The sequence below is a fragment of the Quercus robur genome, chromosome 12 (genome assembly GCF_932294415.1).
Source record: "Quercus robur chromosome 12, dhQueRobu3.1, whole genome shotgun sequence".
NCBI classification, from domain to species: Eukaryota; Viridiplantae; Streptophyta; class Magnoliopsida; order Fagales; family Fagaceae; genus Quercus; species Quercus robur.
Window position 1 is genome coordinate 12,735,437 of NC_065545.1, and position 50,641 is coordinate 12,786,077.

General features: G+C 33.0%; 1 protein-coding gene, 1 long non-coding RNA gene and 1 pseudogene across 4 annotated transcripts; 2 read left to right on the forward strand and 1 right to left on the reverse strand.

Moving 5' to 3' along the window:
- The first annotated feature begins 5,611 nt into the window (after positions 1-5,611).
- LOC126709840 (potassium transporter 5-like) lies at positions 5,612-11,976 on the forward strand. Of its 2 annotated transcripts, XM_050410188.1 has the most exons (8): positions 5,614-5,965; positions 6,526-6,751; positions 7,405-7,653; positions 8,675-8,725; positions 9,197-9,457; positions 9,698-9,865; positions 10,006-10,260; positions 10,470-11,976. In XM_050410188.1, the coding sequence occupies exons 1-8, from the start codon at positions 5,786-5,788 to the stop codon at positions 11,408-11,410; spliced, it is 2,331 nt and encodes a 776-aa protein (XP_050266145.1). In that variant the 5' UTR covers positions 5,614-5,785; the 3' UTR covers positions 11,411-11,976. The 2 variants fall into 2 exon arrangements, with proteins under 2 accessions (XP_050266146.1, XP_050266145.1); XM_050410189.1 differs by lacking the exon at positions 8,675-8,725 and having other exon boundaries at positions 5,612-5,965.
- Positions 11,977-19,749: 7,773 nt separating this feature from the next.
- On the forward strand, positions 19,750-47,692 carry LOC126708140 (potassium transporter 5-like; annotated as a pseudogene).
- On the reverse strand, positions 38,738-42,695 carry LOC126710039 (uncharacterized). 2 transcript variants are annotated; one of them, XR_007649559.1, is made up of 5 exons: positions 42,275-42,695; positions 41,601-41,736; positions 40,429-40,497; positions 39,502-39,740; positions 38,738-38,920 (listed from the first exon to the last, which is right to left on the reverse strand). It is a non-coding gene; the product is annotated as an uncharacterized LOC126710039 (long non-coding RNA). The 2 variants fall into 2 exon arrangements; XR_007649558.1 differs by lacking the exon at positions 41,601-41,736 and having other exon boundaries at positions 42,275-42,677.
- Positions 47,693-50,641: the final 2,949 nt, after the last annotated feature.

Here is a 50,641-nt window from a genome sequence, read left to right on the forward strand (position 1 = left end):
CGTCCAAAACCCTCTAAATAAGCCTAAAAACCCTAGTTTAAACATATAAATACAACCTTATGCCTCCAAACTCAAACTCTAGCTAGAAAGAGTGCCTCTTTGCTTTCTACACCCTTTTTCTCTTTCTCAAAAACCCTAGGGCAGCAGCCACTACGTTTTTTAAAGAGATTCAAAACCTTTCTTCTAGCACAAAACTAAGGCAGAAACTTGTTCTTAACAGGATTTCTATAAACTTTTTTATTTTGAGTTGTGATTACCTATGAAATATTGAATAGTTTGATTCCTTTGATTATTACTTGATCTTGTTGTGTAGACACTAAGGGGCCAGTTAAATATCAACCAAGTTGTATTCCATAAGCAAGGTGAGTCTTTCTTCATGACTCTTCCTTAATTTGGGTTTTATAACTTGTGTTCTTTTTATTCTTAATTTTATTTACATGTTATATATGCTTAGAAATATGTTTTGTTTTGTTTAATTTTGTTTTGTTGTGTCTCATCATGTTTTAACTAGAGAGTTGAATGATTGGATATATTGATGAACATGTTTTAATGTGTTAAGTGTTGCTCTTGTTTGTTGTTAGATCCAATGCATGTTTAGGAACAGATTTTTTTATTTTTTTATTTTTTTTATTTATCTTTGATATCTTTGTTGTTAGTTTAGGTTGTTTAGTTTTGTATTAGAAGCATGCTAGGTTATGCTTGATTGTTGTTTTGTTGCTGCTTTAAAACTGTGTTTGATTGTTGTTGTTAGTTTAGGGTTCTTGATTTTTTATTTGTCTTGCTTTATTTTAATCATATGTTTAGGTCTTGTTGAGTCTAGTTTTCACATGTTTAAGTCTAGGGTTAGTAGAATAATATGTTTCACATGCCTTATTTGTTGATTTGATAGTTAGGGTTTATATCTTGAATGAACAATATGAACATGAACATGCATTGATGTATAGGTGCAGAGGTGTTATGGTGCAGCAAGGTAAGTGAGGTAAGTCATGCATAATTACATAAACATGCATTTGATTTGGTTGGTAAGCATGATATGGTTGACAAACATGATGAATAAGCTTGATTAAATGCCTTGTTGATACTACTTCTTTGGATGGGCTTGCTGCCCTTGGATATACATGTGTTAGATGAATGGTAAGGTTTTATGCTATGGATGAGTATAGGACATATGCCATGTTGATTGGTTAGATATATGCTAGCGTGTGTGTGAGTCTAGAATGATAAATGTTGAATATGCCTTTAATGAGATTAAGACATAAGACATGAAGAGTGGAATATGACCCACAGATCAGGTGGGGTTGGGTGCTTAACACCTTCTCATCTCCATACCTAAACTCCGGGCATATGCTCTAATAGTAGATTAGTTCTTCCACAAAGGGTGGTGCATCTAGGTGGCGACTCCATTTTTTCTCCACCATGATCCATTCGGCCGAGGCGTACTCCCCATTGTGCCCACAATACCTAATAAGATTCTAACGAAGTTACGTCTCTTTTGTTATCTTCTCTTTTGGTTGAATTAGATTGAACTACTTAACGCTAAGTTACAAGACCTCTTTTGGTAATATGTTATCTTTTACTAAATATTATTATTTTTAAATATATTATTAATAAAATTTTGGATCCTATATATACTTTTTCTAATTACAAATCGTTGGGTTATAGATTGACCCCAGTTAATTAAATTATTTACCCAAGTTGATTAATTAGGTCAAATTACATGCAAATGGTGGAGGTATAAACAAATCACCTAATAAACTAATATGCACCAAAAATTAAATTGACTCAATAATTTGTTGATGAATGGGGAAAACCTCTCACAAGGCAAAAACCCCACCAGGTGAATTTCAGGTCACCACTCCAAAAATCCACTAATCAAGAATCAAGTGGCTCCAAGTATAAGATATCTTACCAACCTACAGTTGAACCTTTACTCCAATTCCCAATTAGACTTGATCTTGTAGAGACTTGGTCTTGTAGAGACTTCTTCCTTTGCACGGATTCCAGTACATAACTAACTTTCCAGCAACTAATTGATTGTTGTTGAATGCAAAATTCTTCACTTCAAAACACTTAGAAGATATAGAAGTATTTGGTTACAAAACCCTAAAGCGTACAAGAACGTAGTAACTTCTCACAGTGTATGAGTTCTCTAAATTGAGTCTTTTTGCCTTTGATGACTTTAAAATAAAGCTTTTATATGGTCTAGAAGTTTAGTGAACGAAATGCTAGCAATCCAAGTCATCATGGGCCAAAATTTTAATTTGAGAATTTTGGATTCATGAAGCTTGATAGATCGAGAGGTGTTGAACTTAGTGTCGGGAATTATTCATTAAGTCTTGATAGATGCTAGTGTTGAGCTTGTGTCGAGACTAATGTTGAGGTTCACTGTTTTAGCTTTTCTTCATTTGTTTCTTGGTTCAATTTTCATATCTTTAATGATACCACTTGTGATGTTTGATCAACACACTTCTTGATACATTAAACTCATCTTAGATCTACCTAATTACAAGTTATAAAGTGTATTTTGTCAAAAGATATACCAATACATGGAAAATACAACCTATCAGGCTAACACAAATTTATTATGTAAACCATATATTATTAAAATACCAATGGTTTAAATGATAACCATTGATTAAACAGTTTGTAATGAGCGCAAACCTTTCTTAGAAGAGAGAGGTTAAGGATACAAAAAATTTTAAAACTTGTTAAGGTAATAAGTTTTGATTAAAATAATAATTTTTTTTTTTTTATGAGCCAACAATTGACATCACTTTTATCATATGCAAATTACAATAAGTCATGTCATTTATTTTGAAAAATGATGCAAAATTTATGTCGCTCAATTTATTGTTCTAGGTCTTTATGTCTCTCTCTAGCTCACATGAATATTATTTCAACACGTCCTACAATGTTGAATTTGTTGATAATCCTATCTAGTCCAGAAAATTGTCAAAGACTCAAAAAAGCACGTGATTTGAAAGGCTTAGCTTCAAGTGAAACGTGACCACCAGGACCAATTTAACGCCTTGCGGAGATGGTAGCTGGTTTGCAAGTTGAAATGAAATACCTAGAATTTTCATCTGGCGTGCTGTAACTTTATATTTTGCAGTCTTTTGACAATTTGACTAATATCTAAGTTTAGTATATGTTCTTATCAGTTTAATGTGGTACACTGCATGGTCTGCATAACACAAAGTGAAAAAATAAACAAAATTGAAACATTTATATGAAAATATCTAGTAGTATGACATATATTTAGGTTATTTCATGTGGCTTTTAGTTTAAAGCCTTTAATTTTGACTAAAATGAAGGATCTTATTTGTTCTTATGTGTTTAATGTGGTGTGTTGCATAAAACACAAAGTGAAGAAAGATACAAAATTCAATATCTGAAAATATCTAGTACTACAAGCACTACCTATTTAAACAATTGATTGATAACAAAATTTATACCGTAAAAAATTTAAATTTAAACAATTGATTGATAACATGACTATTAATTTTTGATCTTCTTGAAATATAACAAGCATGGATGAGATAATAAAAAAATGCAATCCAACTGTTAGATTTTCAAAATTCATATCTAGTAAAAAAATATAAGAAGAGCTTGAAGGATTTCTCTCTAAACTAGTTTGGAGAGAAACCTGTTCCAAGTACTTTTACTGCCTTGACTAAAATCCGAGTTTTTATTTGATCTTATCAGTTTTTGTGGTGTGCTGCATAAGTACAAAGTGATGAAAGAAATAAAATTGAAAAATATAAGAGTATTCGTTCTATCTCTCTAAAGATCTTAATTAGTTTAATATATCACAATGATTCTCAAAAATAAAAGTTTAATATATGACAAAATATCTTACACTTTTTTTTTCAATAAATAAGTTTAAAGCATAGAAGTTTCTTTCAACAGCTCAATGCATTAATTATTATACCATTCACATCCTTTTATCCCAATATCATTAAGTTTGAAATGTCATTTCTGAATCGTTTAAAATGTCTAATAATTTTTAGAAAGATGGTTGCAGTCCCCAAATAAACAATTTGCAAAAAAAAAAAAAAAAACTATTTATTCGCCATGTGGAGCAATGGATTTCCCTTTTTCTTATTTATTTTATTATTAGGATCGATAAGTTTTGTTAAGATTACAGTTCAAATAGTGTTAATCTAAGAATTTTAAATTGGTGAATTATCTAATGTGGTGGAATTAATTAATTCTATTGTCAATAACTTCATTATAAGATATACTATTTGCTGTCACAATTAATTTTTTTGAACTCTGAGTGGCTTTTATAATTAGCAACACCAAATTACATTACAAGGCTTTTGACTACAATATTATTATTAACGCGTCACTCATTAGGATACTTTAATGCTTGTCGCCCTGTTAGTTTATTTGGGATAGCTGTAGTAACTAATAACTAGAGCTTGAACAAGCTCTAGAGTTTTAGTTGTTGAGTTTTATGACCAACCACGTATCCTTAGAGTGATAATCACTCCACAAATATAAGTGCTTGTGGGGTGTGAGGGGTAAGGGTCAGGGTTTAAGTTTTCAGGATGAAACTTCACACATATATATAGTTAAATTAAGATAGAGTAGAATTTTTATCTTGTATCAAAAAATTGTAAAGTTTTATAATAATGAAATTTAATTAAAAAGAATTTTAGTCTTTGAAATGTTATACTAACAATCTTCTCAAAAACTATACTGATAAGAGTGTTTTGATTTTTTTTTTTTTAAATACAAGATAAAAATTCTACTATAGTCTAATCTAAGTGTATATATGTATGAAACTCACTCCTAGAGACTTGAATCTCAGTCTTTACCCCACACGCCCCACATTACTTACACTTGTGGAGAAACCACCGCGCACCTTTGACACGATGATTTTTATTCATTTTTAATAACGCTAAAGTTTAAAATGACAATTTTTTGTTTTTGTTTCTTTTAGCTTTGTAGGAAGAAAAAGGTATTTAACAATGAGTGGCAAATTTTATTACATAATTTTAAGACGTTTAAAACTATCTGTACCCTATTTAAACGCAATAGACATTATTGGACCATCAAACTTTTATAGATTCATTGCACCCTTTTTTGTCTTTGACAAAAAGGCTTCCTCTTACAAGTGAATTTAGAATCACAAATTATTTCACAACTTCTTTATTACAATTCTGACGTGACAAATTGTGTGTGATTATTTATCACTTACACATGAACATACTATTTTTTTTTTTCATCAATCACACTTCATATCACAGTTGTAGAAAAAAAGTTGTAAAATAGTTTATGATATTAATTTTTTTTTTCCTCCGATATTGTCACCTTTTAGGCATTTTAGAACACTTTTTGACATGCCTTGGTGTATAGCATGATCAATCTCATAGCTAAAGTGTGACCGTTACTAACCCTTCCGTGACATTGATCAATGATCACCCAGCTAACTAGAAATCTCCAAAAAGATGCTTAATTGATAGTATTTGTAAAAGAAATGTGTACACGAGATTATACAACAAGAAGTACACAAATAAAAATTTTCTAGCCCGTGGGTTCACACGGACTTGGAAAAAAAAAGGTATTATTGGCCCCTAATTCAAACATATCGTCTCAGTCTTTTTGTATATATACACCTCATCACTTCCACGGCTCCATCCTCACTTCTAGAAACCCCTCCTCAGTGCAGTACTGCTTCTTCATTCTTGTCATCGCTGATCTCTACCACTCTTGCGATTTGAGAGAGAGAGAGAGAGAGAGAGTTATATAAACATATATTGAGGTTATTGTTCTATATATGGACAGTAGTGGAGTTTCTGGGATAACAGAAATGTCTAGTGAAGTAGCACCAAAAAATTCTCAACAAAGCATAGGGCAGGTTTCTGATGAATTCAATGGGAAGAGAATTTTACGAAGGTTCGATTCCTTGGACCTCGAATCCTCCACTGTTCCAGGTCGTCATGGCCATGACTCCAAGGTTTGCATGCACTCTCACAAACCAAATTTCCCCTGCATGGTTTCCAACTCAAATAATTAAGTATTATTATTATCAGCATCATATCTAACTGACTTTTTCGAACTTTATTCATATAATTTTTATTCTTATATCTTTAACAGTAACCAAGTCTATCTCTTTTTTTCTTTTTCTTTTTAATAGTAACCTAGTCTCTTGTTTATTATCTTCTCCAAAATATACATACACTATTGTTTATTTTGCTTTTGTTTTGTTTTACTACCACCACAAAGGAACTTTTCGTATTTGAGTCTTTTAGGACATTGAGCCAAAAGATGTTCGTGAAGAGAAGGTATTTCGCACATTAAATATGCACATAATTATTCTTATCATGTAGATCTTATGTAATTGTGGAATCTATACCGTGTAAGAGAAAACAATAATGCATATATGAAACGAAGGAGATAATTATCAAGGTTTGCGCAAGTTTATTGCATGGCTTGGAAACAAGGACAAAACAAAATAAATAATTAATCTATAGTTTTAAATTTGACTAATTGGATATGTTCTTTTTAAATTTTCAGGCTGTGGGGTGGTCAGTGATATTGCATCTAGCATTCCAGAGCATAGGAATTGTATACGGAGACATTGGTACTTCACCGCTATATGTGTATGCAAGCACTTTCACCGATGGCATCAAGCACAACGATGATATTTTGGGTGTTCTTTCTTTGATATTTTATACCCTCACTTTAATCCCTCTGGTTAAGTACGTTTTCATCGTCTTACAGGCCAATGATAATGGCGAAGGTAACATCTTCGAACCCTTTTCTCTCTCTCTCTCTCTCTCTCTCTCTCTCATATTTAGAAGGACATCTATACATGCCTATATGATGCCATACTCCATTTAGTCTTGTGTTGTATTGGATACGAACATATATATATATATATATATATTATTTGTTTTTAAACCCCTTAAAACACAACCAGATTCATACATACAGCATAAAAAGCAACCTCAAAACGTGGTTAGAGTTTTTCCTTTTATACTTAAGACAAAACATAAAACCCTACATGTCAAACGGGCTTGAGCTAAGTTGGAAAATTCTGCAGAAAAACAATCTGCACGAGCTTCGATCGATCGAGTCTAATTTTCAATCGATCGAACCAGGCAAATTTACACAATAAATCTTGCAAAACACTCGATTCTAACTTTACATATAAACACACTTTAAGCAAGTCTAAAACAAGACTAAAACGTTTTGATCATGGTTTGCTAACATTACAAATTGAAGTTCTAATACATTAGTTTCTAATTTCTTAAAATCTAACATATATAATCACACAAAAAACTTCTTCTTCCTCCTCTTTTTTCTTTTAATATTTTTCCTAAAGACACAACCTTTGGCATAACTTTTATCATTATATATCAACTCCATTAATGTGTTATTAATTTTTTGTAGGAGGGACGTTTGCTTTGTACTCTCTTATATGCCGATATGCCAAGGTTGGTTTGATCCCAAATCAGCAAGCTGAGGATCAGGACGTTTCTAATTTCCAGCTTGTGTTACCAAGTAGTCGTCAGCGAATAGCATCGGTGGTTAAGGCTAAACTGGAAAACAGCCAGTTTGCCAAGTTCTTCTTATTGTTTGCAACAATGCTTGGTACTTCCATGGTGATTGGGGATGGTGTCCTTACGCCTTGTATCTCAGGTATGTCATTCTTCTATGTAACGCTACAACTCTATAAAGTCGTGTGTTTAAATGAACACTAGTTGATTTGCTTACGTACTAAAAGTTGGTTAAAAAATTGTTGTATGTCAAAAAAACTGAGCCTTAAAAAGATGTACATAAACAAATAAATTATTAAAAAAAAAAAAAAAAAAAACAAAAACAAAAACTAGAAGAAAAAACTGTTGGCAAACAATCCTTATGGCCTCTAAATGTGTATAATCTGCGATATAATATTTTTGAAAACTTAGTGTTTTTTTTAAAATGGAACAAATTTTGAATTCTTAATATTCCTATCTTCTAGATAGTGAAGGAAATTCTTCTCAAAAAAAAAAAAAAAAAAAATGATAGTGAAGGAAATAACTAATAAATACAAATAATACAAATTGTAGACGTTGCTACACTCGGATACTTATTAAACAATAAAAGATTTTATTATATGAGCAATTAAATTGATCCACACATAAATTAGATTTACGAATATAGTACTATTCTTTGGATTTGCTTGGATTTACGTTTAAAAGACATTTGCATACTTTTCTTTCCTTGAAATTATATATAAATAAAAAGGTCAAAAAAGAAATAATAAACAAGATATTAATGGATTTGACAGATAAAAGAAATTTTAATTTTGATATTATTGACCATAATTTTAGTCTCGATAGTGAAATCATGTTGGCTCTATCGTATGACTATATCAAATCAACTTTAAATTCATTTTTCTATTGGGATTCCCCTTCTTAACATATATATAAAAAGACTTACCCTCAAATTCAAAGTAATCGTAAATTTTAAGGGTCCTCATTTCCTATCTTCTATTAATCCTATCAGTGTAGATTGGGCCACGATTCCATTATTGTCATCGCTGATTTCTTAGAAAAGAAAGAAAAAAACGTTTAAAAGACAAATTAGTGTCGTTTCGTTCCTGAGTGGCTGGCTCCTTACTTTGTCTGACTTTTTCACGTACAAATTGCAATTTTCCTGTTTTCCAATTTAATGGTAGTTTTATCCGCTGTGGGAGGGATCACCAACGCTACAACTGAAATCACAGAAGGTAACCCACATTAATGTTTTACTTTTCCCCTTTATTATAGTAACAGTAAAATTTCTTTTCACTTTCACAATAATTTATGGGTGTTGTTTTTTTTCACAAAAACACTCTCGTGTAATTTTATAACTTGATAATAACACACTACATGGAAGAGTATTTTTCCATAATTTATTTTTATGAATACTTTTAGAATAATTTAGTCCTTACAAATTGCACTTGTTTAATTAGTCTAGAGACATATCAACCATGAGTTGTGAAAAAATAATAGGGATAAATAATCATGGTTTTGTGAAAGTGATTATTTACCGCTATTATTTTAGCAAGTTGTGACAAAAGTTTTACTAATGGTGCTGTAGAATTGCTACTTTGATAAGTAATACATAGGTAATAAAATAAGTAATACAGAAGTAATAAAAAGTTCTCTTTTTTTCCCTTGTAACAAGTCATTCAAATCACTTTTTTTTCCCTATACAGATATGATTGTTTGGATATCAGTAGCTATCTTGATCTTCTTGTTCATGGTTCAAAGATTTGGAACTGACAAAGTGGGCTATACCTTTGCTCCAATAATTTGTGTTTGGTTTGCATTCATAGGGGGTATTGGACTTTTCAATTTCATCAAATTTGATCCAACAGTCATCAAAGCAATAAACCCACAATACATAGTACAATATTTCCAAAGGAACAAGAAAGATGCTTGGGTTTCTCTAGGTGGCATTGTCCTTGCCATAACAGGTAAGGATTTCACTCCCCATTCACAGAAAATCTTAAGCACGTTTTGGATTAACTTTTTGTTGGAAGCTTATTTATTGAAACTTGACAAAAATATAGTGCTACCTAAAAAGGATCAAGATTTTAAAAGGCTATACATAAACAAATAAGCTAAAAGGCTAAAAGTAGAAGGTTAATCCAAGTTCATCTTTATTTGGATTACTTGGAAAGTTTGTTAATGAAGTATAATTTTAATGATTGCAGGAACGGAAGCACTATTTGCTGATGTTGGCCACTTCACAGTTAAGTCCATACAAATAAGTATGTGCTCAGTGACTTACCCAGCTCTCATATTAGCATATGCTGGACAAGCATCCTTCCTTCGTAAGCACAATGATCTTGTCAAGGAAACCTTCTACAAGTCCATTCCAGGTAGAAGAAACGTGCTTTTTTTTATCTTTAATTTTTAACCATGAATATTTTTGTTAATGTATCCACACTGTCTATTGTTGTATATTTATATAAAATGTGCATGATTTACTAACTAATTGAGTTTGCTACTTGTGACGTAGAACCTTTGTATTGGCCAATGTTCGTGGTGGCTATTTTTTCATCAATAGTAGCTAGTCAAGCCATGATTTCAGGGACTTTCTCTATAGTCCAGCAATCTCTCTCGCTAGGGTGTTTCCCTCGAGTGAAAATTGTGCATACATCGGCTAAGTACGAAGGACAGGTTTATATACCAGAAGTCAATTACCTTCTTATGTTGGCTTGTGTAGGGGTCACTTTGGCTTTCAAGAGCACCACAAAGATTGGCAATGCATATGGTAATCCACTATCCCACTTAACATTTTATTTAGTGTTTTTCGCAATTTGAATTTTCATTTAGATGTTTGGTGATTGTATACATGTGGCTAACGCTGATTAGTATGGTGATAATCCATTGTCAATCCTAAAGTGTTGAGACTTAAGACTTGATTATTTTTGTTGTAGTACTAGTATGATGAATAATGAATAATTCCTCTTCTGCATGCAGGCATAGCAGTGGTGTTTGTGATGACTCTCACATCAGCTTTCCTAGTGCTAATCATGATCATGATATGGAAATCCCATATACTCTTAGTTATCTCCTATGTTCTTGTTATTGGCAGTGTGGAGCTTCTCTATTTAAGCTCAGTCTTCTACAAATTTGATCAAGGAGGATATCTTCCCCTAGCTTTTGCTACAATACTAATGACTATAATGTATATTTGGAATGATGTGCATAGAAGAAAGTACTTTTATGAGCTTGACCACAAAATCTCTTTAGAGAAGCTCAAGGAGATAGCTGCAGACAAAAATTTATGTCGAATGCCTGGGTTAGCCATGTTCTACTCAGAGCTTGTCCAAGGAATCCCGCCCATTTTCAAACACTATGTGGAAAATGTTCCTGCGCTGCACTCAGTTCTCGTCTTTCTCACTATCAAGTCACTACCTATTAGCAAGGTCCCAGTGGACGAGCGTTTCCTCTTTCGTCGAGTCAAGCCTAGAAACCAAAATGTGTTTCGATGTGTTGTTAGGTATGGGTACACTGATGTACGTTCTGAGGATGAGCCTTTTGAGAAAATGATAGTTGAAAGATTGAAGCAATTTATTATAAATGATTTTTGGTTCTCACAAAGGAAACTCGGTAATGGTGAAAATGATGGTGAATTGGAAGTTGAGTTTGTTAATGAAGAGGATGAAAATGAGGATGTAGAACATGTTGAGGAAGAGTTGGATATTGAGATTGAAGCTATGGACCAAGCATCGCATGCCGGTATTGTTCACTTAATTGGTGAGAATGAAGTAGTTGCATGTAAAGGAGCTGGTATTGGAAAGAGATTTCTGATAAATTATGCTTTTAATTTCTTGAAGAAAAATTTGAGACAAACTGAAAATGTATTTGAAATTCCCCATAAGCGCATGCTTAAGGTGGGCATGACTTATGAGCTTTAGAACATGTAGTGACAGTGCATACGCAAGCTATGGTCTTCGTATACATGCCTTTTCTAAAATTAGTACAGTTTTTATCATACAAGGATTGAATGTTGGCCATGGAGTTTCCACTTAAATGCATTAGGGAAAATTACAACTTACTCACCTATGGTTTGGCTAAATTGTGTAAATTTGACACTTTGCCCACCTGAGATTTGACTGAAATTTAAGTTACCTACCAACGGTTTGATATTGTATTTTTATGTTTTTTGCATTTTTGGAGGAGAGAAATATAAAAGTGAAGAAAAATCACATATTTAGCCATGTTTTTAACATATGTGGGTTAGGAAAATCCAACTGAACTAACCTCAGATGGGTAAAATGTCAAATTTCAAATCACAGGTAGGCAACTTAAATTTTTGTCAAACCACAGGTGAGTAAGTTGTAATTTGCCCAATGCATTAAATCTCCTTCTCCTCCCTATATTCCCAGGGGTGGTTTAGGTCTTGTAAAGTATGAAATTTTAACAAAATGTATGCAATGGTAGGGGAAAGTCCATTTAATGCCTATGTTGCTGTCTCATATTATTTGGTTCTTTATTGATTACAATTTATACCTAATTCTATTTTGGAATGCAGCCCTCAATGGGCCCGGTTTTGTAAGGAGAGACATAGAGAGAGGAAAAAAAAGTCATGACCATATTTATTTGGCTAAAATACAAACTCAACCTCTATGTTTCACGAAAATACATTTCAGTTCTCTAACTGTCTTTTCATTCATTTTAGTCCTCTAACTTTTAAGTTTATTCAATTAAGGTTTTCCATCAACTTTTATTATATGTTGTGGTTTATTATCTTCAAATTTTTTAAATTAAAAAAAAAATTAATGATTGAAAAATATTTTTCAGATTTTTTTCAAAAAATTTTAACAAAAGTTGACTGAAAGACCTAGGGCTATAAACAAACCAAGCCCTTCATGAACAACTCGGGCTCGGCTTGATAAAAAGCTTGTTCATGTTTGTTTGTTTAGAAATAAGCCAAGCTTGAGTTTTAGTTTTAGGCTTGTTTGATAAACAAGCAGAGCTCAAGCAAAAAAAATTGTTCGTGAATAAGCTCGTGAACAATAGGACTTGATACAAAACATGGCCGAGCTTAAGCTCATTTATAGCTTGATATATGTTAACTAAATAAACTTATTATTATGACATTACACATATTTTGGAATGTTAATTTATAGCTTGTTTATTCATATATGTTTTGGAATGTTAATTTATTTAGATTTGTGAAGATTATAGTTGTACGAATGACAAATGTGGATGTAAAAATTGTATTTTGAACAATTACTCAAGCTATAGACAATAAATGATGATGGATCGATTTAATTATGTAAAGTTGTAATTTGAACAAATTCTAATCACGGGTATTAGAAGCATGATAAAATGAGTATATTATATATATATATATATATATATACACTTGATTTTTGGTGATATAAGCATTGATGATGCAATTTTTTTGGATCCCAAGCTAAAAAGCTTGACTTGACCTTGAGTTTGAGCTTGATATTAAACTCAAGCTTGACTTGACTAATTAATCAAATCAAGCCAAGCCGAGCTCAGGCTTTTTTCATTCTCACAAGCTCGAGTTCAAACATTGTTTTTAGGCTTGTCTCAAGTTCAAGCCAAGCTTGAGCATTTAATTTTTATTGATGAGCCAAGCTCAAACACACACTACTCGACAAAGCTTGGCTCGTTTACAGCCCTAAGTCAAAGACCTTAATTGAATAAATCTGAAACTTAGAAGACTGAAATGAATAAAAAAAAAATTAAAAAAAAAAAAGTTATAATACTAAAATGAACTATGAAGAAACTTAGAAGGTGAGTTTTGCATTTTAGCCTATTTATTTTATTAGGCTTGTTGGGTTAAGAATTAAGCCTAGTTAATTAATCAATTACCCAAGTTGATTAATTAGTTCGATGGCATGCAAAATTCAAGTAACGGCATAACCAAATCGCCAATCTAAAGTTAAATGCAATGAAAAATAAATTGACACAACAATATATTTACAATGGGAAAAACCTTCACAAAACCTCATCAACTGATTATTAAAGTCACTTCCGAAAAAATCCACTATGAAAAATCAAGGTTACAACTTACAAGTACAGGGAATCATACCCTATTTTGAAGTACCTATCTCATCTATAAGAAAGCACGGCTTTAATCCAATTGGACTCCTTGTAGTGAACTTCTCCTTTACACAAATCTCCTATTCAGGTCTAACTTGACAGCAATTAAATTTTGATGTAGCTTGGGTGCAAAGTTCTTTAAGAAATACTCTTTGTTGAACATGCAGTAGCTCAGTACAAAACCCTAGGTGCACACACATCATAGCAGATGCACAATAAGTGCATAATATTGCTTTTATATGTTCTAGAATCTCTGTACAAGAATTTCAAGATGGGCCAAGTCATCGTCAACCCAAAAAGGAAATTTTTTTATGATACTAATTAAACTTAACTTCAAGCGAACAATTTAAAAGTTGTGCTCAAGTTAATGTCACAACAAATTCAATCAATTTAAATCCATATTGTAATATTCTATACTAAAATTTCGTCTGATTAATCCAAATAACGGAGTGAAAGTTTTAACTTTTTTAAAAATTCCCAAAATAAACAAAGAAAAACTGACCACCTTTCCTAGAAAATGAAGTGTGGATTGAAGCAAATCTCATTATGATCTGATGTAGAACAAACAACACAAGATCAAAGGGGGTGCCCGTGGAGGCCATCGAGGTGACAATGTCAGAATCGCATGAAATTTGGCAAGTTGAAAAGAAACGGCATTCTGATCTAGACTCATATAATATGAGTGTCACCTAAATTTAAGCGAATTCCTTCATTAAGGCCCCGAAAATAGTGTTTTTACCATTTATAGTAATATTTGTTTTTCCTTAATAACTTTTAGTTTAAAAATCAAAATAAGGTCTCGTCTATTTTGAGACAACCTTTAAGGCCAATAGTTTATGATTTTGCATTTAACTCAATTTTGCCATTTTTGGTAAATTTTGGCATTTTGTCACCTAATCACGTAATTAGTGCGAATTAGGGTTTTAAACTTTTTTCTTAGTATTTATATGTTTTGTAGCCATCAGAGGCAAATCAGACTATTATCAATAAACACAAACTTTTTGTCAAATTATTTCTCTGGTGGATTCTAGTTTTCTTCTCCTTGTGGATTCAAGGAAACCCCACGTGGATTCGAGGTTTACTACTAGAAGCTAATAATTTAATTTTTGTTCCATCAAGAGAGTAGTGTGTGTGCTTTCTTCAGGCTTCCGCGACATCATGATCTCAAAGATTAGAGACTTCTAACTAAATAGTTATAGTATTGGAGAGGTTTGTAATCTTTAGAGTTAGAGATAAGGAATAGAAGGGACAAAGGATTGTGAAAGGAGGGCCCAGAGAGATTGAAGTTTAAAGAGAGTTGAAAAGACGGGTGACTGAGGAGGATGGCGGTAGTGGTGAGTTCTTGAATGAGAGAATGTGAAGTTTAGCTATTTAGGGTTTTATTATTTTATTAGAGCATTAGTATTGGCGGTGCTAAAAAGCTAAATTACTATTTTTAGCACCACCAACTACAAAAATGGGAGCACATTGGTGGAGCTAAACGTATCTATTTTAGCTTCCCAGCTACATTGCACAACCATCTTTAACTGTGCATTGTAACTCAAAGGTAAAAAAAATATATATATATATACATACATATATATATATATATATATATTTGCGTTCACATTGCTAAAGATTATTCAAATCATTTTTTTCCTTTTCTCTTTTATTCCCTTTGCAAAGCTCAATCCTTTCTTCCTCAACCTCAGATTTCTCTCTTCCTCAACTTCGCCTGCCCAGCTGCCGACTACCTAGCTCCGACCATCTCTTTCTTTTCATTTCTTTTTTTTTTTAGATCGACATGTTGGTGTGTGGGTTGTGGGTTCAGATCAGTTTGTTGGGTTTTATGGGTCAGATCGGTTTACTGGGTTTCGTGGGTCAAATAGGTGTCTGGTTTGTGGCCGGTTTTGGGTTATGGCCAGTTGTGGTGATAATTTTTTTTTTTTTAATCTGAGTTGTGGTAGGCTGGTTGTGGTTGCAACAATGGGTGGTGGGTGGCTATGATTGGGTTAGTTGTGCTGATGGAGGTGGTTGGGTTTAGGGTTGCTGGGTCTGTGTTTGGCTTATTTTGGGTTGCTGGGTTTGTGTTTGTGTTATGGCTAATTTGGGGTGGGGTTGCTAGCTTTTTGGTTCTTCCCATAGGAGTTTCACACTTGATAGACTAAGAATGTATTAACCCCTTATGATAAATTAACCAATTAATTAGCCAAGTTAATTAACATGTAATACGCGTGGTAGCACAAACAAATCACCAACTAAGTTAAATGCAACGGAAAATAAAGTTAACACGGTGATTTGTTTACGAATGAGGAAAACCTCCAAGATAAAAACCCCACCGAGTGATTTTAAGGTCACCACTCCCGAAAATCCACTATTATCACAACAAGCAGTTACAAGTAAAGGAATTTCAGTACCTTATACCAACCTACAATTGAACCCTTAACTCAATACATAATTGGACTTGTTCTGTAGTGACAATCTCTCCTTTTCAATGTACGGATCCAAATACGTGACTAACACACCAACTTAAGAAGGATGTTGGCTGCAAAGTTCTTTAGTTCATCCGCACGATGAAGATCAAGAAGCTCCTTGGTTACAAAACCCTACAGCGTACAAACGCAGTAACTTCTTCAAGAGAAAGATGAACTAGGGCATATGTCTCTGGTCACAATATGCTTGAATAAAACCTTTGCATCAAGTGTGACGGCCCTTAAAATAATCCTTATATATGTTTAGGGTTGTGAGAAAAGAAAACTTAAACACATACACATGGATATGCGTGAAATCAGATCTGAAAAACTTATTTTCGTAAATCTCGATAGATAGAGTATCTGTCGAGCATCGAGCTAAATTTTCCTTTTAAACCTCGATAAATATAATCTATCGAGCTAGCTGTCAAGCTTTAAAATACAACACTTCTTCACTTGTTTCTTGAATAGATTTGCATGGCTTTAGCTCTTGACTTGAACAACATGTTTCTTGAAGACTTAAACCATCCTAGATCTACACAGTTACAAGTAAAGTGTGTTTTGTCAAAAGATAAGCCAATTCTGAATGACATATGTTCTTAACATAATTCACATATGTCTTAACAACACTGGTAGTAGTGGTGCCATGAGTGCTTGAAGATAGTGAAGAATAGAGAAAAAATAATAAATAAATGAATTGTTTATTGTAGTAAATATATTATCTTATTGTGTTGTTTATGTTATTTTATTGTGCTAAAAGCTAAAATAAAACCACTGAATAAAGCCACTGACATTGGGTGTTTTGCAAAGTGAGAAGGTAAAATAGTTAAAATAGCTTTTAGTGGAGCCAAATGACTAAAATTATGGCTCCACCAATGTGGATGCTCTTAAAATAAAAAGGTTTGGCATACCTTTACTTAATAATTAGTTCGTTCAAGATTATGATCATCATTTGTACAAGAAGCTAGCAGTTTAAGGAAAAAAAGTTGTGCAGTGTTTTATTGCCCTTAACCTCATCCATCCCATCTACTTTTGATTTCAAACTTCATAAGAGAAAGATTTTGGGTTGTTTGATAAAAAGCTAAATCCACCAAGCTATCATCCCAACATTGTTGCAAAAATCATCAATTTTTTAGGAGGATTTGGTCGAAGGCTTCGGTTTTGAAGCATGGATGTATCATCCATGCATGAAGGCTTCCATGTAATTGAAGAGTTCAAACATTCTAAAGTTGCAGAAAATTTCTGCAATAAGTTAATCTACTAGGTAGAGTTTTAGGTATGAAGGCATATACTAGATTGTAAAATTCCTCTTATGTATTATAGTGGATTATCTTACTGGGGAAGGTTTCCCTGAATCGAAGTATCGAACTGGCTTTACGTTACTTTATTGTTATTTCTTTACATATAATGATTATTGATATATAGTAATCAACCTGTGGGACAAAATGGGCTTCTGCCCTTTTCCACAAAACTAATTAGCCTTTTGCCCTTCTTCCCAAACTAAATAGGGAAATGCCCCTCTTTTGAAACTCGACTTTTTCAAAATCGAGTTAAACCCTATAGTGACGTTTTTAAGGACCTATAGTGACGTTTTAAGGACCTATAGTGGCGTTTCGTAACTTGATATCCATAAAATCGAGTTATAGGCAATTTTATTGCCCATAACTCGATTTTGTGAATATCAAGTTATAAAACGTCACTATAGGTTCTTCAAACGTCACTATAGGTCCTTAAAAACGTCACTATAGGGCTTTAGAATTTTTTTTTTTTTTAACTCGATTTTGAGAAAGTCGAGTTTCAAAAAAAGGGCATTTCCCTATTTAGTTTGGGAAGAAGGGCAAAAGGCTAATTAGTTTTGTGGAAAAGGGCAAAAGCCCATTTTGTCCTCAACCTGTGCTAATTGATATTGTATAATCAAATAGTTTAAGAAGTTGATTAATTATGCTATAAAATTAAACAAGGGTATAGGTATACTTTCAACGGGGATCAGAATTTAAGTACAATCTTAATATATAATTAATTTTTTGAGTGTGGTCTCCTTAACCCCAATTCGTCATAGATAAACTTCAGTGTCATAAAATGCATAAAATGACAACTTAATTCAAGATGACTCTAATGAAAATGATAGCCATTTAATTAAATATATACAGTAAACTTCCTAGGAAATTGTATTCAATATCAAGATATTGCTAAGAAATCCCTAGATTTTTTTTTTTTTTTTTTAAGTCAAACTTGAAAAAGGAGAATTGATTGTAAAATTAGATGAGGCCAATAAATTAAATGGAACTTATAAAAATCAATTTGCCTCTCAGATGGAATTTTTTTTTTTTTTTTTTTTTTTAGATTATGAACTAAATTTGTCTTCAACTAAATTGGAGAGATTGTTAAAGCTTGATGTTGTAGGATCGCTATCACCTTAACCCATGTCTTTCAACATGTATTTTTACCTTTATACTCAATGACTCGTGTTGGGTGGAACACATTTTGTGTATATATATATAAAATGTAATCATTATTGTAATTAAATATTTTAACTCCATTTTTTTTAGAGTTTAGGTACAATCTTTATATATAATTATTTTTTTTAGTGTGATCTCCTTAACCCCAATTTGTCATGTATAAACTTCAGTGTCATAAAATGCATAAAATGACAACTTAATTCAAGATGACTCTAATGAAAATGATAGCCATTTAATTGCAAATATACAGTAAACTTCCTAGGAAATTGTATTCCATATCAAGATATTGCTAACAATTAAATCCCAAGATTTTTTTTTTTTTAAGTCAAACTTGAAAAAGGAGAATTGATTGTAAAATTAGATGAGACCAATAAACTAAATGGAACTTATAAAAATCAATGTGCCACTTAGATGGAAATTTTTTTTTTTTTTTTAAGATTATGAACTAAATTATGACATCTACTCTTGATAATAGCTCTTTATCATCAGATTAAAACACTAATCAGTTTTTGGTATAGATGGAAATTGAACCTCAAATCTCTGATTCAACCATAAAAGATTTTACTAGTTGAGCTAACTAGAACCCACAATATTTTAACACCATATATTCTCAAAAACACTCATTTTTTAATTGAAAAAATATATAATATAAAATTATATCACATCACCCCAATCAAATCTAACAATTGAAAGATATATATATATATATATATATATGTAAAATAATCATATCATCTCTTTCTAGATACAGCGATTTGGATCCCACCCCAACCCTTTCTTAGCGAATATAACAGTAGGAAGCAAATTTATTAACTATATTTTAACAATTGAGTTAATTGGAATCCACAATATTTTAACTCCATATATTCTCAAAAACACTCTTTTTTTTTTAATCGAAAAAATATATAGCATCAAATAATATCACATCACCCCAATCAAATCTAATAATTGAAAGGTATATATGTAAAATAATCATATCATCTCTTTCTAGATATCTTGATTTGGATCCCACCCCTGCCCTTTCCCAGCGAATATAACAGTAGGCAGCAAACTTATTGATTATATTTAAAATAAAAAATGATGAGACATTACCTTGGCCTTTAAAGTTGCACCCTCTTAAAAAAAACACTTGCGGGTTTTTAATTTGCGAGTATTGCTTATAAATATGCCACTGTGCCCTTGACTTTCAATAAGTACCGTTACTTCTCTCTCTCTCTCTCTCTCTCCCTCTCTTTTGCATCCGTAATTTCTGCAGTTATTCAAAACATGGCTGATGATGTAGTACTACAAGAAGCCATTACTAACGAAACAGTGGAAGTTTCTCAAGAGATCAAAAAGAAGAATCTTTCAAGAGCAAAGTTGCGTAGAGACGACTCTCCGGACATCGAGTCCCGCAGCTTTCCTGGTCCTCATCATGGCCATCACTCCAAGGTTAATTTCCATGTCCCACATCACACATCAATTATTTTTCCATCATTACTAAATACTAATATAAATATTCATAATTATCAATTTTTCTTGCATGGCACAAGTAGGTAGACATGTTTTGATTGGCATTTGACTCATAAAATTTACATCTTTTGGAATAACTTTCTTTGTTTAGGCTGTGGGATGGTCAGTAATATTGCGTCTAGCATTTCAAAGTATTGGAGTGGTGTACGGGGATGTTGGTACATCACTATACGTGTATTCCAGCATCTTCCCCAATGGTATCTCGCACAACGACGATATCCTAGGAGTACTTTCTTTGATCTTCTATAACATAACCTTAATTACTCTCATCCAGTACGTGTTGATTGTTTGAGGCCAATGATAATGGCGAAGGTAAGATATCCTACTACAAAAAAATTTCTCTTCATGTTACAATTAAAAATTTGGGTGGTTTAAGTAAAGGCCATGCAAGAAAAAAAGTAAATCATTGTACCAAATTTTGTTTTCTGGTAATATATTTTTATTGTTAGCATAAAATTTCTTCTGTTAAAACCTTTTCTCAAAATTTTTAGGTTTGAACTTTAAGAATGTTTGACAAAAACTCCATTTTTTAAATCATGTTTGAAAAAGTTTAAAGTTGACTTTTAATTAAGGGTTTTACTAACATATGCTCTAAGTAATTGATTTTTTTTTTTTTAACAATTTTTTCAATTTTCTATAAAAAATTTCTTAAAATTGATGATTAATGTATGCCCTAAAAGCAAACATTAACTGGACCTTTTAATCAATTGAATGTCTAATATGTTAAAAGTAAGTTGTTAAATGATTAAATTTGTCTTGTCCTAATTACTTAAACTTTGGAAAAAATTGGTAATTTAACATAGTATCAAAGTAGGAGATCATGAATTTGATCTCTTTCTTCTCCACTTTACCTCTCATTTAAAATCCCATGTGTTGAGCTTTACCTATTACAAATGTAATTTTAGTCCACATGTGAGGAAAAATGTTAAAATTGTGTGGTTAAATAATTAAATTTACCATATTTTAATAGTTTAAACTTTTAAGACAATCGATAAATTAAGATAATAATGGATCAAAATTGCATCACATGCATGATATTTATTTGTGTTGAAGAATCAAGACTAGTCTTCAATTAAAGCTATAGTAATCTGGCTGTGTACTACTTTTCACTTCCGAATTTTCATAGACATAATAACCCTTATTTTATACTACATAATGAAAATAAATTTCAGGAGGGACATTTGCCTTATACTCTCTCTTATGCCGCGCCGGTATGCCAAAGTGGGTTTTATCCCAAATCAACAGGCTGAGGACTTTGAAGTGTCAAACTACGAGCTTGAATTGCCAAATCGTCGTGTACAGATGGCATCGTGGCTCAAGTCTGCGTTAGAGAACAGCAACTTTGCGAAGCAAATCTTACTGTTCGCCACAATGCTTGGAACTTCCATGTTGATTGGGGACGGCGTTCTCACTCCTTGTATCTCAGGTTTACAGCTTCTCTTTCCAAAAATTTTATTTCTAGATCATTATTACTTATAATTTACCCATGCATTTGGTGTTTTAGAAATTATCTCAACTAATGTTTAACCCACACAATGTGCAGGATCATTTTATGAATTATAAAAAAATCAACTTAATATATTATACTTAATGTGATGGTAAAATAGAGAAGGGGGTGGATGGTTAGTTGTTCAGATAATGATGTTAATGTGCAGGTGTTCTTCTAAAAGATAGTCATAACCTAGCATTAACACATGATCTAGAGAAAATGTTAATCGAAATCTCATAAGTTCTAACTAATTGGTTCAAAGTTTTTTTAAAGGTTATGGGTTCGAGAGAACATAGTTATTGAAGTATGAAATAAGTAGAAGAGAAGAAACAAATTAATAGGAAACAAACACTTACGAAGGGACCAATGATCTTATTCTGTTAATGCCATCCCTACTAAAACTCTCATTACCTACAATTGCTTAATGGTGATCTTGCCTACTATATTTGCCATTTATTCTTAAAACGGCACAAATTCTCAACAATCTTTACCCTTCCAGCAAAATTTGAAAAAAAAAAAAAATTGTTATCCTCAAACCCAACCTATTAAGCACATCTTTACCCTACCATATGCTTCTACCAGTTTTATAGTAATATTCCCCCCTGTATAATCATTTCTACTATGCTTCGAAATATTGATGATGTCTCACCTATGATTTCCCATGCAAAATATTAGCACACAACAAAACTCCCCAATCAAAGCATTGAAACATAAGAACATATGGAAAATGCTAAAGGTATTACCAATTTTACAACAAAAAGCTTACACAACTTACATAAAAATAAATAAATAACTAAATAAATAAATAAAACTTACATAAAAAAAATAAAAAATAAAAATTAAAGTGGGCATATTTCATGAATTTGCCCATCCATTACAGTGATGACTCCAATTTTCTATAGCCTCATCTGATATATTAGATTTATGAATGCAATATTATACGAACTATGAACATTTCCAATTAATATGCAATCAAATAGGTTCAAGAGATACACCTAAAAAAGGAAACATGAAAAGAAAAAACTGTTGTCAGCTCAAATTTTATTTGCTTTAGTCAAATGAGTTCCATAGCAGCAAATTGCTAGCACCATAACTCAACTAAATGGTATAATCACATAATACATCAATTGATGAAGTTAAAAAATAAAAAGAGGCAAGAAAATCCATTGAAAAAAAAAAGTAAAGAAACTAAATAAGAAATGAATGAGTAGGTTCAAGATATCTCCCAATGCACTAAAATAAATTTCAAGAGAAAGCAAAAGCAATCACCTTTAAATCAATATCTACAAACATTATTTCATGATACTATTATATGAAGGCAATAAGCAATAAGCCTAAACCCAAATATTCTTATATGCCTGTTTCTATATACCCCTAATATATTAATTCAGAATAAAGCTTATTTCAACATCAAACTTAGCAAAGTACACCAAATCAAGTTCAAAGCATAATTTTAACAATTATAGCAGAAATATCAGCTACAAATTAAGACAGTAATCAAGACATGTGCATATCTATAATTTTAACAATGATTATATGGATTAAACAAACACAGGTAAGGATAAAATATATACATATACACACACACGCACATTGAATCATTAAAATCACTATTATTTCCATGGACGTAATTCACTCTACCATTAAATTCAAACCCAAAGGATATTTAATGGGCCTTTTGGAGTTTTGGTTATCTATAGGAATTGGTAACCATCACCGTGGAAAAAAATATACAGTCTTCCAAACTTAAGATTGTCACCATTCCCATCTCTTAAGAAAAAGGAAAAGAAAGGCATGATTGTGTTTGTTTTTATCTATTTTAAAAACATCATTGACAAATACCCAAAACCAATTAACCCAAGTACTCTAAACAAAAGCAAACCAAATGTGACACAAATATCCTAAAGAATGCAAATTCTAACCAATACCTTTATCAAAACAAAATCTAACCTAGAAATAGAAATCAAAGATTTAAAATCAATCTGACCAGAATACCCAAATTCTCTCTACCCAACTGATTCATCTCTTTGTTTGAGTTTTTATTTAACATTTGACAAAAATTTAACCTTCAAATGGTACAACTGATAAAACAATACAATGTTTCACTTTTTAATCGTAAATATGGCTAAAAGTTAGATAAGTATTTTTTTTTTCCTATGTGGTAACACAACCTTAATGTAGGGAAAAGTTTCTAATTTTATATATAGTATTAGATATTAGATTAGATATGATATATGATATATATACATATATATATATATATATATATCAATCACCATCTAAATCTACAATAACTTCCTTTTGATAAAAAAGCACAAAATAATCAAATGCAGAGATGTGCTATATTTATAAAAGAATACCAACATAAAAAGAAAAAGTAGCACCTGCTTAAACCTTTCCTTAGTCTAATCAAATGCAAACATGTGCTATATTATTATTATTATTTATTTTTTAGGGAATTCCTACCAAACTAAATGACACAGTGTAAGAATTAAAGTTAATACACTTGATGGCATCAAAAAAAGGAAATGAACTTGGAATCAGAACCAAAGTTGTTATAGATTACAAATACTTGATGTTGTAGCGAAGCTGAATTGAATTTGATCATAGCTAATCAATTCTCAAGCAGCACCGAATTCCATAACAAAAAAATGAAATATCACCTTGCCAACATGGATATGAAAATTTTATAGAACCCAGGGATAATGCCATCCATCACCATGTAACTAAAGCCTAGTTCACTCATACCACATGGATCCTCGGCTAAAATGTTGATGTTATTCTTAAAATGTTTCTCCCACAGTAATAGCTTACTGGCATCAAAGGCATCTATGTAGTGCAAGAACAATACAAACCCTAAAAGAAAAGCATGCTAATTGCAAACTACATTAGGTCAAAATCCAAGTTCAAAGCTGAGCATATAACTTGCAACATGGTTAGAACTTAAAAGTAAAGTGGAGAAACATACCATCACCACCACACCCCCCCCCCCCCAAAAAAAAGAGTAAAAAGTTAAAGAAAAACAGAGCCAACAACTTATAATTAGATCTAAATAACTTTTCCTAAAGATAGGGAAAAAAATCAACATACTTCTCAGTTTAAGAATGCACAATATATACACATCTATGATACATATCCTAATTCGTGCAAGACTCAATTTATTCACATATAACAAAGGAAATAGGCGTAAGATGTACGCAGGCTTGATTTCTATAATCAGTCATCTAAAATGAGTTGCCATCTTCTTCCATACTAAATTGTACACAGTCACTAATATTAATTTTTAGGATTATTAATTACAGATGCACTAAATTAAGAAGCCTAGCATTGAAAAGAAAAAGAATAAAAACATAAACATTTACATTTGCTAAAGAAATAAAAAGGTCAAACAGAATTGAATATTGCAGAGAGCAAGTCCCAAGTAATTGGAATTAATATATATAAATATATATATATATATATATAAAATTCAAATTTAATTTCAAAAAAGCACCTTCTCATACAAACTTAAACAAAAGAAACAAAAATATAGTGGAAAAGTTACTAAGGTTTATAGTACCATAGACCAAGTCAAGGAAATAAAAGTTGTGTGCAAAACTGCATATAACTTCTTTTTCTTCTTTTTTAATTATAACTGTGTATAAATAAGTGAATAACTTGATCTTCAATCTAATATTTCTTAACACATACATAAGACACAATGGTAATCAATAGTAAACAAATCACCAATTGATTTTTTTTTTTTTTTTACACCTTCCCTCCATCCTTTCAATAATCACTGCAACTGCCATACGATCTACTGCTCTAACACATCTCTTCTCTGCAACATTATTTTGTAAAATCTGAAAGTTTAGAGTGTATAGCAATTTTTAATGCTTTCTAAGTGAAATTATGGTTTTCTATATTGCAATCTGCTATGATTCTAGTTTCATAACATAATTGAGAGCATTAACATACCATACACAAATGATACATGTTTTTTTTTATAATGATGTCCACAAAGAACACAATTGAAGGATGATTCTTTCATGGACCAATCTAATTACAATTCTAATATCATAACATGATTGAGAGCACTAATAGAACATACAAATATATATAAATATATATATATATATATATATATATTGTAGGGATATCCAAGTCACCATAACATGATCCATAACATGAATTGTTGAAACATTTCATTAGTTAATATAAAGACATAATACATAAGCTAAGATATAGGCAGCAAGAACATTAAAAAATCTTATCAAATTAATATGAAATTGAAGTATTCTAAAAATAATATACAAAGTTTGAGAAAAATGATTTGGCAATTTTTCTATTATTTGAATCTTAAAACTTTCTCCTGTGTTAAAGCCAAAAACAGTTCTAATTATAAGATATCACATTAAGGAATCATGAATGAAAAGAAAAGATACCAAATGTCAAATTTGAAAATAACTACTATAAAAATAAAAAATAAAAAACAAAAGAGTCAGTAGTGAAGTTGGATAGAGACAATTAAACATCTTACACTTCTAAAGTGATCAAGCAGAGGAGGCATCCAATATAAAATTTCTTCGCAGATTCACACTGGTTTTTATAAAGTGACCATTCAGAAACAACAAACCCAAAAAAATAAAATTATAAAATAAACTTTGGTGTGGTTTTGATTATTAAAGAATTGTGCTTTGAGTGACAGAACAAATCTTCATCTTAATTTGAATGGGAAAGCAAATTCAAAATAAAAGTGACCCAAATGGGCAAAATCAATTCTAGATACTTAAAACCCATTTAAGCCAAGTTAGATACCCTAAACAAAACAACTTCTAACCAAAATCTCTCAAACCCAAATCTAACCCATCTGTTTAAACTAATTAAACAAAACTACTCCTAATCGAAAAACCTAGATCATAACAGCATCCCTCAAAGAGATCCACGTTAATGCTTCTAAAAAATCTAGATAAGGAAAAAGCCCAATTGGCATTTTTTATTCCTACCCTATTCGTGTGGCTTATATATATATATATATTTTTTTTTTTTTTTTTTGCAGAATAATCTATTGCTCTATTTTTAACAGGACAACATAAATAGATACCCACACATCAATTTAACCAAATACCCAAAATAAAACCAAATCTAACTCAAATACCTTAATCAAAAATATAACACAAAAAGTTAAATAAAAAAAGAATCCAGCCAAATTATAAAAAACTGATCATAATTAATGCACAAACTGAAAAGTAAAGAGAAAACTAACCGGTAAAGAAATTAAAAGATGTTCTCTAATTGCAAACTATGGATACATGGGCAATGGAAGTTTTTGATTTTTTTCTTTTCTTTTAATCGGGTTGGTTGTGATTAAGGCTTTACTTCCAACCGCTTGATGTTTTAAGTGGGTTTTTCCTGGCGGTATATGGGTGGAGGCTGGGTTGATGGAAAGAGAACTCAATGGTTAGGGTTTTTGATTTTAAGAAATACAAAGAGAATGGCTGAATTTGTCAAAGGAAAAGGAGAATCGGAATGAAAGAGATTGTGTGTCTGCAGTTCTGGTGATCGGAGTATGGTGAGGGGACTGGCAGAGGCAGGATCGCCTCTCTCTTTTTCTGTTTCTTTCACCGTGTCTTCATTGCCTCTCTCTCTTCCTGTTTCTTTCTCCGTGTCTTTATAGCGTCTCTCTTGATTTGATCGCCTCTCTATTTCTATTTATGTGTACTCTTTAATTTTAACCAGTTATTTTTTTTTTGTTATTTATAATGAGTGGATTTTAAATGGTGTTGCAGCATTACCAAACAATGTAATTTATCGGGATTTAGATCCTCTAGATTTCCTAAGGTACTCTACCAATAGATTTCTTTAAATCATAACAACTCTTTTATGATTTAAGAGTTTAGATTCTGCTATGTCAGCATTCCACTAATAATACTCTTAAAATAATAAAATAATATTACAAACAAAACAATTAAGATTATTATTAGTTGAATGGTGACATGGCAAAATCTAGATCATTAAATCATTAAAGAATAGTTAATGTTAGTATATATGTGATTTGATGTTAGGAACATATGTCAACATTTTATGTAATTAGTTAATCTTTTGACAAAACGCACTCTACTTGTAATTTGGTAGATTTAGGATGAGTTTAATACTTCAAGAAACAAGATTTCAAGTTCAAGTGTTAAAGCCATGTAAGTCTGTCCAAGAGTCAAGTAAGAAAGTGCAGGATTTTAAAGCTCGACAGCTAGCATCTGTCAAGGTTTAAAAGCTGCTGAAGCCTGTGGCTCGACAGCTAGCTCGATAGATGGTTATCTATCGAGGTTTATGAAATTCAGTTTTTCAAGCTAATTTTCATCCAATCCATGGATGTATTTTTGGGCTTTCTTTTCTCACAACTCTAAACATATATAACGATTATTTTAAAGGCCATAAAAGGTTACGCAGAGTTGCACAAGAGCACAATTCCACAAGTGTGAAGAAATGTGTGACCGGAAACCTAGTTTCCCCTAGTTCTTCTTTCTCTTGAAGAAGTTGTTGTGTTTGTACACCGTAGGGTTTTGTGACCAAGAAACTTCATGATCTTCATCGTGTGATAAACTGGAGAACTTTGCAACCAACATCCTTCTCAAGTTGGTGATCAAGTCGCGTACTAGGATCTGTACAATTGGTTAGTCATGTATTGGGAGCCGTGCATTGAAAAGAAGAGATTGTCACTACAAAACAAATCCAATTAGGTATTAGGGTAAGCGTTCAACTGTAGGTTCGTATAAGGTACTGGGATTCCTTTACTTGTAACCGCTTGTTGTAATAATAGTGGATTCTCAAGAGTGGTGACCTTAAAATCACCCAATGGGATTTTTGCCATGTAAGTTTTTTCTATTCGTAAACAAATCACCGTGTCAATTTATTTTCTGCTGCATACTTTAGTTAATTGGTGATTTGTTTGTGCTGCCACGTACATTGCATGTTAATTTGATTAATTAATAAACTTGGCTAATTTATCACAATGGGTTAATACATTCTTGGCCTATCAAGTGGTATCAAAACAGGCACACTCTGATTAGGGCTAATCTTTGCTATGTGATCCATTGACCCCTGTTTGTCATGGATAGAGGACAGTCTCTTATTATACCTCCTTTATTTAATGACACTAACTATGCATATTGGAAAGTACGCATGAGAGCTTTCTTGCAATCTTTAAATGAGAAAGTGCAGCAAGCTATGGAGATAGGCTAGACCAAGCCTACGGAAGCGCTGGCCGATTGGAATGATGCTAAGATCAAGGTGGCAAACTTCAACAGTAGTCAATGAATGCTCTATTCAGTGCAGTCACAAATGAGGAATTCAAGAAAATATCCTCTACTGAAACTGCTAAGGAAGCATGGACCATTCTCCAGACAACCTATGAAGGAACCAAGGCTGTCAAAGATTCAAAGTTTCAGAGACTCACTACAAGCTTTGAAGAGATAAAGTTGGAGGAGGATGAGTCATTTGATGAGTTTTATGCCAAGCTCAAGGACATAGTAAACTCTGCATTTAATCTTGAGGAAATCATTCTTGAACCCAAGATTGTGAGAAATATGCTCAGATCTCTACCCGAGAGATTCCATGCCAAGATCGCAACGATTGAGGAATTAAAGGATATTGACAAAATTCCTTTGACAGAGTTGATTGGAAATCTGCAAACCTATGAGTTGGGTTTGACAAGGATCGAGAAATCAAGCAAGAGTAAGAACATGGCATTGAAGGCCAAAAGTAGTGATACTGATAAGTCTTCAGACGATGAAGATTCTAAAATGAAATCTTATATCACGAGGCAGTTCAAGAAGTTTATGAAGAATGCCAACGCGAAAGGATTTGACAAGGACCGAAAGCAATCCAGTTCTTCACAATTCAAGAGTCAAGACAAAGGGAAGAAGGATGCTAGGGATGGCGGTCAGTACACTGTACCCTCAAGACCAAAGTGCTTTGGGTGTCAGGGCTTCAGTCACATGAAACAAGAATGCCCTACATATCTCAAAACTATTTGGAAGAGCAAGGCATTTGCTGCTACATTGAGTGGCACTGAGCCTGAGGATATTCTGATAATGAGGATGATGGAATCCTGAATGCCTTCACTACCATCGTAAATCCTACTGAAGGGATTGTTGAAGATGTGGATGAAGAGGAGTGTTAGGACATATGTGTTTCACTTGTAAGAACATATGTCATGATTTTATGTAATTGGCTTATCCTTTGATAAAACGCACTTTACTTGTATTTGGGTAGATTTAGGATATTTTAAATACTTCAAGAAACCTTGTTTCAAGATCAAGTATTGAAACTTTCAAGTCTGTTCAAGAAAACAAGTTCAGAATGCAAAATCATTAAAGCTCGACAACTAGTCTACAGCTGCATCTATCGAGTTTAAGGAAGCTGTTCTTCATTCGATGTGCTCGACACCTTCTCGACAGCTGCTCGACACCTGCTATCTGTCGAGGTTTAAGATTTTCAGAATTTCAATCTAATTTTCTTGGGATCCGAGAATATATCTTTGAGCCTTCTTTTCTCCTAAACCTAGACATATAAAAGGATCAGTTTAAGGGCCATCAAAGTGTTCATAAGTTGCACAAGCTTTGAGAAAACTCTGTTCAAGCAAATTGTGACCGGAGACGAAGTTCTTGCCCTAGTTCATCTCTTTCTCTTGAAGAAGTTGCTGTGTATGAGCACCATAGGGTTTTGTGACCAAGCATCTTCTTGATCTTCATCGTTTGGATGAACTAAAGAACTTTGCAACCAACAACCTTCTTAGTTGGTGATTGAAGTCACGTACTAGGATCCGTGCAATTGGTTAGTCACGTATTGGGAGTCGTGCATTTGAAAAGGGAACTGTCACTACAAAACAAGTCCAATTGGATATTGGGGTAAGGGTTCAACTGTAGGTTGGTAAGGTACTTGGATTTCTTTACTTGTAACCACTTGTTGTGATAATAATGGAGTTTCGGGAGTGGTGACCTAAAAATCACCCAGTGCGATTTTTGCCGTTAGGTTTTCCCCATTCGTAAACAAATCACCGTGTTATTTATTTTCCGCTGCATAATTAGTTTATTGGTGATTTATTTGTGCTATTACGCGTTTGCATGACAAATTGATTAATTAATAACTTGGCTAATTAATTAATTAATTTCTATCACAAGGGGTCATTCAGTTTGTGGCCTATCAAGGAGGAATTGGTGGAGTCTAAGTTTGAGAAGATGGATGAACAAGATGCCATCCACATGGCCTATACAAAGCTATACAAGGTTTCCGAAAAGCATGAGAAGTTGTATAGGTTAGCCACCAAGAAGCTTAGTGATGTGGAGCTTGAGCTAGAAGAAATCTCTACAAAATTTGATGAAGCCAATCAAACTATTGAAGCACTGAGATTTGAGAACAATTTCTTGGCTGAAAAGACCAAGAAGCTTGAGGCAGAATTGTTCCAAGTCAGAGCTCAACTGGAAAGGACTTCAAGCGCTAAGCTCGATGAGATGCTCAATCTTCAGAAATCGACTTCCGATCAAACCGGTTTAGGGTATGATTTCTTTTCTCCTAGTATTGCTTCTACTAGTTATACTATTTTTGTTCCTTCTGCTAATAATATTTAAACTGAGAAAAATGATGTTAAAAATGAATTAGTTAGTGAGAACATAGACAAGGGTAAATCTATCTTAGGAACACCCCCTAAACTTGATAAGAAAGAGATTAAAAACCCATGGGCTAAGAAGGGAAACTCTTAAAAGGCTAAGTAGAAAAAGTAGCATTTCTGTTATCACTGTGGCACAGCTGGACATACTCGACCTAATTGCTACAAGTGGTTAGCCACTCAAAAGAGCAACAACATGATCGCGTAGAGAGACTAGAATCAGTTTCCATCCTCTTTTGCTCCTCTTGGAGATCTTCTCAAAACCTTCGTGTTCCTTTCGAACTTGAACGGTTTTAACTCTTCCCCCTCACCTCCGATCAAGGATTTGCTAAACGGAAAGATTCTTCCAAGGTGTGGAAGGAAAAGGGCTCCAAGTATTTCTATCACTTATTCTCTCTCTCCCCTTCCTGTTTTTGTTTTGCATTACTTGTGTATTTTGCTTTATTATTTTGAGTCAGTCTAGTTTTATGCGTTGCTTTATTTAACTATTTTTTGTTTGTTTTTCTTTTCAATTTTGATTTATTTATTTTTTTTCATATAAAAATTTTATAAAAAAATTGAAAAATCAGAAAAAATACAGAAACAGTGTGTGTTTGTGTACATTGGTACTTGTGTACCTTAGATGGCCATTGAAACAAAGTTTTCTAAACTTTGTATCTTTTGTAGCATAGATAAGAATCTCCATGCACAACTAAGCAAGTGAGCTTTTGTGGCTTGTGTTTGTGATGAGTAAGATTAAGTAATCTCTTGTACTTAACACTCGTATCAATCTTTTTGATGAGAAGGACTAGAAAATCCTAAGAGAAAAGCATAAATAACCATCTCACCACTGTTGTTCGCCAATCATGAAATGACATCTGTATGCTTCGGCATAGCAAAAGTGCAATGTCAAAAGCTTAATGTAATTGGGTATTTCTTTTCTCTCTCTTATATGCTCATTCATAATTTGCTTAAAAGAAAAATATTTAAAGAAAAATAAAAAAAACAAAAAGAATCAAAATGCTTTATATATGATTGCAAGCGTGTATTCTAGAAGATGTGGGAGTTATAAGATGTACCTCAAAGGTGATAGTCCCCATCAAACAATTATGATTGTGTGTGAGTTAAAATGATTTTCTCATATCTCAAATTGTCATAACATGTAGACACTTATGCAATCTTGCAATGTTTTTCACACACAACACGCAATATTCTTTACTACTTTTGATACATGTGCAGGTACAATGTGATTTAGCCATCACAAGGAATACTTGTGTTAATGTATACTCACTAAACTGTCTTAACTTATTTTTAAAATATAAAATTGGTTAGACTTGTTGAGTGTGTGTGTGTGTTTTGGGATCTATGTGTTTAACATTTTTCTTGTTGAGAGATGTTTTTGAGAGATTAAAATGTTGTTTGGATCCTTAATTGAGTTACATGTTTGATTGCATTCATGTCTGTATTTTTCTCTTCTTAAAAAACTGTTTTTAAGCAATCTCGATAGCTCCTCGACACCTCTCAACAGCTAGGCTATCTATCGAGCTCTTAAGCTTCTTTTTATCGCAATCTTGATAGCTCCTTGATCCAACGATCCTCTTTTTGCTACGGACACCTCTAAATAGCTGCCCGATAGATGCATCTGTCAAGATTTATGAACCTCGACACCTCTCAATCGGTCGAGATTTAAGAGATTTAGTATATAGGGTCCGCGCAATTTCAAATCTCATTTCCTCGATCTCTCTCAACTACTTCATGTCTTTTCACCTCACAAACCTCTCTCACTCACTCCAAACCTCTTTCCCAAGTGTTCTTCGATCTCAAGATTAATTCTTTTCTCTAGTAAGACTCATTCTCATTCATTTCTTCATGCATTTCATCTTTTGTGACCTAACTTTTGGGGTTTGTTGAAAAATTTGGGAATTTTCAAAATCAAAGAGGTCTTTGCAAAATTTTGGGATGGGTTTTGTATATTTGATCTTAAAACATCATGCATTGCATCACATGTGCATTATAACACTGCTTCATGCATTTTAGATTTGTGTTTACTTTGTTGAAAAGATTGTGTGCTGGTAGGATTGGATTGGGCTGAGCCCATGATGTTTTTACTATTGCAAATCACATGCTCATTCATTTTCATGCGTACGTACTTTAAATTCTCTGTATTCTTATATATTGACTGTATTGGTACTTTTCTGATTGTCTCTCTCTCTCTCTCTCTCTCTCTCTCTCTCTCTCTCTCTCTCTCTCTCTCTCTCTCTCTCTCTCTCTCTCTCTCTCTCGATTAGTTGCTCTATAGCACCTAAACGAAAATCTACTCCGTCCCAGAACCCTCTTCATTGCAAGTCATCCACTTCTTCTGATCCTACTCCCTCTCATGTTTGGTTCCGTGATGATAAAGCCCGATAGGACTTTTTGGAGAACTTTTCTAGACGAGGCATTCATTCGAAACGTCAAGTCATTTTTTCAGATTTCTCCGTCACTAACCTACCCACTATCATTCGTAGTAAGGGTTAGGAGTCACTGTGTGAAGTCCCGGTCACTTGTCCATCCATGCTTATTTAGGAGTTCTACTCCAACATACATGGATTTGATTATTTAGTACCTCTCTTTGTTACTCGCGTTTGAGGTACGCGCATCATGGTCACTCCGGATATTGTATCCAACATGCTCCATGTCCTAAGGGTAGCGCATCTTGACTAACCCGGTTGTGATCGTCTGAGGAATGTGTCTAAAGATGAGCTTATATCCTCTTTTTGTAAGCGTCCTTCTATTTAGGGTGATCGTCAGTTCACTTCTTGTACGGTCTTTACTAAAGGTCCTAGGCTTCTTAACATGGTTATGACTTTTGTTTTACATCCTTTATCTCATTATAACTCTATTACCGAGCCCCGTGCTCAATTTTTGCTTTCTTTTTTAGAGCATCTTACTATAGATTTTCCTTCTCATTTTATTCTTTCCATCATAGATGTATATAGGGATACGGCGACCCATGATAAGCTCATCTTCCCTTTGGCTATCACGAGGATTCTACGCCATTCTTTTGTTCCCTTTCCCGTTTCCGACCACTTCCATGTCATGTGTGTCATAGACACCGCTACCGTTAAACGGAGTGAGGCGCAGCTACATTCGAGGCGATCCGGGACAGCTGCTCCTCCCACTTCTTCAGCTCCTTCCACCTCCACTCCCTCTTCTTCTACAGGTTGTGTAACTCTTGATGTGATCATGGCGCAACTTCAACGCATGGATGCTTGCCTTGACACTTTCACTGATGAGTTGTGTCAGGTGAACACCCGAGTCGACCATATTGCCAGACGGTAGACTCGCCTTGGTGGCTTCGTAGAGTCTCCCTCTCCTCCTCCTGAGGCATCCGAGAACGATGACGACTCCGACAATGATGATGATGATAAGGATTGGGATTCTAGCTCACCTAGTGATGACGAGATGTCTACTTGACATACTTAACATTTATCACTAGTGACAAAAAAATGGAGTAGTTTTGGATATGAGAGTAGTCATACTCATAAGGGGAGGGTTAGTATAGGAGATTTTTGTTAGGGGGAGTGTTCATATTTTGAGAGATGTAGTGAGGATTTTATGTATCTTTTCTTTTTTTTGATACATTGTTCATGTACCTTAGATCTTGTGATCATGTTGTGATAGCAAACCTTGTACTTGTTGATACATATACATTTGAGGTTGTTATTACAGTTCTTTGACCTATCTCTACATGTGTTGCTTCTTTTCTTTCTTAATACACATGTTTCTTATATATTGTATGCAATCTTATATTTTTGTTTCACACTAAAATGCCATGATGAGTTTTGTTTAAAGTGTTTCAAAAATACAGGTTGACAAAGTCTTCTTGCCATAAACTCCCTTCTTGCAGAGTTTTTCAAGAGTTTGTATTAGGATAAATTTTATTGTATTCAACAAGTGAATATGAGTTAAGTGATTTATGACTTCTCTCATATCTCATTTGTTTGTTGTGGTTTTGTCACAAATTGCCAAAGGGGGAGATTGTTAGGACATATGTGATTTGATGTTAGGAACATATGTCAACATTTTATGTAATTGGCTAATCCTTTGACAAAACATACTCTACTTGTAATTGGGTAGATTTAGGATGAATTTAATGCTTCAAGAAAGAAGGTTCCAAGTTCAAGTGTTAAAGCCATGCAAGTCTGTCCAAGAATCAAGTAAGAAAATGCAAGATTTTAAAGTTCGATAGCTAGCATCTATCGAGGTTTAAAAACTGCTGAAGCCCGTGGCTCGATAGCTAGCTCGATAAATGGCTATCTATCGAGGTTTATGAAATTCAGCTTTTCAAGCTGATTTTCATCCAATCCGTATATGTATGTTTGGGTTTTCTTTTCTCACAACCCTAAACATATATAAAGATTATTTTAAGGTCGTAAAAGGTTACGCACAGTTGCACAAGAGCACAATTCCACAAGTGTGAAGAAACGTGTGACTGGAAACCTAATTTGCCCTAGTTCTTCTTTCTCTTAAAGGAGGTGCTGTGTTTGTACACAGTAGGATTTTGTGACCAAGAAACTTCATGATCTTCATCGTGTGATAAATTGGAGAACTTTGCAACCAAAATCCTTCTCAAATTGGTGATCAAGCCGCGTACTGGGATCCGCACAATTGGTTAGTCACGTACTGGGAGCTATGCATTAAAAATGAGAGATTATCACTACAAAACAAATCCAATTAGGTATTGGGTTAAAAGTTCAACTGTAAGTTGGTGTAAGGTACTAGAATTCCTTTACTTGTAACCACTTGTTGTGATAATAGTGGATTCTCGGGAGTGGTGACCTTAAAATCACTTAGTGGGGTTTTTACAGTGTAGGTTTTTCCCATTCGTAAACAAATCACCATGTCAATTTTTTTCCGTTGCATACTTTAATTAATTGGTGATTTATTTGTGCTGCCACGTACATTGCATGTTGATTTGATTAATTAATAAACTTGGCTAATTAATCAATTAATTTATTACAAAGAATCAATACATTCTTGGCCTATTAGTTAAGATTAAGGGAAATCTATTTGGTAAAGTACACTAGGAAATCTAGAGGATCTCAATCCAATTTATCACTTTTTAACTTATATATGGTTGAATTTTAGACGGCCACTTTTTCTACATGATAGCACCTCCTTAATTGTAAGAAAAACTTCTGTTTTTATATATAGTATTAGATTAATATATAAATTATGTACGAACTTTTCTTTTAGGTACGTGTGAAATCAAATGTATTCATTTATAGATCCTAAATGTATATGAGATACATGTTATATACATATGACATGAGCTATCTCATTCCCTCTACTTTGTACTTGTGTTTGTTTCTTAAAAATAAAAAATAAAAAATTCTTTATAGGCTCAGAATTCAAGTACTTCCATGTGATGAAATGAAAGTCAGAATATATGCTCTAGGCGTCAATGTCACATGGTTATTTTTTAAAAAGGACACGTAAATTCATCTTTTTATTTTTAAATTGTATAATTGATATAAAATTAGAATCATAATTTTAGAATATGTAAAGAAACTAGTGCAATTGCAATCAGCAAATACAGGTGTTCATAGACATACCTCGGTTTTTCATGCATAGAGTAAAGGTTCACCTTGTTTTCTAAGTTTTTGGAAGTTGGCCTATAAAGGAATCAAGTCGTCAATGAACAATTCAAACTCAATTTAGGAAAAAATTGGTTATATTTATTTATTTAGCAAATGAGGCAAGTTTAACCAGAAGATTCCCGAAGTGAAGCAGGACAGAGTAAAGGCATTCTGTCATCATTAATATAGTGACTCCAACACTAATAAGATAGATGAGAGAGAATGAGAAAGGTCGAAGATAAGAGCATCGAGAAAGACAAAGAAATGAGTGTTTTGGAAGATAGTAATAAAATATGTATAAAAATAAATAATAAATATAAAATAATATATTTATATTTATATCATCTGTGGGTGCGGAGTGAGTAAAACTGGCCATTCACATATCCTCTTCAAGAAAAGTTGGATAGAGTATGGCATATTTGCCATCCTTCTTGAATTCTCATGTAAAATCTTTGCTCAATTAAGTATAGCATTTGATTTTTCTAAAAATTAAAATAATTAGAATTACAGCTTTTCGCATATTTACTAAGAATAAAGAATATAAAGTAAAAGTAGGTTCCAGTTAGCTTAACTGGTAAAATCTCTGATGGTTAAATAAGAAATTTGTAGTTCAATCACCGCCTACACCAAAAACTAATTGATGTCTTGGTCTGATAATAAAGAACACAATCATCAGAAGCTGACGTCATAGATTGAAACTTTATCTTTAAAAAAAGAATATAAAGCAATAATAAAATTAACAGTACCTTAAACCAGAGACAGAACTAGTAAGGGGCAAAGGGGGGCCATCGCCCCCCCCCCCCCCCCCAACCCCTCCCAAAATATTTTTTTTTTTTAAATAGTAATAGTATACACATTTAATGAATAGTTTAACAATTGAGTCCAAAATAATTACTTTTGGCCCCCCTCCTCCCAATAAGTTACAAATTGGCCCATGAAAATGATAACCCAACTGGCAAACAAGTATACTACAACATCTGTGTTACTGTGTTGGCTGTTTCTTACTCTTCCTTCTTAGATCCAAGATTTTTTTTTTATGAGTGTTAAGATTGACTATTTGAATTTTCGTGAAAAATATATGACTATTTTTGCTGAAAAGAAAAAAAAAAGTGCAAAGAAAAAAAGAATTAAGATAGATGAATGCAAATTACAAACCAAGTTAATGTACTTGTAGTGAGTGAGAGTGGGGTGCGTGGGTGGCCATTAATCAATGTGTGGGGTGGGATGGCAGGTGTGTTTGGCTATTAATTTTTAACTTAAAATATTTAATTTTTTTTTAACTTACTACTTACTAGTTGGTTGTTTATTAGTAAATTAGTTTAATTTTATGTGGGGTGTTATAGAATTGAATAGTTGCGTTAATAAATTGGTGCTAATGTGTAGTGTATAGTCATTAGTATTACAAATTTTATTATATAAATTTATAAATTCATGTATCATTAATCAAAAGAAATTAGGATTGAAAGGGAGATTGTTGCAAAGTTAAGTACAAAATCAACTATAGATGATTTTTTTTTATTTAAAAGAATGTTGAATTCTATTTTTAAATTATTAATTTAAAATGTATTAATAAACGGTTATTTTGTTTCTCCTCTTTTTTGTTGATATTTTCTTAACATTAAATATATGCTAATTTGTATTTTAAATAATTTTTTTTATTGAGGTTTTGGCCCCCCTAACACTACAAGAAATTTGGCTATTTTCAACTGTTGAAACCGTTGAAAAAAGTACTAAAAACTGTTAAAAAAAGTATTTTCGACCATTGAAGTGACCGTAGAGAACCGTTATTAAAAACCGTGTTGAGAATATTTTTCTACGGCCTATGGAACCGTTGAAAAAAGTTTTACACCTTTAACAACATGCACTCAACTGTTGATAAATGATATCTTGAGATAAGTTTCAACAGTTTGTAACTGTTGAAATAAGTATTTTTCATTCAAAAAAAAATTTTGGATATGCTCCTTTACATTGATCAAAATTTAATATCCACATTCAAAATATAAACATTAATAACGACCAATTTCAAAATTTTACTACTATAATATAATTTACAAAATAAAAAATATCCTGAACATATTGCCTCAAATTTACACAATTTGCATGCGTTTTAACCAAAGCAAATGTAGCAGTATGAACAAAAACAACTTAAGTTTGTCCCACATGTTCCAGCTACTCCTCACCACCTCCAGTTACCTATAATAAGAAAATTGCATACAAAAACAACTTAGATTTTGTATACAAAACCACTATAATTATAGAAAAAAGAAAAGAAAAAAGAAACAGAACAATAACTAGTAAATAAGACCTTTACTTTAGAGAAACTTTAATTACTTATTATGAAGCAAGAGCATGTGATTTAACATATGGGTAAGCATAATCTGTGGATGTATTAACTAAACTATGGACCATTTATTTTAACAAGCCCATCACCTAAATAACTAGCCCAAAGAAAGTACAACCCAACAATGAGCCCATAGACTAGAACATTAGTGCTTAAATCTCTAATGGCAATGTTTACTATGTTCACTCCACAATCCCAACCTAACACGTCTCTCTTCTCTTTCTTTTTATTTTACCGAAATCAGTTCCTTTAATAATTTCCTTTATCAATATTCAATATCTGTCCTAGCTTACAAGCATTTAGAAGCCAAAATTCATACAAAAAAGCAAGCATGGTTAATAAATTATTTAAAATGTAAGTTACCAAAAAATAATTATACATTTAAAATACAACATGACCAAAAAGAACAATACACCATGGCTATTGATCATACCTTGCTAGTGGCTATAAGCATTTCAAATGCTTCTGTTCCATGTTCTTCAATATAATTTTCTGTTGCAGCTAGAACATCACCTAGCTTTCTAAAGAGCCTTTGCTTCTCTTTGTTCCATCTTCTTCAATATAATTTTCTATAGCTGCTAGAACATCACCTGGCTTTCTGAAGGGCCTTTGCTTCTCTTTGTTTACCACTGCTCTGTGTACAATACTCTTTAGCCTCCCATTAGTCCACGCCTACAAAGTAGGTAGTAACTATAAGTGTGTGTTAATGGAAATAAATACAAAAAAAGTTATTATTTGTTAACATCGGTAAGATTATTAGTCTTAGCAAACAATTCAATTTTTCTAACATTCAAATCTTATTTGTTGCCAATACGAACAAGTGGTAGAACTTAAATCCTAGATCAAATAGAATTAAGCAAAACATCCTACATACAAGTGAGAGTTTCTGTCATTCTCTGCAGTTTCTGAATGGGTTGGGGGTAAATGGGGATGGAGCTGTCAAATTTAGGTGAAGTAGAGATGGGGAAGAAGGTTTGTCCAAACACAAGTACAAAACAGTATTGGAAGGGGTCTGACATGGGTGGCACAGGAATGGGATAGGAGAAATTGGCCGCACCCCATTGTATTCCCTTTTAACCATGGTACTTAACCTAATCTTAATAAAATAATATAAAAATTTCTTAAATTTCAAAACTATTTCCTAGAGTACCATTTGCCTACCTCAAATTTCATGTGTGTGTAAACAAGCACGCATGTATATTAGGGATTTTCTTTAAGTAAAAAAAAAATGTCCCTACAATATTTGAAGCAATTACAAATTAGTCAGGAAACAGTGTACAAAGACAACAAGTCTGTCCTACATTAATGTGCTATGTGAAAGAATTAAGAAATTACCAAAATTCAATGCATTTCTTATTACCTCATGGGAGAGGTTGCCAACATAGATAGTAGCGTATGCTGGATTGTTTTCAGGAGCCTCCTCATTGATCTACAAAACAAATAAAACATAAGAAACTAACTGTCAAAATCTAGATATTCCAAACCAATTCTAGTATAGCATACTTTAAATTAGAGCACATGCTTTGGGGTACAGCAGGAAATAATTCGAATTTAATTAAGCCACATAATATATGAGCTTAGCTCTTCTGACACAACCTGATATCAGTTATGATACTCCTAAAGTTCTCGTGAGCCTATTGAGCTAAGAAATTTCCTAAGACATATCGTGGACATGAAGAAAAGGAGACTTCTTACTCCAAAGCCCTTTATTTTACATTAGAAAGCCATTCTATATATTAAGTTTGGCGAAAAGGATTTTATGTGGGAAGTGAACATCTGGAGCCCAGAGTTTATAGAAATCCATAACTTGGTGACCTCTACAATGATTGTAGATAAATATGATGGCTTCTACAATTTGGACATTATAGAAAGCCATGTAGTGGCAAATCTTAAATACAGCTATACTCTTCACAATGAAATATTTAATGCACTATGCATATGATTATTGCACTTCAAATAATAAGTTTTAGCTATTAGAGGTTTCACTAGCAGTAAGTTTTAGGCGACTAACAAAATTTCAAAATGGCAGTAAGTTTTAGTCCTTTCCATAAACCCCTGTAATTGAAACCTATCCAGACAACTATTCTCAAGACCCTTCTTTTAAGGTACTAGCACTAGATTTGGATGAATTTTCATATGTCAACTTCTCTGTGTTTATCAACTTATCCAAATCCCATGGACACTGTAAATTGGGAGATATATTAATGCTGACACTTGACAGCCAAATAGATAAAAAATAAAATCAAATTAAGATCCACACAAAGTTGAGACCCCTTTTTGCAAGTGCCTTCGGCAATAAAGATTGACCCTCCAAGAAATGCAGTACACTATTAGAAGAAACAATTAAGTATCAAGCATCTTATCAGGCCTATAAAATAAAACGGCAATGATGAACAAAAATTGAACACATCATAGCATGATAACAAAGACAAGCAGCAATTTTATTGGCACAATTTCTAGTCCATCCTTATTGGTGATAGAAGCTATTATCAAAATATCTATGAATCTATCTAATACAAAGTTGAAACCCACCTTTTAGAAAAACTCATCTCTCTCTCTCTCTCTCTCTCTCTCTCTGAGGCTTTACCATTTTTCTGTCTTGCATTGCTCTTTGTGCTCATGGAAGTCAACAAAATGGTTGCACCAGCAAGCCCACCTGGTCTTAGTACTGCAAACAACCACATGCAAAAGCACCATCACTTACATTCCCAAATCCATAGCCACAGCCACCACCATGGTATTTTCCCCTCCACTTCCATTCTTATACTCATCAAATCCATCATCTTTATCATCCTCCTTTTTTCCATAATTCTAATCATTGTTCTACTCAGAAGACTCAAATTTGCTAAAAACAATGGCGTACTTTTGCCTATTATATCACCAGTATAAATAAAATGTTAAAATAGTGATTTCACCAAGTTTATCTTAGTCTCAACAAGTCTAATTACCTCATCACCATAACCATGGATCGATTATGTATAAACCCTAATTTTCAAAATCCTCCAAATACAGGGATTCTAAAATTGAAAAAAAAATAAATAAATAAATAGCACCGAGATCCAATAATCAATCAAATAGATGAGAAAGCAAGAATACAAGCCCAAGAATCAATCAGATAGATGAGAAAGCAAGAAAATCGCATGGAATTCAGAGATCTAACCAGAAATAGAATTGCAAAACTAAAAAAGATATAGAAAATCACTTACCGAAGCCTTGAAATTGAAATTTTCCAATTCAAGCAGACGAAACCAAAAGAAATTGATCTACAAAGAAAATAGACTTAAGTTTTTCTGAGGGAGAGATAATTTTGTATACAAACTGTGGAAAAAAAAAAAAAAAAAAAAAAACATAATTAGAAATATCAACATTTATCCACCCGTGGATAAAATTTTCTCAATTAAAATTTTGTATCTACTCCTTTTTTTTTTTTATATGGTGAGGAATAAAAAAAAAAGGGAGCCACTTTATTTGTAACATTTATCTCAACAGTTATCACAACTGTTGAAATAAGTATATTCATTTCCTTTCTTTAGCTCCACAGTTGCATATAACTGTAGAAAATTAATGCTTCTATCAACATCTTTTAGTAAACGTAGATAAAAATATGTTGACAAAGCTTAAGTTATTTGTAGTGTAAATTTTAATCCTAGTTCCGTCTCTGCCTTAAACAATTAAATTCAAACACTTGATTGTGGAACCTAATATACTGTATTGAAGTTTTACCCTCTTTGCAATCTGCATGGAATTTCACTTCACTTTTGTCTTTTTACTCTCCCTCAAGTTATTTGGCTTTTGAATACGAATTACAATCTTCTCGCTTCCAATGTTTGTGATGCTAGTTTTATCGGCTGTGGGAGGAATCCAGGTAGCCACAACGAAAGTAACACAAGGTACCCACACATCGTGATTATTATTATTTTTTGAATAGAAAGATTTTTTTTTTTTTTAGCAAAACGAAAAAGAAAAAATCAATTTATTATAAACTACGTTCATTTCAATTTTTCTGTCCACTATTTTGTCTTAGAATGTCTTAAAATATTCTCTACTTTAAGAAATCAATAGACAGAATTTTCATAAGATTTCAAACATTTTCATTTATTCAATTTTAAATTAAGGTGAATAATTTTGAAAAGTGACCCCCAAAAAAAAAAAAAAAAAAACACTATCTAATCAAACAAAAAAAAGACTGTTCAATTAATTTTATTTACCTATTGTATTCCCAACAATTTGTTCAAATTCCACTTACGCAGTCCATAATTTTCGTAAATACAAGCACTACCCAATTAATATAGAGATGTTTCCCACATCGGTTGTGTGTGTTAGAGTTTTCAGTCCTTATAACCCCAAGCAACTATTTCAAAAGTTAGACCATTTTGTAGTAGTATTCTGGTTATATAATATATTACTCCCTCCGTCCCACTTTGTTTGTCCTATTTAAAAAGTCAAACTTTTTAAGGGAACATCATTTATTATGTTGTCTACCTTTTAAAAATGTATAAATTTCCAAAACTACCCTTAAATAAATTTATCAAAAAATTGAATTATTAATAAAATAAGGGTATAATAGGAACATTAGTAAATTAATGACTTTTATTTTTAGAAACAGGAAAATATTTTGAAACATCCTAAAATAGAATAAAGGACAAATAAAGTGGGACGGAGGGAGTATAAGTCTGTTTAAAAAACTCTATATATTATTTTCGTGTTTGTGTGTTTAAAAAATTGTATTATTACTGTTTCCTCAACAACAACAACAACAACAACAAAAAATTTAAAAAAAAAAAAAAAATACAAAGTGCCCTTATATATGATATTCTAGTTAAAAAAATTACATTATTTATTACAATAAAGAGAGTATGATCTGGTGGTTTTAATTGATCTTCCAAAAAATAATAATAATAAAGTTCCTCTTCTATATACTATATCTTTGGATTAGGATCAAATTATACTTTGTGTAATTCTCTGTGATGATAAAACACTCCATAACTTTTATTAAGTTAATGTTTAAGAAAACTCATTGCTGAATTGTATATTTTTGTCGTTTTTAATATGCATGTCAAATTTCATATTAATGGGATGTTAATTAGATGTGATATATATATAAATATATATATATATATATATATATTTATACATATAAAGGTTAAAAGGATCATTTTGAGACTCTTTCCTTTCAAATTGCAGTACTTTGATATACAGTATTTTAGGTGCAAATTTACATGACAAGAGACTAATAACTAGTTATTTTGTCTAATATAGATATGGTTGTTTGGATATCAGTGGTTATCTTGATTCTGCTATTCATGGTTCAAAGATTTGGAACAGACAAAGTAGGGTATAGCTTTGCTCCAATAATATGCATTTGGTTTGCATTCATTGGGGGCATTGACCTCTACAATTTCATCAAATTTGATCCAGCTGTTGCTAAGGCCATAAATCCTAAGTATATCATAGATTATTTTCAAAGGAACAAAAAAGATGCTTGGATTTCCTTGGGAGGTGTTGTCCTTGCCATAACAGGTTGCAACTTCTTTCCTACATAAATTGTAATATATACCTTCAATTAATTAGCTGAAAAGTTTTTTAACAAGTGTTATTACTTTTAATTAAAAATATGCAGGAACTGAGGCTTTATTTGCTGATCTTGGTCACTTCACAGTTCGATCCATTCAAATAAGCATGTGTTTTTTGACCTATCCAGCTCTTATATTGGCATATACTGTGTTAGGACAAATGTGATTCACTTGTTAGGAACATATGTCACTATTTTATATAATTGGCTAATCCTTTGACAAAACGCACTTTACTTGTATTTGGGTAGATTTAGGATGTGTTTAATATTTCAAGAAACGGTGTTTCAAGATCAAGTGTTGAAGTCATGTAAGTCTGTCCAAGATTCAAGCTGAAAAGTGCCTATCATTAAAACTCGACAGCTAGCCCATCTATCGAGCTTAAGAAGTTGTTCCAGCCCCATGACTTGACAGCTGCTCAACAGTATCTCAACAGATAAGCATCTGTCAAGGTTTATGAAAAACAGATTTTCAATTCTGTTTTGACTCTAATCTATGATTATGTGTTTGGGCTTTCTTTTCTCACAACCCTAGACATATAAAATGATTATTTTAAGGGCCGTCAAAGAAGACACAAGTTTCACAAGTGTTAAGTAAAGTTTGTTCAAGCAATTTGTGACTAGAGACATGATTTTGCCCTAATTCATCATTCTTGTGAAGAAGTTGCTGTGTTTGTGCACCATAGGGTTTTGTAACCAAACATCTTCTTGATCTTCATCATTGGGATGAACTGAAGAACTTTGCAGCCAACAACCTTCTCTAGTTGGTGATTGAAGTCACGTACTAGGATTCGCGCAATTGGTTAGTCATGTACTGGGAGCCATGGATTAAAAGAAGAAATTGTCACTACAAAACAAGTCCAATTGGGTATTGGGGTAAGGGTTCAACTGTAGGTTGGTATAAGGTACTGGGATTCCTTTACTTATAACCGCTTGTTGTGATAATAGTGGAATTTCGGGAGTAGTGACCTTAAAATCACCCGTGGGATTTTTGTCGTGTTAGTTTTCCCCATTTGTAAACAAATCACCGTGTCAATTTATTTTCCATTGCACTTGTTTAATTGGTGATTTGTTTGTGCTACCACGCGTTTACATGTTAATTTGATTAATTAATAAACTTGGCTAATTGATCAATTAATTCATCACAGAGAGTCAATACATTTTTGGCCTATCATACTAGACAAGCCTCCTTCCTTAGCAAGAACAATGATCTTGTTGCTAATACCTTTTACAAATCCATACCAGGTAAATGATATAGGATTACATGCATATCCATGGCCACATTGTTTCCTCTCTCTCTCTCTCTCTCTCTCTCTCTCTCTCTCTCTCTCTCTCTCTCTCTCTCTCTCTCTCTCTCTCCACATATATGTATTGTCTAAAGTATTTGACATAGTTAACTCATTCAAATGTGGTCCTTATATATATATATATATATATAGATGATGCAGGACCTCTATATTGGCCAACCTTTGTGGTGACCGTATTAATTAGCATCAATTATAGCAAGCCAAGCCATAATATTCGGGACTTTCTCTATAATCCAACAATCCCTCTCACTAGGGTGTTTCCCTCGGGTGAAAGTAATTCACACCAACTAAGTATGAAGGACAAGTTTATGTACCTTAAGCTAATTACCTTCTTATGTTGGCTTATGTAGCTGTCACTTTAGGTTTCAGGACCACAACAAACATTGGTGATGCCTATGGTAATCCTCTAAGGCTCTTAACTCTACATATTCTTTTAGTTGCCTTTACTCTAAGTCATACAAATAAATGAAAATCATTTTGTCCCATTTTAAGCGTTTTATTTTATACTTCACCAATCGTAGCCTGCCACTTGACCCTTTTTTTCATATAAAATAATTAAGGTTTAAAATGAAAAAAGTTAGACACATAACATATTGCGATACATGGAGTATTCAGTGGAAAACTAAAAAATGGGATAAAGGATTGCTATTCATACAATTATAATACAATGGAATCACAAAAGGTACTTTTATAGGTTTACATTGTACTTGCAATATAAACCTACTTTGTAAACACACAAAATGTGTACAACTTAAGTTTACACTGCTAGTAAAATGTAAATTAAGAATTTTCCTAACACAAATACTCAAAATGGAAAGAAAATTTAAGAATTATTAAGCTCTTTCCTATGATTCAAATAGAGCCCCATAATATAACTAACAAGTTGTTAATTTACTATAGACCCTCACAACATCCTTCCTAGTTCTAGTGTGGAGCTTCTCTATTTAAGTTCAGTCCTCTACAAATTTAACCAAGGAGGATATCTTCCCCTGGCATTTGCAACAGTCCTAATGGTTGTAATGTATACTTGGAACAATGTTTTCAGTAGAAAGTACTACTATGAGCTTGAGCATAAAATTTCTCCAGAGAAGTTAAAGGAAATAGCTGATAACACAAGCCTTTGTCAAATACCTGGGCTCGCCATGTTTTACTCACTGCTTGTTCAAGGCATCCCACCAATTTTCAAGCATTATGTGGCAAATGTGCCCGCATTGCACTCTGTTCTGGTTTTCATCTCCATTAAGTCACTACCCATAAGCAAGGTTCCAGTCAAAGATCGTTTCCATTTTTGCCGAGTAGAGCCTAAAGAGCTTAATGTGTTTCACTGTGTTATGAGATATGGATATACAAATGTGCGTACTGAGCAAGAACCCTTTGAGAAGGTTTTGATAGAAAGATTGAAAGATTTTATTAGTGACGATTTTAGGTTGTCCCAAAGACTAGTGCTGAATAATAGTGGAGAGAACGTTGGAGAGATAGTGGATGATAGTCAAGTTGAAGAAGATCATATGCAACCTGCAGAGGCAGTTGAAAGAGAGATTGAGGGAGTGGACAAGGCATGGCATGCTGGTATTGTTCACTTCATTGGTGAGATTAAAGTGATTGCTAAAAAAGGAGCTAGTTTTGGAAAGAGAATTTTGATTGATTATGCTTACACTTTCTTAAAAAGAAATTTAAGGGATAGTGATGAAGTGTTTGACATTCCCCACAAGCGTATGCTGAAGGTGAGCATGACTTATGAACTTTAAAGCATAATATGAATGCGTGTGAATAGCGCATGTGTGAATAAATAATACTTTTAGTGTAAGAAACTTTTCATTTTCTTTTCCAAGGGTGAGGAGGTAGTTAGCTAGTGTGCAAGGGGTCGGGGAAAAATTACAGATCATGGAATGTGTAATGGAGTGGTTCTCTTGGAAATTTTAAGTTTATAAATGGCTTCATTGTTGATGCTTGTACAATGTTTCTACATTCATTGATATATTGTCTCCTTGTGTATAACTTTTTTTTTCTTGATACATAACAATAATTTTAATGTTCAAAAAAAAAAAAATTTTTTGAGGTATCTCCATTTGGCTGATATTCTAATTAGAAGTACGATCGAATATATATATGATGGGACTGACGAGACTTTCTCCTTGGACAACTTCATCAAATATACTCGTCCACCTTGGCATAACACGAACGAACGTAGGCGAATCATTAATAAGAGCATTCAATGCCTCAGACAGTTACCAATCAGTTAGCCGACCGTTGGGACCTCATCAAAACCCATATTCATGAGCCCTAAGATCACTTAACCATACTCATCACAAACACAAGCCACAAAGCTCACTTGCTTAGTTGTGCATAGAGATGCTCATCTAAGCTACAAAAGATACAAAGTTTAGAAAACTTTATTTCAATGGCCATTCAAGATACACAAGTACCAATGTACACAAAACACACATTGTTTTTGTATTTTTCAAATTTTTTTATATGAAAAACAAAATAAACCAAAACAGAAAAGAAAACAAACAAAAAACAAATTAAACAAAAGCAAAGCATAAAACTAGATGCAAATGCATGAGGAGGAAGAGATCAATCCATGGAGATGACACCAATGTTTTGACGAAGGAATTCAAACTGTTTGCTGTCAAGAGATTTGGTAAATAAATCAGTCTTCTGATCATTAGTGTGAATAAACTCAAGAGTAAGAGTACCATCTTCGACAAGCTCCCTAATGAAGTGATGTCGAATCTCTACGTGTTTAGTTCGAGAATGTTAAACCAGATTCTTAGAGATGTTAATGGCACTGGTATTGTCATAGTAGATAGTAAGATGCTCTTGACAAATACCATAATCATGGAGAAGTTTTTGCATCCATAGGAGTTGGGTGCAACAGCTTCCAGTAGCGATGTACTCAACTTCTGCAGTGGATAAAGAAATGGAATTCTGCTTTTTGCTCATCCAAGTGACAAGATTATTACCCACATAAAAACAACCCCCCGATGTACTCTTTCTATCATCAACATTCCCAGTCCAATCAGTGTCAAAATACCCAGCTAAAATATCATTTGTGTCCTTGATGTACCACACACCAAAGTTGGCAGTGGTTTTGACATACTTTATGATTCTTTTCAAAGCACTCATATGCGACTCTTTGGGATTAGCTTGATATCTAGCACACACTCTCACATTGTAACTAATGTCAGGTCTACTAGCAGTAAGGTAAAGAAGACTACCTATCATGCTTCTATAGAGAGATGGATCAACACTTTTCCTAACAAGTCAACAGTGAGCTTAACATTTGGGCTCATAGGGGTTCTAACAGAATTAGCAGATTTTAAACCAAACTTTTTCACAAGATTTTTAGCATATTTAGATTGAGATGGGAATATACCTAAATCTTGTTGAAGAATCTGCAATTCAGGGAAGTGAGTTAGCTCTCCAATCATACTCATCTCGAACTCGGCCTACATGAGTTTTGAGAAGCTATGAGCAAATTCATCCTTAGTCAACCCAAAGATGATATCATCAACATAGACTTGAGCAACTATTAACTCGTTGTCTTCCCTTTTTGTAAAGAGAGTTTGATCAGATTTTCCTCTTGTGAACCCATGTAACACCAAGTATTATGTGAGCTGATCATACCAAGCTCTAGATGCTTGCTTCAACCCATAGAGTGCCTTTTTGAGGTACAACACATGATCTGGGAAGTGTGGATCAATGAACCCTTTTGGTTGAGTCACATAGACATCTTCTTTAAGTAGCCCATTCAAGAAAGCAGTTTTCACATCCATTTGGTAAAACTTGAATTTTAAGTGATGGGCTAGGGCTAGGAGAATTCTGATGGCCTCCATACGGGCAACTGGGGCAAATATTTCATCATAGTCTACTCCTTCCATTTGTGAGTATCCTTGAGCTACGAGACGAGCCTTGTTGTGGATCACATTACCTTCCTCATCAGTCTTATTGCGGAATATCCACTTTGTGCCAATGATGTGCTCACCCTCCAGTCTAGGTACTAGAGTCTAGACATCATTCCTCTGAAACTGAAGCAGTTCATCATGCATTACTTCAACCCAACTTTCATCCTGAAGAGCTTCCTCAACTTTAGTGGGTTCAACCTATGACAAATAGCAAGAATAAGACACAAAGTTAGCAACACATTTATCAACTATATGCTTCCTTAATGTGAGTTCATTCATGTTTCCCACTATAACTTCAGGAGGATGATTTAATTTAATCCTGGAAGAAGGTCCTTTCTCTTCATAGGATTCAGAATCTGGTGAGGTGGATATATCTAAAGAATCTTCCACAACACTAGGAGTACCAGGAGTACTTGGAGATGCAGGCTCTTGTTCAACAATTTCTTGAACTTCCTTTGGCTCAGAAGGAAGAATTTCTTTGGAAAATTTCTCACTAACTTTCTCAAAACCAAAATCTGAAGACTCATCAATAACAACATTCACTGTTTCCATTACCTTCATGATTCTTTTGTTGTATACCCAATAAGCTTTGCTTATAGAGGAGTAGCCTAGAAATATTCCTTCATCACTTCGGGAGTCAAATTTTCCCACATTCTCTCTATCCTTGAGAATGAAACATGTACTTCCAAAAATTCTGATGTACGTCACATTTGGCTTTCTTCCTTTCCATAACTCATATGGAGTCTTCTTGGTACTGGGTCTAAAGTACACCCTATTAACCGTATGACA

Coding starts and splice junctions, on each gene's coding strand:
- LOC126709840 (XM_050410188.1), top strand. CDS start 5,786: ATGGACAGTAGTGGAGTTTCTGGGATAACAGAAATGTCTAGTGAAGTA. Junction 5,966..6,525: donor GTCATGGCCATGACTCCAAG/GTTTGCATGCAC, acceptor TTAAATTTTCAG/GCTGTGGGGTGGTCAGTGAT. Junction 10,261..10,469: donor AAAGATTGGCAATGCATATG/GTAATCCACTAT, acceptor TTCTGCATGCAG/GCATAGCAGTGGTGTTTGTG.